The 72,089-nt window shown below is 46.7% G+C and overlaps 2 protein-coding genes and 2 pseudogenes across 6 annotated transcripts; 1 reads left to right on the top strand and 3 right to left on the bottom strand.

Moving 5' to 3' along the window:
• Positions 1–35,624: 35,624 nt before the first annotated feature.
• LOC125550407 (uncharacterized) lies at positions 35,625–49,578 on the top strand. Of its 5 annotated transcripts, none has more exons than XM_087517628.1 (5): positions 36,092–36,292; positions 37,627–37,691; positions 38,057–38,115; positions 47,823–47,935; positions 48,074–49,087. In XM_087517628.1, the coding sequence occupies exons 1-4, from the start codon at positions 36,268–36,270 to the stop codon at positions 47,908–47,910; spliced, it is 237 nt and encodes a 78-aa protein (XP_087373754.1). In that variant the 5' UTR covers positions 36,092–36,267; the 3' UTR covers positions 47,911–47,935; positions 48,074–49,087. The 5 variants fall into 5 exon arrangements, 4 of the variants coding, with proteins under 4 accessions (XP_087373752.1, XP_087373754.1, XP_087373753.1 ...); XM_087517629.1 differs by lacking the exon at positions 36,092–36,292 and adding exons at positions 36,414–36,494; positions 36,923–37,031 and having other exon boundaries at positions 47,823–49,578; XM_087517626.1 differs by lacking the exons at positions 38,057–38,115; positions 47,823–47,935; positions 48,074–49,087 and adding exons at positions 36,414–36,494; positions 37,943–37,973 and having other exon boundaries at positions 35,625–36,292.
• On the bottom strand, positions 38,631–39,372 carry LOC125550406 (uncharacterized; annotated as a pseudogene).
• LOC147974617 (uncharacterized) lies at positions 43,799–45,281 on the bottom strand (annotated as a pseudogene).
• LOC125550405 (uncharacterized) lies at positions 49,123–60,729 on the bottom strand. The gene is made up of 11 exons (XM_048713398.2): positions 53,756–60,729; positions 53,524–53,595; positions 53,145–53,279; positions 52,678–52,785; positions 51,754–51,893; positions 51,538–51,666; positions 51,264–51,389; positions 50,835–50,987; positions 49,897–49,971; positions 49,620–49,740; positions 49,123–49,247 (listed from the first exon to the last, which is right to left on the bottom strand). The coding sequence occupies exons 1-11, from the start codon at positions 53,781–53,783 to the stop codon at positions 49,123–49,125; spliced, it is 1,212 nt and encodes a 403-aa protein (XP_048569355.2). The 5' UTR covers positions 53,784–60,729.
• Positions 60,730–72,089: the final 11,360 nt, after the last annotated feature.

Raw genomic sequence — 72,089 nt, 5'->3', positions numbered from 1 at the left:
CAAGGGACACCCCCGCCATGGTCATTCGCTGGCCAATTCCCAGGGCAATTCCCACAGCAGCCATGGGGGGCATGCAGTAGCAGTGGTATGGCCCCCCGCAGTAGTTGCAAGGGCAAACTGGAGGCCAGTCAACGGATTCAGGAGACAGCCAAGGAGGGAGTTCGCAGCAGGGCAAGATCCAAGGGGAAAATCAGCAGAAAAAGAAGCAAGAGATGGTTCGGAAACAGCAGACAAATCCAGGTTTGATGTCCTATGCCAATGTTACTTGCTTTAATTGTGGAGACCCAGGACACCACAAGGACAAATGCACCAAACCAAACTGTTGCTTCATATGTAAGATGGTTAGTCACAAGGTAGAAGATTGCCCTACCAGGAGGAAACCCCATTCATCTACAAAGTATGTGGGAGGGGCAGCACAAGGGCTGGGCTTCTATCACCTTGATATGCCAGATGTGAATGCTCAGCACCTGGGCTGGCTCAAGAATGTGGGCATAGTCTTTGTGGAATCAGGGGAAGTCACAAAAAAGGAGCTATCCAAGGAATTTGCAAGCATCTACAAAAACCAACTGGCCATGGCCTATCAACAAACTAGATGAATGGACTTTCTTGGTCAAGTTCCCCCTAGAAATTGATGTGGAGCAAGTGGCTGGTTATCCATGTTTTGGACTAACCAAAGAGAATACAATAGTGAAAGTAGAGGTATGGCTCGGGGATGTCACTGTAGAAGATGAGAACTCCAAGAGGTTTGGCTGAAGCTCAGGAAACTCAACCCAAAGTGGTGTGAATGGACAGTCTTGGACCAGATCACATCAACTTTTGGAGTGCTGCTTGATGTTGACTGGCAACACAACTTCCAGAGCTTCTATGAAACAATCAGAGTCAAGATCTCTTGTAAAGACCACAGAAGAATACCACAAGGGAGAGTGTTTGGGATCCAGGGGAAGCTGCATAGGATCGACATGGAAGTGGAACCACCCCAGGTAGTTGATGAAGTGGTTGTGCAAAAACCCCCAAAAGCCAATACCCCAATCTCCATGGAAACAGATAAGTGGAGTAATGTAACAACAAGTAATGCAGGTCCCCATAAAAGTACCAAAACTGGTTTTGACAGTGGTTCCAATACTGGGACTAGAGGAGGAAATCCCAGAACCTCTAATCTCAACTTGATAACAGTAGCCCCAGAACCACCAACCCCTACCTCTCTCCTGAAATCATAGGCCCCAGAAATCCTGCAGCAGGTCAGGCCAAATGCTCTAGATTTCTTTCTGATCAAGGACAATGACTCTGTGGATGGCTTTGGGTTACTAAGAGAAATGGAGGGATGAAATGAAGGTGACATTGACACTAAAGATGAATGGGATGGTCTACAAGAGGAGCTGCAAGTCAAGGAGCCTAAAAATCAGAATGGAACTGCACAGAACCAATAGTATGAAGTAGATTATCCCCCTCTCCAGACAAAAGAGCATGGGAAAAAAGAGAAGTGGGGCCCCACTCAAGCACATAGGGTCAGTGTCAGAAATTCTGGAGACACTAGGACCATCCTGCAAAAAGCTCAACAGCTCAAAGAAGCTCAGGATGCAGCAGCTAAAAAGAGCATGGTATGAACCCCACTCCTTTCTGCCTTTTCAATAATCCTTCCTTTCTTACAGTAGCTTCGAAGATAGGGATTGATGTTGATTCTGATGGAATAGATAAGGATAGTATATCTGCTTTTAATTCTTTGATTTCTGATAGGACTGTTGGTCCTGCTTCAGACTTCACCACCCCTGTTAGATGTAGTAGTGAAGGAGGGGTGGATCATAACAGTAGCCTAGACTCTGAAAATTTATGTAACATGGTATGCAAAAATAAACAGGGCAAGCACCCTAGGACTAAGCTGTTATCATGAATGCTATCTTTTGGAATGTTAGGGGTATTGCTGCCCAAGGAAGGAAAAGTCTCATTGTAGATGCTATTAAGAAGAGATAGGCCTCTATCCTGGGGTTCCAGGAAACCAAGAAAGAGGACTTCTTTGATTCATACCTAAAATCTTTAGTTGGTGGTAGGAATTTCTCTTGGCACCACCTCCCATCAAAAGGCTCTGCTGGTGGCATCCTGATGGGGGTGGATGCAGACATCCTTGAGGTCAATTCTTGGTCTCATCTTGATTTTTCTGTCAGTTGTGTCCTCAAACTAAAAGGTGGGGATACCACCTTTAGGGTAATTACTGTGTATGGGTCTCCTTATGAAGAAGGAAAAGAGGCTTTCATTTTAGAGCTTCACTCTCTGTTCATGGAAAACACTTTCCCCACTCTGATAGGAGGAGACTTTAACCTAGTCAGATATGCTAGAGAGAAGAGTAATGGAGTTGTCAATCACAGATGGTGTGATAACTTCAATGCCTGGATAGAAATTTGGAGTCTGCTAGAAATTAAGCTTTCTAGAAGGAAGTACACTTGGGCCAACAACCAAGTGGACCTGATAATGTCCACAATAGATAGACTTTTTTGTAATACTGAGCTTGATAAGCTCTTACCTTTAGCTTCCTGCAATGCCATGCCTAGGTGTGGTAGTGACCATGCCCCCATTATTTGGGATTCTGGGCTTGGGCACACACCAAAGAGTAGTAGTTACAAGATGGAGAAGTGGTGGTTATTAAGGGAGGACTTCTCCAAATTAGTTACTAAAATTTGGAATGAGCCCACTTCAGGAACCACCCCTATGGACAATTGGCAATATAAAATTAGGAAACTTAGGATGATTAACAAAGGCTGGAGCTCCAATGAGGAAGCCCAACTTAGAAGATATAAGAAAATCCTTCTAGAGGAATATGATAGGCTAGATATTAAATATGAAACTATGGTCCTCTCTGATGCTGAATTCTCTAGGCCCAAATTTAATCTTGATGAGCTCCACCAAATTTGGCTGCAGGAAGAGATTAAAGCAAAATAGAGGGCTAGAGATAGGGATATTAAAGAAGGAGATAGGAATACAAAATACTTCCATGCAGTGGCCAATCAGAGGAGGAGGAAGACTGTTATCCACTCCTTAGATGGCCCACAAGGGTCAGTCACTGATACAAAAGGAATGCTTGACACTGCCAGTAGTTTCTGTAAGGACCTGTTCAAATTAGAAGATAGAGGGGGGTTTCATCTAAACCCCTCATTCTTCTCTGATGAGGAAAAAGTTAATACCCTAGAGAATGTCTTTCTAAAGTGGAAATCAAAAGAGTCGTCTTTGAATCATACTCTGATGGGGCCCCCGGCCCTGATGGTATTCCTTTTTTCTTTTACCAGCATTTCTGGGAACTAGTTAAGAAAGATCTATTGGCCATGTTTGAAGACTTCCAAAAAGGAGAGCTTACTATACATAGGCTTAACTTTGCCATGTTGACCCTCATCCCAAAATAAGTTGATGCTTCTTGCATGAGGAAATTTAGGCCCATCAGCCTGCTGAACTGTAGTTTTAAGATTTTTACCAAAGTCCTTACTAATAGACTATCTATGATTCTCCAAAGACTCATAGCAAGCAACCAATCTGCCTTTTGAAAAGGCGATGCATTTTGGAAAGTGTGGTCACGGCTCATGAGGTGCTGCACTCCATCCACTCTAACAAAAGACAAGTGTTAGTTCTTAAATTAGATTATGAAAAAGATTTTGATAAGGTGAATTTGGATTTCCTTGAAGATTTATTTAAGAGAAGAGGCTTTGGAGATAAATGGGTCCACTGGATCCTGCAAATTACTAGGGGGGGTTCAGTCGGGGTCAAACTGAACAACACTGAAAGTGATTTTTTACTACTTGCAAAGGCCTGAGGCAAGGGGACCCTATCTCCCCTCTGCTCTTCAACCTAGTGGTTGATGCACTTACTAGGATGCTAATCAAAGCAGCAGACCAAAAACTGATTGAGGGGTTGTGCCCTGAGGTCTGCCCTTGGGGGATTATCTGTCTGCAATATGTTGATGACACTATCTTGTTCTTGGATAAGAATTTGGAACATACCGGGAATCTTAAGATGATTCTCTCTTGCTTTGAGTAGATCTCTAGCATGAGAATTAACTATAGTAAAAGTGAGCTTATTCCCATCAACATAGAAGAGGATGATTTTGGGAGTTTCTTAGAAATTTTAGAGTGCACTAGGGGCTCTTTCCCCACTAAGTATCTTGGGATCCCTCTACATTATGATAAGCTTAGGAGAGAGGATATCCAACCACTTATTGATAAGATTATTGATGTCTACTATGCAGCCTTCTTCTTGTAGACGTTGTTGGGCCTCCAAGTGCAGAGGTTTGTAGGACAGTAGCAAATTTCCCTCAAGTGGATGACCTAAGGTTTATCAATCCGTGGGAGGCGTAGGATGAAGATGGTCTCTCTTAAACAACCCTGCAACCAAATAACAAAGCTCTCTTGCGTCCCCAACACACCCAATACAATGGTAAATTGTATAGGTGCACTAGTTCGGCGAAGAGATGGTGATACAAGTGCAATATGGATGGTAGATATAGGTATTTGTAATCTGAAAATAAAAAACAGCAAGGTAGCAAGCGATAAAAGTGAGCGTAAACGGTATTGCAATGCTAGGAAGGAAGGCCTAGGGTTCATACTTTAACTAGTGCAAGTTCTCTCAACAATAATAACATAATTGGATCATATAATTATCCCTCAACATGCAACAAAGAATCACTCCAAAGTCACTAATAGCAGAGAACAAACAAAGAAATTATTGTAGGGTACGAAACCACCTCAAAGTTATCCTTTCTGATCGATCTATTCAAGAGTCCGTAGTAAAATAACACGAAGCCATTCTTTCCGTTCGATCTATCATAGAGTTCGTACTAGAATAACACCTTAAGACACAAATCAACCAAAACCCTAATGTCACCTAGATACTCCAATGTCACCTCAAGTATCCGTGGGTATGATTATACAATATGCATCACACAATCTCATATTCATCTATTCAACCAACGCATAGGACTTCAAAGAGTGCCCCAAAGTTTCTACCAGAGAGTCAAGACGAAAATGCGTGCCAACCCCTATGCATAAGTTCACAAGGTCACTGAGCCCGCAAGTTGATCACCAAAACATACATCAAGTAGATCACGTGAATATCTCATTGTCACCATAGATAAGCACATGCAAGACATACATCAAGTGTTCTCAGATCCTTAAAGACTCAATCCGATAAGATAACTTCAAAGGGAAAACTCAATCCATTACAAGAGAGTAGAGGGGGGAAACATCATAAGATCCAACTATAATAGCAAAGCTCGCGGTACATCAAGATCGTGCCAAATCAAGAATACGAGAGAGAGAGAGAGATCAAACACATAGCTATTGGTACATACCCTCGGCCTCGAGGGTTAACTACTCCCTCCTCGTCATGGAGAGTGTCGGGATGATGAAGATGGCTACCGGTGAGGGATCCCCCTCTGGCAGGGTGCCGAAACAGGGTCCCGACTGGTTTTTGGTGGCTACAGAGACTTGTGGTGGCGGAACTCCCGATCTAGGTTATTTTATGGAGGCTTCTGTATTTATAGGAATTTTTGGCGTAGGTCTCACGCCACGGGGGTCTCCAAGTCGTCCACAAGATAGGGGGGCATGCCCAGGGGGTAGGGCGTGCTCCCCACCCTCGTGGACGGCCCGAGACTCTTCTGGCCCAACTCTTTTACTCGGGGGCTTCTTTTGGTCCATAAAAAATCATCAAAATTTGGCACATCGATTGGACTCTGTTTGGTATTCCTTTTCTATACAACTCAAAAACAAGGAAAAACATAAACTAGCACTGGGCTCTAGGTTAATAGGTTAGTCCCAAAAATCATATAAAATAGCATATAAATGCATATAAAACATCCTAGATGGATAATATAATAGCATGGAATAATCAAAAATTATAGATACGTTGGAGACGTATCAAGCATCCCCAAGCTTAATTCCTGCTCGTCCTCGAGTAGGTAAATGATAAAAACGGAATTTTTGATGTGGAATGCTACCTAACATAATTTTATATGTAATCTTCTTTATTGTGGCAAGAATATTCAGATCCATAAGATTCAAGACAAAAGTTTAATATTGACATAAAAATAATAATACTTCAAGCATACTAACTATGCAATTATGTCTTCTCAAAATAACATGGCCAAAGAGAGTTCATCCCTACAAAATCATATAGTTTGGTCATGCTCCATTTTCGTCACACAAAATGCTCTCATCATGCACAACCCCGATAACAAGCCAAGCAATTGTTTCATACTTTAGTATTCTCAAACTTTTTCAACTTTCACGCAATACATGAGCATGAGCCATGGACATAGCACTATGGGTGGAATAGAATATGATAATGTGGGTTGTGTGAAGAAGACAAAAAGGAGAAAGTCTCACATTGACGCGGCTAATCAATGGGCTAGGGAGATTCCCATCAATTGATGTCAATGCAATGAGTAGGTATTGCCATGCAACAGATGCACTAAAGCTATAAATGTATGAAAGCTCAACAAAAGAAACTAAGTGGGTGTGCATCCAACTTGCTTGCTCATGAAGAACTAGGGCATTTGAGGAAGCCCATTGTTGAAATATACAAGCCAAGTTCTATAATGAAAAATTCCCACTAGTATATGAAAGTGACAAAATAAGAGACTCTCTATCATAAAGATCATGGTGCTACTTTGAAGCACAAGTGTGCAAAAGGATAGTAACATTGTCCCTTTTTATTTTTATTTTTTTGGGCCTTTCTATTTTTTTGGTCTTTCCCCTTTTTTTATTTGGCCTTTCTTTTTTTCGGGACAATGCTCTAATGATGATGATCATCACACTTCTATTTAATTACAACTCAAAGATTACAACTCGATACTAGAACAAAATATGACTCTACATGGATGCCTCCGACGGTGTACCGGAATAGGCAATGAATCAAGAGTGACATGTATGAAAAATTATGCACGGTGGCCTTGCCACAGATACGATGTCAACTACATGATCATGCAAGGCAATATGACAATGATGAAGCGTGTCATAATAAATGAAACGGTGGAAAGTTGCATGGCAATATATCTTGGAATGGCTATGGAAATGCCATAATAGGTAGGTATGGTGGCTGTTTTGAGGAAGATATAAGGAGTTTTATGTGTGATAGAGCATATCATATCACGGGGTTTGGATGCACCGGCGAAGTTTGCACCAACTCTCAAGGTGAGAAAGGGCAATGCATGGTACCGAAGAGGCTAGCAATGATGGAAAGGTGAGAGTGCGTATAATCCATGGACTCAACATTAGTCATAAAACTCACATACTTATTGCAAAAATCTACAAGTCATCAAAAACCAAGCACTAGCGCATGCTCCTAGGGGGATAGATTGGTAGGAAAAGACCATCGCTCGTCCCTGACCGCCACTCATAAGGAAGACAATCAAAGAAACACCTCATGCTTCAAATTTGTCACACAACTGTTACCATATGTGCATGCTACGGGACTTGCAAACCTCAACACAAGTATTTCTCAATTTCACAATTACTCAACTAGAACGACTCTAATATCACCATCTTCATATCTCAAAACAATTATCAAGTATCAAACTTCTCATAGTATTCAATGCACTCTATATGAAAGTTTTTATTATACCCATCTTGGATGCTCATCATATTAGGACTAATTTTATAACCAAAGCAAATTAACATGATGTTCTAAAAGACTCTCAAAATAATATAAGTGAATCATGAGAGATCAATAATTTCTATAAAATAAAACCACCACCGTGCTCTAAAAAGATATAAGTGAAGAACTAGAGCAAATGACAAACTACTCCAAAAGATATAAGTGAAGATCAATGAGTAGTTATATAATTATGTAACTATGTGAAGACTCTCTAACACTTAAGAATTTCATATCTTGGTATTTTATTCAAACAGCAAGCAAAACAAAAATAAAATGATGCTCCAAGCAAAACACATATCATGTGGTGAATAAAAATATAGCTCCAAGTAAAGTTACCGATAAACGAAGACGAAAGAGGGGATGCCATCCGGGGCATCCCCAAGCTTAAGCTCTTAGTTGTCCTTGAATATTACCTTGGGGTGACTTGGGCATCCCAAAGCTTAGGCTCTTTCCACTCCTTATTCCATAGTCCATTGAATCTTTACGCAAAACTTGAAAACTTCATAACACAAAACTTAACAGAAAACTCGTAAGCTCCGTTAGTATAAGAAAATAAATCACCACTTAGGTACTGTTGTGAACTCATTCTAAATTCATATTGGTGTAATATCTACCGTATTCCAACTTCTCTATGGTTCATACCCTCCGATACTACTCACAGATACATCAAAATAAGCAAACAACACATAGAAAACAGAATCTGTCAAAAACAGAACAGTCTGTAGTAATCAGTATCATTCGAATACTTCTGTAACTCCAACAATTCTGAAATAAATTGGTGGACGTGAGTAATTTGTCTATTAATCTTCTTAAAAAAGTATCAACCTAAAATCACTCTCCAGTAAAACATGGCAACTAATCTCATGAGCGCAAAAGTTTCTGTTTTTTACAGCAAGATCAGAAAGACTTCACCCAAGTCTTACCAAAGGTTCTACTTGGAACAAACACTAATTAAAACATAAAACCACATCTAACCATAGGATAGATAGATTATTTATTACTAAACAGGAGCAAAAGCAAAGAAATAAAATAAAATTGGGTTGCCTCTCAACAAGCGCTAACGTTTAACGCCCCTAGCTAGGCATGATGTTTTCAATGATGCTCACATAAAGAGAGCATCATGAAGAATATGACTAGCACATTTAAGTCTAACCCACTTCCTATGCATAGGGATTTTTTTAACAAACAATTTATGGGAACAATAATCAACTAGCATAGGAAGGCAAAACAAGCATAACTTTAAAAACTTTAAGCACATAGAGAGGAAACTTGATATTATTGCAATTCCTACAAGCATATGTTCCTCCCTCATAATAATTTTCAGTAGCATCATGAATGAATTAAATAATATAACTATCACATAAAGCATTCTTTTCATGATCTACAAGCATAGAAATTTTATTACTCTCCCCATAAGCAAAATTCTTCCCATTCGGAATAGTGGGAGTATCATAAGAGACTCGAATACTATAAATTGTTTCCACATTAAAAGAATAATGTTCAGAAAAATGGTAATAATAATCATGACAAGTTTTATAAATATAATCATAACTACTTTTTATAGCATAAGTGTCATCACAATAATCATCATAAATAGGAGGCATGCTATCATCATAATAAATTTGCTCATCAAAACTTGGGAGGCTAAAAATATCATCTTCATTAAACATAGCATCCCCAAGCTTGGGACAAACATTAATTGCAGCAAATATATTCTCAAACTTGTCATTCTCATCAAACATAGCATCCCCAAGCTTGGGCCTTTTCATATCATAAGCATAATCACTAACATCATTAAAAGTATGGATAGCACCAATAGTATAGCAATTATCATCATCACAATGAGTAATAGGAGAAACATCATTTGGGAGGGATACCTTTTTACCTTTTCTTCGCCGTCTTTTCTTTTTCTTCTTCACATTATGTGTGGGTTTAATCCTCTTTTTGGAGCTCCTTATTAATGAGATTGGTTGAATAGAAGGCTCCTCCTCGTTACCTGATTCATCATAAGAAATAATAGGAGGATATTGGGAAGTCTCTTCCCTTTCATTAGTATTCTCTTCATCTTCTATTTGTTTTCTTGTATTTATGTAATTGGCAATATAAGGATTTTCAATGCAATTCACCGCACAATACATAAAAATTTCTTCTAGATCAAAATCAAGAACTTTATCAAGGAAAAATTCTGGAAGATTCTTAGTTATACGTTTCATTTCTTCATAACCCAAAAGCAAACTAAGTTCATTATGATGTGCAAGGGAAATCAAGTCATCACAATTTTTGGACACGATTCGATCATGAAACAATTTGCATTGGATATTTAAATGACCACGTTCATTGCAAAGTTCACAAGGATGACTAAGAAAATTTAAATTTTCAGCACAAACATCTAGCCTTTCTTGCAACCATATGGTCTCTAAATACTTATGCCTCTTGCAAAATCTATCTTCCCTATTTGGTGTGTACTTGCAAACTCTATGCACTCCACAAAAATTGACATGCTTATAAGAGACATTTTCATCATGACTAGTGCAATCATCATTAGTACTATGGATATTCAAAGAGTTTGTACTAACAACATTGCAATCATGCTCATCATTCAAAGATTTAGTGCCAAACATTTTAATGCGTTATTCTTCTAACATTTTGGCACAATTATCGAAATCCTTGTTTTCATGAAAGATATTAAAAAGATGAAGCATATTGTCAGTGTTCTGGGAACGGGGGCCCCCAGACTTTCCTGCCTGCGGCCTGCGGCATGGCTCAAAAGGGGGCCCAGCACGGCCCATCTTCATCAACACAGACCCAAGACCCTCGCGAGGGGCCAAGCCTCGCGGGGCAGACGACACGGAACTTCCTCAGGCACGGCCTCATCAGGCTGGCTCGCGAGGAGGCGGAGAGATCAAGGTGGGGTACCTCACGAGGTGCCCGTGAGACAAGCCATGACGACCAAGGGCGCCAGGCGGGCGCCAGCCCGCACAGTGTCCTCCTTTCCTCTTTGGTGCAAAGGGAGCAAGCGCAGGCGAGAGCATCAAGCAAAGGCACCCGTTTCGGTGCAACGAGACCAAGACCAGCCCAACGGCAGGGAGGAAGTCATTGTGGAGCCCAAGCCAGCGTCACCACCATAGCCTTTGGCAGGCGAGGACCAACTTTAGTCAGGATAAGTGTACTAGATGTTCCCCTTCAAAATGGCCAATTGTTGGCGCCCTTCCCGCTCAATATTTGGGAAGAGGCCCAGGGCCATTGCCTATAAATAGGACTAGCCACCCCCAGGGTAGAGGGGATCGAGAATCCAGGATAGAGAATCTAGAATCGGCCAACCCAGAAGCAAGCTGGGATCGGATCGAGTAGCAACACACAGAGAGAGAAAGAGAAGGGTGATTGAACTCCTCCTAGCAGTTCATCGCCCCAGCCAAGAACAGACCCTCGCGAGGCTGTTCTTCCTTGTATTGCTCATCATCATTAGCCCAAGAGGCAATCCACCACACCACAAACTAGAGTAGGGTATTACACCACAATGGTGGCCCAAACTAGTATAAACCCTGTGTCTCTTGTGCTGTTCTTTCCATAGCTTAGATCTTAGCGAGGCGGTGGGGTGCAGGTAGGTAGAAGACGAAATCTCCGCGCGCACCCCATTGTTCGAACCTCAAGGGTCTGCCGGAACCTGAAATCCGACATTTGGCGCGCCAGGTAGGGGTGCGCCGGAATTCGTCTTCCACCGCCCCGTTCTCCTCCGACCATCGCGTCCATGTCTGACGCTCGCCGGGCCCGCGCCGAGCGCCGAGCCGCTCTCGCTTCCCGCGTCGCCCAGACGGCTCCTGTCGGCGGGTGTCCTCGCCGTTCCCCGTCACCTGCCGTCAACGCCGCCACCGGCCCGGCGGGAAACAAGCAGCAAGCGTCGTCTTAGCATTCGTCCGTGCGGCGAGACGGCCGCACCGCTACTCCCTCGCTCACCCCACCTGGTTCTTCGTCCCGCGCGCTCCGCGCACCCATGGAGGCTCGAGCTGCACTCATCGCGGCAAACGAGCTCCTGCGCTACCGTCCCGTCGACGACGTCTACGAAGAATGGCTCGACCGCGTCGCCGAGCTTGTCCACGCCACAGGGGGCTCTCCTGCGCCGTCCTTTCCGCTGCACTGCACCCCGCCCTGCGCGGGCGACGAAGCTCCGGGGGCGCCCCAGCCGCCTCCTCCTCAAGAAGGCGCCCTGGCTCCAAGGCGCGTGGCCCCTGGGCGGAACCCGCTCCGTCAGGTGCCAGCGCGGCAAGAGCAGAGCTGCCAAGAAGTCCCTCGCCCGCAAGAAGCTGCCCGGGCGCTCCCTGCTCCAGCACGTCGCAACCATGCTCCTGCTCCCGCACGTCAAGACCCCGCGCTGCTCCCAGCTGCAGCGCATGGGGACCTGCAAGACCAAGATCTCCGTCACCCAAGGCCTCCCGTGGCCACAGCAGGCTGCCGTGCCTTCACCACCGAGCTACGCAGCATCGCGTGGCCCGGCAAGTTCAAGCCAGACCTGCCTCCTCGTTACGACGGCACGGCCGACCCTGTGGAGTTCCTCCAGCTCTATGAGCTAGGCATCGAAGCTGCCAACGGAGACGAGAAGGTCATGACGAACTGGTTTCCCATGGCGCTCAAGGACGGGGCCCGCACCTGGCTCCTGAACCTAGCTCCAGGCACGATCTCCTCCTGGGACGAGATGCGCACCCGCTTCATCGCCAACTTCCAAGGTACTCGCGACCGGCCACCCGCTGTGAGCGACATGCGCCGCATCGAGCAACAACCCGGAGAGACCCTGCAGAAGTACATCCAGCGCTTCAACAACGCACGCCTCAAGATTCCCAAGGTGACCGAGGAGGCCATCATCTCAGCCTTCTCCGACGGCGTGCGCGACATCAAGATGAAGGAGGAGCTGGCGATGCATGAAGACCTGTGCACTTCCTTGGAGCTGTTCAACTTGGCGACCAAGTGCGCCAGGGCTGAGGAAGGGCGTCTCTCCCTCCTCGAGCTGCCTGCCACAGACCCAGAAGAGAAGAAGCCCAAGGCCAAGGACGTGAAGCGCAAGGGGGCTGCTGTGCTCGCGGTAGAACCAGACACCAAGCGGGGCAGAGATCAGCCCGAATCTTCCAAGGGCAGTCGGTACTGTGTGTACCACGACCTCCACACCCACAACACCAACGAATGTCAAGAGCTCCGAGCCATGCGAGAAGGAAGGATCGGCCGTCGTCCCGACCGCGGTGACCGGGGCTACGGTCGAGGAGGAGGAAGGAACGCAGGACGCTGGGAAGACCGCGGCCCGCACCAAGGGTGGCGCGATCGACCTCGCGAGGATCGCTGGCAAGACCCGCCTCGCGAGGGAGACTGGAGGGATCAGCCTCGCGAGGATCGCCCGCAAGGCAACGCAGGCCTCCCTCCGCTGCCACCGCAGCCAAGGAGAAACGAGGAACTCCATCAGGACGAGGGGGCTGGGGGCTTCCAGGAGCCGTGCGCGATCGCCTGCATCCTGGGTGGGGCTCAAGCCCCAGCCTCTCAACGCATCTTCAAGCAGTTCGCTCGTGAAGTGAATGCAGTCCTCCCCAAGCTCGAAGCCACGTGCCCTCTCAGGTGGTCTGCGTGCGCCATCACGTTCAGCTCAGCGGATCAGCTCAAGTGTGCGGCCACAGCCGGAGTCCTCCCGATGCTTTGTTCCCCAATCATTAGCAACGTGCTGGTCACCAGGACCCTCATCGATGGCGGGGCAGGGCTCAACGTCCTGTCCGTGGAAACATTCAACAATCTCCAAGTGCCCTACAACAAGCTTCAGCCAACCAAGCCTTTCTCTGGAGTCACCGACGGCTCCACGGTCCCGATTGGGCAGGTTCGCCTCCCTGTCACCTTCGGGGCACGCGACAACTACCGCACCGAGCTCATCGACTTCGACGTTGCTCAGATTCGCCTGCCGTACAACGCCATCCTTGGGTACCCAGCGCTGGCCAAGTTCATGGCCGTAACTCACCACGGCTACAACGTCCTCAAGATGCCAGGAAGTGGCGGAGTCATCACGGTGCCCTGTGAAGAGAAGGACGCGGTGTGTTCCCTGGAACGAGCCTTTTAGGCCGCATCACTGGAAGACCCGGATCGCGGAAGCAGGAGGCTTCCCGAGACCACCCCCAAGAAGAAGAAGACATCGTCCGGCCCGGCCCCTCAGGAGGCAGACCCCTCAGGGCCCGCGCCTGCCCAGGGGGAACCTCCTTCCATCGCATAGGAAAGCGCGCCCGGCGCCCTCCTCAGGCAAGGCTCGGGGGCTCTCCCCTGGAGGGCCACCGACCTGGCTAAGGTCACGAGGGAGGCACCTGGGCACCACATGGAGGCGTGTTTCGAAGCATGTTTCCCTCAAGAAGGAGTAAGGCAAGGAGGGCCAGACCCTCAGGAGTTCGTCAGCAAGGCCATTCAGGAGTCAAGAGTCATGAGAGGCGGCCGCTGCCTACCAGCTGTGGCTCCCCATCCAGGCGAGGGTGGTGGGCTGCGCGTCTGCATCGACATACCAGGGCTCAATCGAGTCGCCTCTCTGGAGCGCCTCTGGCCCTCGCGAGTGGGGCGCTGCGAAGGTCCACCCCACAGCTACATTCGCATGCCTTACGGCTTGATGAACGCAGCTCCCACATACCAGCGCCTCATGAGGGGCATCATGAAGGCTCAAGAGGCCAGGCGTTCCGCAGCCTTGGCGGAGATGGAGATGGTCCGCGAGGAGCCACCAGCGCCTCCGGAGCCTCCCGAGGCCCCTGGGCCTGGGGGGCTCGTGAGGATCGACTTCTGCAGCCCACCGAATCTGCTACACCAACACTCCTTCGTCCTCAACATCATCAGGTGACATCTTTCAAGTTTCATTTCCAGCTGGGAGCGCCCCCCAGGGCTGCATTATTCCCAGGCCGCGTGGGTCCGTCCCTGCGGCATGTATCCCTTTTATTTCATGTTGTTAGCTTACTTTGTTGGGGGTGCCCCTCGGGCTGCATCATCCCCAAGTCGCTCGGGCCAGACCCAGCGGCATGTATCCCTTTTGCGTTTATTTTCGGCTATGCGTTCACCCCACCATGCTTGATTATTTGATGCCGGTCCACGGCACCTCTTCTTCTCCATGCCGACCACTCGCACGTTAAAGGGGGGGTACCTGAGCATCGCGACTCAGGGCTCTTACTGGCTCTCCAGCCCTCACCCTCTGGCCTTGTCCACGGCATCGCGACCTGGCATACCAGCGACGGCTGAGAGCAGCTCGAGGGCCGGGACCCGAGGACGTAGAGTGCCGGCATCTAACCAAATTTGCAGGAACACATCACAAGATAAGGCCTAGTGCCAGGCGCAACCCGCCTAGAGATAGGGCCCCGTGAGTCCCGCGCTGGCTCACGGGTGCCCAGATACACCTCGCCAGGCCCTACCGTGCCAGCCACTTGTCAAAGCGGGGCTGTACACGCCCCGGGGGCTCCTCCCGGAGGGGAGCCCCCTCCCACGTACCAGTGGAAGCACCATGCTCCGCGCTGGCTGACGACACTGCCGAGGAGCGGCTATGCCCGTACACATACGGAAGCGCTATGCTCCGCGCTGGTGATAAACAACTGAGGATGGCCCCCGGGCCGCATCAACCTCAGGGAGCCCAGAGCTCAATGTCTAGCCTCATCATAACGCCTCCCCTCGGGAGTGCCGCGCGAGGGGGCTGGGCACGGGGGTTGCGCCTGGGTCACGCCCAGACGCACGCCACCCAGCCAGCCCCCCCCCCCCCCGGGCCTGGTTCGTCGCGCGTCTCTCCCCGAGTGGAGCCAAGGTACGAAGGCCGTTTGAGCGTCAAGGGGGACTCCTGAGCATCATGACTCAGGAGCCTAACTGGTCACGTAGCCCCTCACTTCTTAGTTCCGAAAGGCTAACGGCGGTTGAGGTATGCGCGGGGCCGGGCTCTGCAGACGTAGAACGGTAGATCCACCCACATCTCACCTCCATACTTGTTGTTCGTGCGCCAAGGGGGACTCCTGAGCATCGCGACTCAGGAGCCTAACTTGTCATGTAGCCCCTCACTCCTTGGTCCCGTCCTGGTTTCCGGTCGGGGCTAACGGCGGCTGAGGTATGCGCGGGGCCGGGCTCTGCCGGTGTAGAACATAAGCAAGTAGGAAGGAAAAGCATAATTTTTAAGGAATTCAAAAGCAAATATTACAGTCCACACTGTTATCTCAACGCCAAACGCAAGTTTAAATGCATCCCCGAGGCATGATACATGTGCAGGAATTGAAGGCAGGACAGGAGCCACAACGGAGTCACTTGTCGGCGGTGGAGCAGCGCGGAGTGGGTTCGCCTCATGGAGCATCAGGGTCGGCAGCGCCTCGCTTTGGCTTGGTGCTAAAGGCCCGGAACTTCCCCAACAGAGCCTCTGCGTGACCCTTCACGGCCTCGGCAGCGGCAGCGGCACGCTCGCCGCTTGCTGGCTCCAGCAGGCTATCGAGGTCGACGCTGGGATCGTGAAGGTAGATGTGGGTGAGGACCCGCGTCGGTGCTGCAGAAGACAGGACACGTGCCTCGACCTCAGCCGTGGGGCCAAGGCCAAGGGCGACATCTTCAAGAGCGCGAACCAGGAAGGGAAGCAGCTTGGCGGGGCCGTCCTCGGCGCCAGCCAGCGGGCTCTCCAGGCCGCTGTCGAAAAGCATCCTCAGCGAGGAGCGAGCCTTCGCCTCCATCTCCGCGAAGGCCACGCGGTCCTCGGCAAGAACCTGGGCCTTGTCGTCCAGCTCGACCTTCCTCGCCCCCAACTCCTGCTCCAGCGCGCCTAGGCGGTCACGGCGCTTCCTGAGCTTGGCCTCCCGGTCCTTGACAGCCGCCTCGCGAGCCTTCACGCCTTCTTCCTGCTCTTGGTGAAGGCGCGCCTCTTTCGCGAGCTGGTCCCGCAGGCCTTGCAACTCGTCCTCCAGCGCCTTGCAGCGACCATGGACGTCGACCACCTCCCCCAGGGCTGCGTCACGAGCAGCCTTCGCCTCAAGGACGGCATGCCTCTCCTCATCGCAAGCCGTCGAGGCCTGGACCAGCGCCGCCCGAATCGAAGTGTCGGAATGAATCCATCCTGAAGCCAGCTCCAAGCGCCCGGCCACCAAGCGAGGGTCGGCACCAAGGAGATCCTGCCGCAGCCGGTCCAGCTCAGCAGCAGCACGATCCAGAACGGCGGGAGGAGTCGGAGAGATAGCAGTCGATGGAGTAGGAGGAGAAGGCGCCAGCACGACCACAGCATCCTGAGGCGGAGCCCGCTGCGCCCCAACAGCTGTGGTGGCGGCAGCAGGCAAAGGCACCTCGGGAGTCGCTTGGGCCATGGGGGCTGAGCTCGCCCCAGCCGGCTCAGCCAGGCCTCGCGAGGACGACCGGGCAGGAGAGGCCCCTGCGTCGCGGTCACCTTCCTTCGCGGACAGAGGCGCTGCCCCGGATGGAACCTCAGGAGCTCCCTTCGGCTTCTTTGTTGCGGGCGCCAGCCTATCCGAGAGATGCGGACGTCAAGCCTTAGCAGCAGAACAAGAAATAAAGACAAGAATCAAGCGCTTACGGGTCGTCGCCAGTGAGCTCAAGCGGCCTCTGGCCAAATTTGAAGCCTGGAAACCGGCTGGAAGGGTCAACCTCGGGAAGCTCGGGAACGGAAGGCACGTCTGCGGTCCGCCTCGGGGCCGGGGCAGACCCGCGGGAGATCAGTCCGGTCCTGTCCTTCTTCGGGATCGGGGGCAAGCTCCCGCCGCCCTGCTCGTCATCATCCTCGTCGTCATCGCTCGGAGAGAGGTGGAGAGCGCGGGGCCTGCGCCGGGGGAGGGGAGCCCTCGACTCTCCGTCAGTCGCCTCGGAGTCAGCCCCTTTTTCCCGCTCCCCTCCTTCCTCCTCATCGTTGGAGTCGTCGGAGGACACGTCCACCGGTTCCTCGGGAGCTTCCGTGGGCACGGGCCCGTCCCCGTTGAAGACGGGCATGGACTCCACTACCTGCTCCCAGTCGTCGCGGAGGAACAAGGGCATAGGAGCACCCTCCAACCTCGCCACATCACCCCCGACCAGAGATTGGAGGACCGCGGCCAGATCTTCATCGGCCAAGGCCGCGGGGCTCGGATGGGGCCTCCACATCGGAAGCGAGTACTGCCGAAGCGGAGCCAGCTGGTGCTCCAGGAATTCCCTCAGCAGCGACGCGCCGGTCAGCTTCGTCGCCGCCATGTTGGCCGGCCTTAGATCCGCGTCCATCTTCTCCAACACCAGCTTCGCGCGGGGGTCCGCGAGCTCCGCTCGACCCCAATCGCTGGAGCTCCTGGGTTGCTCCGTGGGCAAGATCAGTCGAGGGTGGATGCGCCCAGCATCTCCCAAGACCCACTTGCTCCTGAAGCCCTCAATCCTTTTCCCGGGGTTCGAAATGGCAATGGCGCCACCGTACGCGACGAAGCTCGCGCACGCGGAAGCAGGACCGCGAGAGGTCCGGAGGTAGAAGTAGTGGCACAGCAAGGCCACTGAGGGCTGCACCCCTACATGAGCCTCGCAGTAATAGGCGAAGATTTCCAGGAGAAGGACGGAGTTGGGATGGAGATGCAGAGCCTGTAGCTTATAATGGCGGAGGATAGAGAAGAAGAACTCGGAGAAGGGAGGCACCAGGCCAGCAGCAATGGCGCTTACAAAGAGCGGATAGAAGGTGCTCCCTTGGCCCTCAGGGGTGGCGGAGCCGGCCTTGAACACCTTCGCCCCGTCGATGCCCTGCGCCGCCGCCATCCGGCGCAACCGGGCGAGGCTCTCCTCCGACACGTTCGGCGAATCCAGGGCAGACGAGTACCAAGCTCCGGCCGGGGACTAACGAGGCGCCATGGCTTCCTAGGTCAAGCGGTCGAAGTAGATCTGGAAATTTTGGAGGAAGGAAGGAGAGGCGCAAGAAAGGGGATCTGAGCAGCAACCGGAGAAAGCAAAAAAAAGGAAAGCCTAGGCAGATGCTGCTCCTTTATCAACACGCGCGGTTGCTGAGGTGCTCACGTCCAATCAACCGCCACACGGCGCCCAAGGCCGCAGGCTGTTAGGGCCCGCGGTGCTTCGCCCTTGCCCTTTCGCCTCCCTGCACGGCCAAGTCCGGGCGCGCCTTGGGCCCGGGGGCTACTGTCGGCGTTCTGGGAACGGGGGTCCCCAGACTTGCCTGCCTGCGGCCTGCGGCGTGGCTCAAAAGGGGGCCCAGCACGGCCCATTTTCATCAACACAGACCCAAGACCCTCGCGAGGGGCCAAGCCTCGCGGGGCAGACGACATGGAGCTTCCTCAGGCACGGCCTCATCAGGCTGGCTCGCCAGGAGGTGGAGAGATCAAGGCGGGGTACCTCACGAGGTGCCCGTGATGCAAGCCATGACGACCAAGGGTGCCAGGCGGGCGCCAGCCCGCGCAGTGTCCTCCTTTCCTCTTTGGTGCAAAGGGAGCAAGCGCAGGCGAGAGCATCAAGCAAAGGCACCCGTTTCGGTGCAACGAGACCAAGACCAGCCCAACGGCAGGGAGGAAGTCATTGTGGAGCCCAAGCCAGTGTCACCACCAGAGCCTTTGGCAGGCGAGGACCAACTTTAGTCAGGATAAGTGTACCAGATGTTCCCCTTCAAAATGGCCAATTGTTGGCGCCCTTCCCGCTCAATATTTGGGAAGAGGCCCAGGGCCTTTGCCTATAAATAGGACTAGCCACCCCCAGGGTAGAGGGATCGAGAATCCAGGATAGAGAATCTAGAATCGGCCAACCCAGAAGCAAGCTGGGATTGGATCGAGTAGCATCACACAGAGAGAGAAAGAGAAGGGTGACTGAACTCCTCCTAGCAGTTCATTGCCCCAGCCAAGAAAAGACCCTCGCGAGGCTTTTCTTCCTTGTATTGATCATCATCATCAGCCCAAGAGGCAATCCACCACACCACAAACTAGAGTAGGGTATTACACCACAATGGTGGCCCGAACTAGTATAAACCCTGTGTCTCTTGTGCTGTTCTTTCCATAGCTTAGATCTTAGCGAGGCGGTGGGGTGCAGGTAGGTAGAAGGCGAAATCTCCGCGCGCACCCCAGTGTTCGAACCTCAAGGGTCTGCCGGAACCCGAAATCCGACACATATGAGGCACCCTCAATTCCATTTTTTGTAGTTTTCTTATATAAACTAAACTAGTGATAAAACAAGAAACTAAAAGATTCGATTGCAAGATCTAAAGATATACCTTCATGCACTCACCTCCCCGGCAACGGCGCTAGAAATTGCTTGATGTCTACTACACAGCCTTCTTCTTGTAGATGTTGTTGGGCCTCCAAGTGCAGAGGTTTGTAGGACAGTAGAAAATTTCCCTCAAGTCGATGACCTAAGGTTTACCAATCCGTGGGAGGCGTAGGATGAAGATGGTCTCTCTCAAACAACCCTGCAACCAAATAACAAAGAGTCTCTTGTGTCCCCAACACACCCAATACAATGGTAAATTGTATAGGTGCACTAGTTCGGCGAAGAGATGGTGATACAAGTGCAATATGGATGGTAGATATAGGTATTTGTAATCTGAAAATATAAAAAAAAGCAATGTAACAACTGATAAAAGTGAGCGTAAACGGTATTGCAATGCTAGCAAACAAGGCCTAGGGTTCATACTTTCACTAGTGCAAGTTCTCTCAAAAATAATAAGATAATTGGATCATATAATTATCCCTCAACATGCAACAAAGAATCAGTCCAAAGTCACTAATAACAGAGAACAAACGAAGAGATTATTGTAGGGTACGAAACCACCTCAAAGTTATCCTTTCTGATCGATCTATTCAAGAGTCCGTAGTAAAATAACACAAAGCTATTCTTTCCGTTCGATCTATCATAGAGTTCGTACTAGAATAACACCTTAATACAAAATTCAACCAAAACCCTAATGTCACCTCAAGTATCCGTGGGTATGGTTATACGATATGCATCACACAATCTCACATTCATCTATTCAACCAACACATAGAACTTCAAAGAGTGCCCCAAAGTTTCTACCAAAGAGTCAAGACAAAAATGTGTGCCAACCCCTATGCATAATTTCACAAGGTCACTGAACCCGCAAGTTGATCACCAAAACATACATCAAGTAGACCACGTGAATATCCCATTGTCACCACAGATAAGCACATGCAAGACATACATCAAGTGTTCTCAAATCCTTAAAGACTCAATCCGATAAGATAACTTCAAAGGGAAAACTCAATCCATTACAAGAGAGTAGAGGGGGAGAAACATCATAAGATCCAACTATAATAGCAAAGCTCACGGTACATCAAGATCGTGCCAAATCAAGAACACGAGAGAGAGAGAGATCAAACACATAGCTACTGGTACATACCTTCAGCCCCGAGGGTGAACTACCCCCTCCTTGTCATGGAGAGCGCCAGGATGATGAAGATGGCCACCGGTGAGGGACCCCCCTCCGGCAGGGTGCCGGAACAGGGTCCCAATTGGTTTTTGGTGGCTACAGAGGCTTGCGGCGGTGGAACTCCCGATCTAGGTTATTTTCTGGAGGTTTCTGTATTTACAAGAATTTTTGGCGTAGGTATCACGTTAGGGGGGTCTCCGAGTCGTCCACGAGATAGGGGGTGTGCCCAGGGGGTAGGGCGCGCCCCCCACCCTCGTGGATGGCCCGGGACTCTTCTGACCCAACTCTTTTACTCCGGGGGCTTCTTTTGGTCCATAAAAAATCATCAAAATTTGGCACATCAATTGGACTCCGTTTGGTATTCCTTTTCTTAAAACTAAAAAATAAGGAAAAAACAGAAACTGGCACTGGGCTCTAGGTTAATAGGTTAGTCCCAAAAATCATATAAAGAGCATATAAATGCATATAAAACATCCTAGATAATTAATATAATAGCATGGAACAATCAAAAATTATAGATACATTGGAGACGTATCAATTATGAAACAAATTGTTGGGTGGAGAGCGAAGCTACTCTCCTACAAGGGCTGGGTAATCCTCATTCAGGCATGTCTGGCTAGCATCCCTATATACCTGCTATCTTTATTTAAATTTCAGAAATGGGACTGATAACCCACAAGTATAGGGGATCGCAGCAGCTTTCGAGGGTAGAGTATTCAACCCAACTTTATTGATTCGACACAAGGGCAGCCAAAGAATATTCTCAAGTATTAGCAGTTGAGTTGTCAATTCAACCACACCTGGAACCTTAGTATCTGCAGCAAGGTGTTTAGTAGCACAGTAATATGATAGCGGTGGTAACGGCAGCAAAAGTAAAGACAGCAAAAGTAATGTTTTTGGTATTTTGTAGTGATTGTAACAGTAGCAGCGGGAAAGTAAATAAGCGAGAACCAGTATATGGAAAGCTCGTAGTCACCGGATCAGTGATGGATAATTATGCCGGATGCGGTTCATCATGTAACAGTCATAACATAGGGTGACACAGAACTAGCTCCAATTCATCAATGTAATGTAGGCATGTATTCCGTAAATAGTCATACGTGATTATGGAAAAGAACTTGCATGACATCTTTTGTCCTACCCTCCCTTGGCAGCGGGGTCCTATTGGAAACTAAGGGATATTAAGGCCTCCTTTTAATAGAGAACCGGAACAAAGCATTAGCACATAGTGAATACATGAACTCCTCAAACTATGGTCATCACCGGGAATGGTCCCGATTATTGTCACTTCAGGGTTGCCGGATCATAACACATAGTAGGTGACTATAGACTTGCAAGATAGGATCAAGAACTCACATATATTCATGAAAACATAATAGGTTCAGATCTGAAATCATGGCACTCGGGCCCTAGTGACAAGCATTAAGCATAGCAAAGTCATAGCAACATCAATCTCAGAACATAGTGGATACTAGGGATCAAACCCTAACAAAACTAACTCTATTACATGATAAATCTCATCCAACCCATCAACGTCCAGCAATCCTACGATAGAATTACTCACGCACGGTGGTGAGCATCATGAAATTGGTGATGGAGGATGGTTGATGATGACGACAGCGAGGAATCCCCCTCTCCGGAGCCCCGAACGGACTCCAGATCAGCCCTCCCGAGAGATTTTAGGGCTTGGCGGCGGCTCCGTATCGTAAAACGCGATGATTTCTTCTCTCTTATTTTTTCTCTCCGAAAGCAGATGTATAGAGTTGGAATTGGCATCGGAGGGTTTCCAGGGGACCCACGAGGTAGGGGCGCGCCCCCACCCTCGTGGCCAGGGTGTGGGCCCCCTCGTCTTCATCTTTGGCGAGGATTTTTTTATTGTTTTTTCTAAGATGTTCCGTGGAGTTTCAAGTCATTTCGAGAATATTTGTTTTCTGCACATAAAACAACATCATGGCAATTCTGCTGAAAACAGTGTTAGTCCAGGTTAGTTCCAATCAAATCATACAAGTTAGAGTCCAAAACAAGGCAAAAGTGTTTGGAAAAGTAGATACGACGGAGACGTATCAAGGACATTGATCTTATAAACTCTCAAATGGCCAACTGTGTGTGGAACGACTTTGAGGGTCACAGAAAGCTTCATTTGGCCAACTGTGGGAGGGACATTTTCTCGTGAGTGAGGAGCGGAGTCCACTCCTCTTGAGAATAACCCGCCTAACACGGAAGATAAGGACAGCCTTGGTTGATACATGAGCTGTTCGAGCATACAAAATAGAATGATTTTTTTGAAAGTTTAGAGTTTGGCACATACAAATTTACTTGGAACGGCAGGTAGATACCGCATATAGGAAGGTATAGTGGACTCATCTGGAATAACTTTGGGGTTTAAGGGATTGGATGCACCAGCAGTATTCCCGCTTAGTACAGGTGAAGGCTAGCAAAAGACTGGGAAGCGACCAACTAGAGAGCGACAACAGCCATGTACATGCATTAAAATTAATAAACATTGGATGCAACCATGAGTAGGATTTAATCCACCATGAACATAAATATCGTGAAGGCTATGTTGATTTGTTTCAACTACATGCGTGAACATGTGCCAAGTCAAGTCACTTAAATCATTCAAAGGAGGATACCACCCCATCATACCACATCATAATCATCTCAATAGCATGTTGGCACACAAGGTAAACCATTATAACTCATAGCTAATCAAGCATGGCACAAGCAACTATGATCTCTAATTGTCATTGCAAACATGTTTATTCATAATAAGCTGAATCAAGAACGATGGACTCATCATATTTACAAAAACAAAAGAGGTAGAGTTCATACCAGCTTTTCTCATCTCACTCAGCCCATCATATATCATCATAATTGCCCTTCACTTGCACGACCGAAAGGAGTGAATAATAATAATAGTGCACGTGCATCGGACTAAGCTGGAATCTGTGAGCATTCAATAAACAGGAGAAGACAAGGCAATATGGGCTCTGGGTTAATTCAACAATAATGCATACAAGAGCCACTTCAACAATTTAATCATGGTCTTCTCCTACTGACCCCCAAAGAAAAGAAAAGAAAAGAAATAAAAACTATTTACACGGGAAAGCTCCCAACAAGCAAAAGAAGAACGAGAAATATTTTTGGATTTTCTTTTTAATTACTACTACTACTAATTTTTTTTGGTTTTTCTTAAGGTTTAACAAACACACAAGAAGAAAGCAGGAAAAAGAAAATAAACTAGCATTGATATTACAGTGAAAGAGTATGAGCACTGACATCTAGCAATGAGTGTGTGTGAACATAAATGTAATGTCGGTGAGAAATATGTACTCCCCCAAGCTTAGGTTTTTGGCCTAAGTTGGTCTATTGCTAGGGACAGCCTGGCGGATAACCGTAGGTGTAGCTGGGGTCATACTGCGATGAGGAATAGTTGGGATCATACTAATGTGCAGCGGTTATCGCCTGCTGAGCTGTAGCGTGGAGTCGGGCTGCCTCCACTCTCCTCTCGTACTCATCTTCCTCCTCTCTGGTGAAAGTGTATCTTCGTTTTGCCTGAGCATCAAAGAAGGCAGGAGCAGGGAGAGTAATACGGACAACGTGCCATTTGTTAAAAATTAAATGATATAAGAGAGGTGATTCAGGCCTCTCGACAAACTGGTGTGAAGCCATAGAGTTATAATCTAAAAAGGCAGGAGGCAACTCTGTATCACCCTCACGAATGTCTATCTCAAGAAAATTAGCTAAGCGGGTTGCCTAAATTCCTCCAAAAAAATCTCCATTATGTCTATTATGATGCAACCTACGAGCTACAATGGCTCCCATATGATAAGATTGGTCTCCTAACACAGCACTCCTGAGAATGCTAAGGTCAGGGACACACATGTGACAAGCTTCATCCTTAGCATTTATGCATCTGCCGATGAAGAGAGCAAAATAATGTATAGAAAGAAAGTGAATGCTCCCTATGGTAGCTTGCTTTATATCTCTAGATTCCCCTACAGTTATGCTAGCAAGAAAGTTTCTAAATTCAGATTTAGGGGGATCCCTAATACTACCCCAAGATGGAAGTTTGCAAGCAAGAGTGAAATCCTCTAAGCCCATTCTATAAGATTTGTCATAAAGATCAAATATGACTGAAGGAGAATTACGCGAAGATGAATACTCAAACCTCCTCACAAATGAACTTGTGAGATCATGATATTGGGGGCATTTGTCAGCTTCAAAATCCTCAAGACCGGCATTGCGCAAATATGCTTTGAATTCTTCTTTAATTCCCGCACGGTCCATAAAATTTTTCGACGGCCATTCGCAAGGCCGTACTGGAGCGTCTCTTGGTGGATCCTCATCAGCATCGCGCATAGCAATCCTGGGTCCTTGCTTCTTAGAGGAACCACCTTGGAACATCTTCCTAAGCATATTGTTTTTCTTTGAAAAATTCTGAAATTTATAGTAACTTCAAACAAAAGTGAACCAACTTCAATAAAACTGATAGCAACTACTCCTACAAGTGCCTAGAGCCTATATCAAGCATTAGAACTACTTGGAACCATATAAATTTGACATGCAAGCTCAGGAACATGGTCACCTATGTCGCACAAATTTGCAAAGAATAGAGCACTAGAACAAAAACTAATTGGACCAATGGAGGAGTCACATACCAAGGAACAATCTCCCCAAGCAGTTTTGTGAGAGGTGCTTTGAGCAAGGAGATCGAAAATCACAGCAAAAGTGGCTGGAACTCGTGCTTGAGTTGGTTTTTCAGGTTTGTGTGACACAGAGGAAGAAGATGGGTGCTGGGATAAGTGGAGAAGGGCCACCGTGGGCCCACGAGGCAGGGGGCGCGCCCACCACCCTCGTGGCCAGGTGGCAGCTCCTCCCACGGTAATTTTTGCACAGTAAATCCTCAAATATTCCTGAAAAAATCATATTAAATTGGCATGTCATTCTGAGGACTTCTATTTTTGGGATATTTTTATATTGCATGGATAAGCCAGGAAACAAACAGAAAAATACTATTTTTACTTTACTTCTACTAATTAATAGAAAATATAGAGAGGGTACAGAAGGTTGTGCTTCTAGTTTCATCCATCTCATGCTCATCAAAAAGAATCCACTAATAAGGTTGATCAAATCTTGTTAACAAACTCATTCCGATAATCATGAAACCAGAGAAATTTCGAATAACACTAGGTTACCTCAACGGGGATATGCACATCCCCAATAATAAGTATATCATATTTCTTTTTGACAGTAGGAAGAGGAAATTCAAAACCTCCAATTATAATCGATGGAATTTTTCCAATGGAGTTGATACTATGAACTTGAGGTTGTTTCCTCAGAAAGTGTACCGTATGCTCATTACCATTAACATGAAAAGTGACATTGCCTTTGTTGCAATCAATAACAGCCCCTTCAGTATTAAGAAAAGGTCTTCCAAAAATAATAGACATACTATCATCCTCGGGAATATCAAGAATAACAAAGTCCGTTAAAATAGTAACGTTTGCAACCATAACAGGCACATCCTCACAAATACCGACAGGTATAGCAGTTGATTTATCAGCCATTTGCAAGGATATTTAAGTAGGTGTCAACTTATTCAAGTCAAGTCTACGATATAAAGAGAGAGGCATAACACTAACACCGGCTCCAAGATCACATAAAGCAGTTTTAATATAATTTCTTTTAATGGAGCAAGGTATAGTAGGTACTCCGGGATCTCCAAGTTTCTTTGGTATTCCACCCTTAAAAGTATAATTAGCTAGCATGGTGGAAATTTCAGCTTTCGGTATCTTTCTTTTATTAGTAATGATATCTTTCATATATTTAGCATAAGGATTTGTCTTGAGCACATCAGTTAATCGCATACGCAAAAAGATAGGTCTAATCATTTCAGCAAAGCGCTCAAAATCCTCATCATACTTTTTCTTGGATGGTTTGGGAGGAAAAGGCATGGGTTTCTGAACCCAAGGTTCTCTTTCTTTACCATGTTTCCTAGCAACAAAGTCTCTTTTATCATAACGTTGATTCTTTGATTGTGGGTTATCAAGATCAACAGCAGGTTCAACTTCTACATCATTGTCATTACTAGGTTGAGCATCATCATGAACATCATCATTAATATTTTCATCAGGTTCGGGTTCATTACCAGATTGTGTTTCAGCATCAGACATAGATATATCATTTGGATTATCAGGTGGTTCAGCAATAGGTTCACTAGAAGTTTGCGCAGTTCTATCATTTTTCTTTTTCTTCCTCTTAGAAGAACTAGGAACATCAATATTATTTCTCTGAGAATCTTGCTCGATTCTCTTAGGGTGGCCTTCAGGATACAAAGGTTCCTGAGTCATTCTACCAGTTCTAGTAGCCACTCTAACAGCATAATCATTTTTTTACTATTTATTTCCTCAAGCACTTCTTTTTGAGCCTTAAGTACTTGTTCTACTTGAGTGGTAACCATAGAAGCATGTTTGCTAACAATTTTAAGTTCACCTCTAATATTAGCCATATAATCACCCAAGTATTTAATCATATCGGAATCAGTTTTCAATTGTCTACCAAAATAAGCATTAAAAGTTTCTTGTTTGACAATAAAATTATCAAACTCATCAAAGCATTGCCTAGCAGACTTATAGTGAGGGATATCACCTTCATCAAATCTATAGAGAGAATTTACCTTTACTACCTGTGTCGGGATATCGGGGTCTGGAGGTTCTTCAGTAAATAAGTGATCAAGATCATATGTTTCTTCAAGAGGTGGTAGATTAAGACCATGTATTTCTTCAATAGGAGGTAAATTCTTAACATCTTCAGCTTTAATACCTTTTTCTTTCATAGATTTCTTTGCCTCTTGCATATCTTCGGGACTTAGGAATAGAACACCTCTCTTTTTCGGAGTTGGTTTAGGAATAGGCTCAGTAGTTGGAGCAGGAGCTGGGTTTAGAGCTGGCTCAGGAGGTGCCCAATTATTTTCATTTGTCAACATATTATTCAATAGAATTTCAGCTTCATCCGGTGTTCTTTCCCTGAAAAGAGAACCAGCACAACTATCCAGGTAATCTCTGGAAGCATCGGTTAGTCCATTATAAAAGATATCAAGTATTTCAGGTTTCTTAAGAGGATGATCAGGCAAAGCATTAAGTAGCTTGAGAAGCCTCCCCCAAGCTTGTGGAGACTCTCTTCTTTAATTTGCACGAAGTTGTATATTTCCCTCAAAGCAGCTTGTTTCTTATGAGCAGGGAAATATTTAGCAGAGAAGTAATAAATCATATCCTGGGGACTACGCACACAACCAGGATCAAGAGAATTAAACCATATCTTAGCATCACCCTTTAACGGGAACGGAAATATTTTGAGTATATAAAAGTAGTGCGATCTCTCATCATTAGTGAACAGGGCAGCTATATCATTTAACTTAGTAAGATGTGCCACAACAGTTTCAGATTCATAGCCATAAAAAGGATCAGATTCAACCAAAGTAATTATATCAGGATCGACAGAGAATTCATAGTCCTTATCAAGAACACAGATAGGTGAAGTAGCAAAAGCAGGGTCAGGTTTCATTTTATCTCTAAGTGATTCTTTGTTCCATTTAGCTAATAACCTCTTGAGCTCATATCTATCTTTGCAAGCTAAAATAGCTAAAGAAGATTCTTTATCAAAAAGATAACCCTCAGGAATAACAGGCACATTTTCATCATCACTTTCATCATCATATTCAGATTCATCAATTTCTTTTTCTCTAGCCCTAGAAATTTGTTCGTCAAGAAATTCACTAAGGGGCACAGTAGTATCGAGCATAGAGGCAGTTTCATCATAAGTATCATGCATAGCAGAAGTGGCATCATCAATAACATGTGACATATCGGAACAAATAGCAGAAGCAGGTTTAGGTGTCGCTAGCTTACTCATAACAGAAGGTGAATCAAGTGCAAGGCTAGATGGCAGTTACTTACCTCCCCTCGTAGTTGAGGGATAAATTGTTGTCTCAGCGTCTTTCAAGTTCTTGATAGTGTCCAGCAGATATAAATCCCAAGTGACTCAAAGAATAGAGCTATGCTCCTAGGCAACGGCGCCAGAAATTAGTCTTGATAACCCACAAGTATAGGGGATCGCAACAGCTTTCGAGGGTAGAGTATTCAACCCAAATTGATTGATTTGACACAAGGCGAGCCAAAGAATATTCTCAAGTATTAGCAGCTGAGTTGTCAATTCAACCACACCTGGAAACTTAGTATCTGCAGCAAGGTGTTTAGTAGCACAGTAATATGATAGTGGTGGTAACTGCAGCAAAAGTAAAGATAGCAAAAGTAATGTTTTTGGTATTTTGTAGTGATTGTAACAGTAGCAGCGGGAAAGTAAATAAGCGAGAACCAGTATATGGAAAGCTCGTAGTCACCGAATCAGTGATGGATAATTATGCCGGATGCGGTTCATCATGTAACAGTCATAACATAGGGTGACACAGAACTAGCTCCAATTCATCAATGTAATGTAGGCATGTATTCCGTAAATAGTCATACGTGCTTATGGAAAAGAACTTGCATGACATCTTTTGTCCTACCCTCCCGTGGCAGAGGGGTCCTATTGGAAACTAAGGGATATTAAGGCCTCCTTTTAATAGAGAACCGGAACAAAGCATTAGCACATAGTGAATACATGAAATCCTCAAACTATGGTCATCACCGGGAGTGGTCCCGATTATTGTCACTTCGGGGTTGCCGGATCATAACACATAGTAGGTGACTATAGACTTGCAAGATAGGATCAAGAACTCACATATATTCATGGAAACATAATAGGTTCAGATCTGAAATCATGGCACTCGGGCCCTAGTGACAAGCATTAAGCATAGCAAAGTCATAGCAACATCAATCTCAAAACATAGTGGATACTAGGGATCAAACCCTAACAAAACTAACTCGATTACATGATAAATCTCATCCAACCCATCACCGTCCAGCAAGCCTACGATGGAATTACTCACGCACGGCGGTGAGCATCATGAAATTGGTGATGGAGGATGGTTGATGATGACGACGGCGACGAATCCCCCTCTCTGGAGCCCCGAACGAACTCCAAATCAGCCCTCCCGAGAGGTTTTAGGGCTTGGCGGAGGCTCCGTATCGTAAAACACGATGATTTCTTCTCTCTTATTTTTTTTCTCTCCGAAAGCAGATATATAGAGTTGGAATTGGCGTCGGAGGGTTTCCAGGGGGCCCACGAGGTAGGGGGGCACGCCCTAGAGGGGGGCGCCCCCCACCCTCATGGCCAGGGTGTGGGCCCCCTGGTCTTCATCTTTGGCGAGGATTTTTTATTGTTTTTTCTAAGATGTTCCGTGGAGTTTCAGGTCATTCCGAGAATATTTGTTTTTTGCACATAAAACAACATCATGGCAATTCTGCTGAAAACAGCGTCAGTCTGGGTTAGTTCCAATCAAATCATACAAGTTAGAGTCCAAAACAAGGGCAAAAGTGTTTGGAAAAGTAGATACGACGGAGACGTATCAGGGACATTGATCTTATAAACTCTCAAATGGCCAACTGTGTGTGGAATGACTTTGAGGGTCACAGAAAGCTTCATTTGGCCAACTAGAAAATGGTATGTATGAAAAAATAATTTGGAGGCCTAGGCATCCCAAACCTCCAAGATGTTAAACTTTGTCTCCTAGGATCTTGGGTTAAGAGATATTATGAGGGGGGCCTTGGAAAATGATGATAGATCAGAAATATATGAGAGGCAAAACCAATGTATTTACCCCCAGTACCAACATAAATGTTTCTAGGTTCTGGAAAGGGGTTAAATCCATCACATAAATTTTGAAATTTGGATACAGATGGAAGGTAGGAGTGGGGGATAAAATCAGGTTTTGGGAAGATACTTGGTTTGGTACTTACCCCCTGGCAGTCCAATTCTGGTCAATATATGTGCTCTGTAATGAGCAGACTAAAAGTATTAGTGAGGTCTGGGTTGGTGAAATCCTTAAACTTACTTTCAGGAGAAACTTTGATGACAAGCTCATGGAGCAATGGTACCAACTTGTTGAAATTTCTGGGGAGATTAATTTCAGCAATGACCCTTGTGCCCTCATCTGGCAACTTGAAAACAAGGGAGTCTAATCTTCTAGCTCTTTGTACCATGTGATCAACTTCAGGGGGGCAACCACTGTTTCTGCCTGCTGTGTGGAAGCTAGAAGTGCCCCCCAAGATTCATGTGTTTCTCTGGTTGTTTTCCCAAAACAAGATAATGACCAGGGATAACCTAAGCAAAAGGCACATAATCAAACCCCTAGATTGTGTGTTATGTGCTGAAAATGAGACAAATCATCATCTATTCTTTGATTGTGTGGTTGCCAGGAATGTATGATCTTTTGTCATCCACCATTTCCAAAAACAGATAGGCACAAATTTTGAGTCTTTAGCGTGTTTTTGGGTTTCTAATAAGAAGAACCTAGCTTTGAATATTGTTAGATCTGTTGTCCTATAGTGTTTGTGGAAATATAGGAACTCTATGATTTTTAACAATACCATCTGGACCTCTGTTACTTAGGTATGGAGTCTGATCCTCAGGATGCTCAAGTTCTAGGTGATTCTGACCCCAGAAGCAAGCAAAAACAAGGTGGGCGTTCTTGAGTGCTCTGACAAACCTTCTCCAACAACCCTTGAGGATCTTGAGTGGCTGAGGATGAAGACCTCAAGATTTGAAGTTGATGCCAGCTGGAGTAATCTCAGGATCTCAGAAGATGGGAGCTGCTTCCACTCTCCTGCCAAGAAGCGAGACACCAATGACAAAGTCGCAGTGACCAGCCTGGTGTCCACCCTTGCGATCTGCTGGTCGCTCTAGGCTGCTCTAGCGCCGCCGCTCAAGTTCAGAAAAGGGGAAGACATGATCGCGATGTGATTTAAAAGCGGGCGCCCGGCACTCTTCTTGTCCCTGTTTTCGCTTTCTCTGGCAGACAAAAAGTTTGGACTGCTGGGAGTTTATCTCAGTCGTCCTTTTGTTTTCTCTTCAATTTCTGCTTTGCATCAGCTTAGCTGTTTGCGTGTGTGTGTGATGTAATAAGAGAACCCTCAGGCATAAGCTGGGATGTATTCGATGGTTTCATTCTAGCTAATGGAACCGAGGAGAGTCCTCCATGTTCATCTAAAAAATCACACTTTTCCCTTTAGCTGATCTTACTCACTTGACAGCGGCCACTTCAGATCACTCTCTGATACTGTTGAAGCTGAATCGCAAACAAAGCACGACCAAACCACCAAGATCGTTCCGCTATGAAGTAATGTGGGAGGGACACAAATCATGGAGAGAGACCATCGGTGAAGCATGGATAAAAGGTGGTGCATGCAGCAGGGCAGAGGAGCTTCGGGCCAAATTGACTGCAATATCGCATGACCTGAGGCGTTGGGATATGGATACTTGTGGAAGCGTACGCAAGGAGATAAAAAATCTGAAGTCTGAGCTTGAGATGCTACTGGCAGATCCGAACCGAATAGCACCAACACATGTTGAGCTCAAGATCAATGAGAGCTGGTGGAGTTATACCACCGTGAGGAGATTATGTGGAGATAACGGTCCCGGATAGAATGGTTAACATCAGGCGACAAAAACTCAAGTTTTTTCATTTGCGAGCAAGCATCAGAAGGAAGAAGAATATGATCAAAGCTTTGCAGAACTCATTAGGTGTTATCTTTGATGATCCGGCAGAGTTGAAAGCATTGGTGCAAGAGTTCTATAAAACCTTGTACACAACAGAAGGGGTGAGTGATATGGGAGCGGTTTTGGATCATGTGCCAACAAAGGTTACAGCCGAGATGAATGGGCTCCTTTGTGCCCCATATTCAAGAGAGGAAGTGAAGGCATCCCTTTTTCAGATGTTCCCAACAAAGTCACCTGGTCCGGATGGGTTTCCGGCTCACTTTTATCAACGTCATTGGGATCTTTGTGGCAATGAGGTAACTGAGGCGGTGTTAAAGATAGTAAGGAGGGAGGACAGCCTGGAGTGCATCAATGATACGGTTCTGGTCCTAATCCCTAAGGTAATCAACCCAACCATGTTAACTCAGTTCAGGCCGATAAGCTTATGTAATGTCTTATATAATATTGCATCCAAGGTTATTGCAAATAGATTGAAACAAATCTTGCCAGAGATCATCTCAGATGAGCAGTTAGCCTTTGTTCCGGGTAGATTAATCACAGACAATATCATAAGTGCATATGAGTGTCTTCATTTCATGAAGCGCAGCAAAGCCAAGGTGAATAGTTTCTGTGCACTGAAACTTGATATGATGAAGGCCTATGACAGACTTGAGTGGGATTACTTACAAGCCATGATGATTAAACTAGGCTTTGCTCGTTCTTGGGTGAATATTGTGATGAATATGGTGAGGTCTTGTTCTCGGTTCTCTTTAATGGTGAAAGACTTGACCAGTTTGTTCCGAGTAGAGGAATTCGGCAGGGAGATCCGATATGCCCATACCTTTTCTTGATTGCAGTAGAGGGCCTTTCGTGCCTCCTGAAATCCAGTTCATCATCTCAGTTGGAAGGAATCAAGGTGGCTCCAATGGCTCCTGTCATAGACCATCTCCTTTTTGCGAATGATAGCCTGCTGTTTTTTAAGTCAAGTCATGATGGGGTTGTTGATGTATCAAACCTACTGGACACGTATTGTATGGCTTCGGGACAACAACCACGACAAGTCATCCATCTTCTTTAGTCGGGGATGCCCACATATGGTAAGAGATAATGTCAAAAATATTTTACATGTCCATAATGAATATCTAAGCGACAGATATCTGGGCATGCCAACCGACGTTGGACACTCAAAGAATGGTACATTCAGATACCTCAGAGATCGAGTGTGGGAGAAGGTGAAAGGCTGGATGGAGAAATTATTATTGTCTGCTGGAAAGGAAGTTCTTATAAAGTGTGTAGCACAGGCCATCCCAGTTTACTCTATGTCTTGCTTCCGATTACCACGCGGTCTTTGCAAGAGTGTCACCTCGATGATCCGACAGTTCTGGTGGGGCGTTAATAGGGGAAACGGAAGCCTTGTTGGGTAGCCTGGGATGTAATGTCGAAACCTAAACACATGGGGGCCTCGGATTCCGGGACCTGGAGTTATTCAACCTTACTTTATTGGCGAGACAGGCTTGGCGCTTGCTAATGAACCCCACATCTTTGAGTGCAAGAATTATAAAAGCAGTTTATTTCCATGAAACAACGCTTCTTGAAGCAACACTTGGATCACATCCATCCCAGGTGTGGAGGGCTATTATGGACAGACGTGACATCATGATGCAAGGCATTATCCGGAGAATCGGCAACGGAGAAGCTACAAATATATGGGACACTAATTGGATCCCCAGGTTGCACATGAAGAGGCCGGTTACATCTCTAATACCCACCCCCCACCCCCCGACCAGAGTTTCAGAACTGATCATATCAGCAACATCTTCTTGGAACGAGCAATTAGTCTGGACTTTCATTCCGCTGGATGCTGAGGCCATACTTAAAATTCCTTTATGTACGAGACAGACTGAAGATTTCTGGGCATGGAGTGAGGAGAGAAAGGGAATTTTTACTGCCAGGTCGGTGTATAGAATGATCCAGCATACAAAGTTCAGTCGAGAAGCTTGGCTGCTCGGCCAGGGGGAATCATCACATGAGGAAGAAGATAGCCAAGGGTGGATAAATCTCTAGGGCATCGACGTTCCTTCTAAACTGAAAAATTTTGTGTGGAGATTAGACCAACACTCGATACCGACGAAGGCCCTCCTTAATCGTCGTAATATGTCCACGACCAGCTCATGATGTCTTTGTGGGGCTAAAGATACCTGGAGACACACGCTTCTGAACTACTCTATGTCTAGGAGTACATGGGGTTTGTCATCTGAGCAAGTTGTACATCAGCTGAGCTTAAATGTCAATGACAATGCAAAGTCATGGCTATTTTCTATGCATAAATCTCTGCCTCAAAAGGAATTCACCAGATTTGTGGTCACTCTATGGGCTCTGTGGGGAGCAAGACGAAAAGCTATTCACGAACAGATTTATCAGAGCCCTTTTGCCATTCATGCTTTTGTTTAGTCCTACTTAGGAGAACTCAAGGCAATCAGACCACATACCGCCCCTTTGGCGAGTTCACCTGTTGTCCGGCCAACGCACTGGATTGCGCCTCCATCAGGTTCAGTAAAGATAAATGGCGATGCTGCGGTTGGGAGAGGAGGAAACTACGGAGCTATGGGAGTTATTTGTCGAGATCAAGCGGGCCTCTGCGGTTGTTTATCTGAGGGTACCTGATCCAGCGACACTTGAATGCATGGCGATCAGAGAGGTATTAGCACTTGCTGATGACCTTTATATGGTGGTGCAGGACATCCAAGACAGAAGTGCAACATGAAATTACTGTCCATAGGTCTACTTTTCAGTCTTGTAATATTAGACATGAGTTTAGGAGCTCGAATGTCGAAGCTCACAAACTCGTGAAGCATGCTTTATCCCTACCAGCTGGTCGACATGTGTGGCTAGGCCAGCCGAATGGACTATCCTTCGTCCGTGTAAACATTGTGACGACTTAATAAAAAGCTTAGGAGTTTGTCTTAAAAAAATCTTTAAAAAATCTATCCGCAGCTCGTTGAGCGAGAGAGTAAGCGGCGCCGCACGTAGTGCGCCACGAGCGAGCATCCGGTCCGGAAGCATCCAGCCCAGCCGAAAGACGGCAGGATATAGGATAGTTGACAGAGCTCGATCAACGCCGACGCCGGCGCGTTCCTTTTTGTTCCGGAATAGATTCGATTCCTGCCCATTCTTGCGGTCGGGGAGTTTCGCCCATTTTTAGCGCGATCCGTCCGAGGCTGAGAGCTTTTGTTGGAGCAAGCCTGCCCGGCGCCAGAGCCCCCGCGGTCCTTGTGCGTCTGCCCGCGCGAACCGAGGAGGAGTGGCGGATTGATGGCCGGGAGCATGCAGGGGGCGGACGCGGCGGGGCGGACCAGCGCGCTGCTATCGCTGCTTGCGCTGCGCCGAATCCTCGCCGTGCTCCAGCCGTTGCTCCTGATCCTGCTCTTCCGCTGGCGGGCGCGCCGTCCGTCACGGCCTCCTCCGGGAAAAGGCCAAGGCAGCGGTCGTGCTGAGGGTGCCCGCGGGCTCGCCCATGGTCTGCTCGCGGAGGCAGGCCCTGGTCCGGCGCGAGGCCGCCATGCGGCGCGCGCGGGAGGCTGGGCGGGACTACGAGCTCATCCCCACCGCCTGCGGCGAGATGCTGTTCACGCAGTCCTGGTGCCCGCATGCCTCCTCATCCATCAAGCCCAGGTAGGACAGGAATCGAACAAATCCACGGAAAATTTATCCTTTCTTTCTTCAGCCCGCCACAAAAATGGGTGTCCTCTGTTGTTACCGTATTGATCATCATGGTCTGTCCTTGGTGATGCAGGGCGCTTGTTGTTGTCATGCACGGGTTGAACGATCACATAACCTTCTTCTCTGTTTTTACTGGCCGGTAGCTGATGATTGGGTACTACTCCCTCCGTCCCATAATATAAGAACGTTTTTAACACTATAGTGCCAAAAACAGGAGGAAAACTTTTGGTCTATGGGACATATGCACCTTATATGGGAAAAAAATTAGTAATTCAACAAAAAGTCAAAAATTCCTGAAAATATTTTTGAAATAAACTTGACCTTCTATTGTACTCGTGAAAAATAAAATCTACAAAAAAAATATCCTTTTGACTTCTTTTCAAAAAAGACAAATTTTCGGTCAAAATAGCATGAATAGTGAATAGCAAATAAATTTTGTCTTTTTCACTGTAAAGTCAACATATTTTTCTTTTTTGTGAAAATTATGTATACTAGTGTGTAAGTAAGTCAACTTTATTCTAAAAGTAGTTTCTTAACTATTTTGAATTTTTGTTTAACTATTAAAAATAAATTTCCATATAGGATACATATGTACCCAGGAACCATTGGGTATTTCCCGCCAAAAACGTTCTTATATCATGGGACAGAGGGAGTACTTTGGATTGATTTGGCAGTGGCATGGACTGGACTAGTGAGTTTCTGCTTCCTTTTACTCTCTTCTCATTTGATTTTGGTTGCATGTTGCTTAGTGTACGTTAGTGCTTAACGTTGCTTGACGGCAACTGTTGAAGGTGATTTATTTTCTGATGAATTGCGTGTAAAAGAGACAAAGGATGTTGAATTCTCTTGTAAAGTTTCCCCTAGACTGAATTAAGGCGATTTACTTATGAATCTGAACACTTACGGTTACGGGATTGGATGAGTAGTCTATACTCTGTTCTGTTGTCCTTCCAAGGATTTCTAGTACGTACTACATACTATTCAAAGCATAATTTCAATAAAAATTGTCGGTTAATTTTTGCGGTCGACAGTGAAGTATAGTTCTTCGTTTTATGTCGGGCAATCAAGCTGACAACTTAAAATTTTAGACTTCATTCTGACACTAACCATACGGATTTTATTTGACTCTGAAGATCGAGTTCTGGTAGTGTGCAACAATACAATAAGGTTCTTTTATATTGACAACAAGCTACATCTTCCATAAGAAATGAACTGCAGGGGTATAATTAAAATTTTGATGATATCAATATATTTTTGTCTAACCTGGCGATTTTTTTGTGATACAGGCCATGGTGGCAGTGATGGTCCACATGGATACGTGCAATCTCTTGATCATGTTGTCCAAGACATGGTATGAGAAGGGAATATACTCCCTCGTTTTTATTTACTCCACATATTAGTTTTGGTCAAAATCAAACTTTGACAAAGTTTATAGACAAAATATTAACATATACAATAACAAATCAATATCATTAGATTCATTGTTGAATATACTTCCACATCTTATAGATTTAGATTTGTTATGGTAAGTATTTATATTCTTTTCTATAAATTTGATCAAACTTTACAAAGTTTGACTTCAGTCAACTCTAATATGTGCAGTAAATAAAAACGGAGGGAGTACTTTTTTTTTAAGGGAGTACTATTTTTTGTGTGGATATCTCCGACCATATGCAGAAATTCTTATTCAAAGGCTATTATTATTATTCAAAGCAGAAAATGTATCTGAAGAAGGTGCCTTGGGCACTCAAACCGGTGGAGGCATCATTCAGAAGGTACCATCACCTCTGACTTGTTCTATATGAATTGTGCCAGTGTGGGTTTTTATTTTGAACGCGGTCATTTAGTACCCGGTTCATTAAAAAAAGGTAAACCGTTACAACACGCCCCCACAAGGCACTATCAACGCATGCCGACCCCGGGGCTGCGTACCAGGCGAGCCACCGGCTCCGTCACCCAAATAACCTGTAGCCGACACCCTACAACCAAAACCGAAGTTGCCGCTTCGGCATCCACACCAACTTCGAGGCCATGCACCAGGCGAGCCGTTTGCTTTGTCGCCTGATCAACCGGAGCCGACACCCTACAACTATCTTCGGAGCCGCTACTCTGATGTACAGACGAAAACCATACACACCGACCCAAGGCTGCGCACCAGGCGGACCACCAGCTTCGTCACCGAGCAACCAGAGCCGACACCCAACAACCATATCCGGAGCCGCCGCTCCAACCTCCACGCCGACTCCGAGGCCGCACACCAGGTTGGCCAACGACACTGCCACCCACGTGATCAATACCGGTATCCCTCCATGACAACGAGATCTGGAGCCGCGGCTCCGACTTCCACACCGGTCATGAGGCCGTGCACCACCCGAGCTGATGGCTCGCCAGACCAAGACCATTCCAGAACGATGTCTCCAAGAAGGAACACGACACCGAAGCGCCGCCATCGTTCGCTCCGGGAACCTAGAACAGGGGTTTCCCTTGGAGTGCGAGAGAATAGGTCGTAGGCCCTCGAAGAACGACACTTCCAAGGTGTGTGGCGCTCACAGGCGTCGCCGTTGTCGGCTCCGACTAATACCTGGGCAAGACTTACTCCCCGAGCAGCCAGCGGAAGCCCTCCACTCGAATCGGCACATGGGAGCCACGGCCCGCCTGAACCACCACCTGCCACCAGAGCCCGGAGCTTCCGATGAGAACAGCCCCGCGGCCGCCACCTGCACCACGCAGAGCCATCGACTAGGCTACCCCATCACCATCGCCGGAGTCATAGCCGGCCACGTCTGGTCAGATCCGGCGCCCCGCGCAATAGCTACAACCAACCCACTGGCCAACACCAAGCATCCTTCGCGCGACCGAGGGTGGACGCACTGCTGCAGAGAACCGACGCCCTCGAGATCCAGCCATGGTGCTGCTGACATAGCCACCACGGCCGTCGATGCTGAAGAAGAGGTCCGGGGCCGCCGCCTCAGCATCCGAGCACCAAACGCCATCAGGCTCTCCAGATCCGCCCCGCTGCAACAACAACACATCCCCACACCACCCCCACACGCCAGTGTAGGTGTGGCATCTACTTCCACACAACACTATTGCGTATGTATGCAACTCTTTTTTTAAAGGAGGATGATCCCCGGCCTCTGCACCTGGGCGATGCATGCAACCATTTTACTAATTATTCACAAAGACCTTACAAAGGAATACATCAGGTAGTCTGAAGCCACCATCTTAGCAACATATGTCGCTACTCCTATCCACTTGATGAAGGGCTGCCGAATGTCCGAGCCGAATACCAAACATACATCACACCAACTAACATCTAAAGCCGGAGGCCCCGACCAAGCCACCTTGCTGGGCTGGGGCACACACCGGTCGGGCACACTCTGAGAGGCCACCGCCACCGTCTTCCAACGATCCATCTTCAGAGCAAGAACTAACGCATCACCTTGCCAGGCCTACTGTCCATGTCACCACGGCGCCAGACGATGCCACCATCCAACACATATCCATCCACACACGCCTGTCGCTGAAACTCCGCAGCGCAATGCCACCGAGATCCTACGTCGGCCTTGCGGTAGATGTAACACCGCTCCTCATCTTGTCCCCTCCGGCCAGCAGTTGCTCCAAAACGATGCCCCGGGGAGGGAGAACGACACCCAGGGCGTCGTCATCGTCTGATCCGATAGACCCAGATCTAGGGTTCCCCCGGAACATCCCGATCGAGACTGTTGCTGAACGCCACCCAACCAAGACGGGCCCACCACCATCCCATGCTCACCGTAGGCGACACCTCCATGAAGATGACGACGCCGCGAGTGTCGCTGCCGCCCAATCCGAAGGGATTTGGGTTTTCACCCCGGTACACGAGCAAAGGAGGGAGGCAGAGGCGGAAGGGAGAACCTTGACGGCGCCTACATGTAGGGGACAACGCCCGCAGGCGTCGCCATCGTCGTGGCCGGTAGATCCGGCCTTGGATTTCTTCAGGCTCAGCACTTTCCCATTCCCTTCCTCAGACGTGGCACCGGCGACCAGATCGTAAGGCATGGAGTAGGACGACATCAGATCCAGGGCGGGTGCCCCCGAGGCCACCACGCCCCACAGGCACCGCCGCCGCCGCCATGTCGCTGGCCGAGAGCACCATCACACCACCTCTTAAGGCCGCCACCTCGACTCCAAAGCCACCTGCGTGTGGCAGGATGGACAGATCCTTGCCGCCACATTCCCCGACGGCCGTGCGGCGATCCGTCGACCCCCTCTGATAGCGGCAAGGGAGAGGAGAGAGGGAGGAGCGGCCGGCTAGGGTTGGCGACGCGGGGGACGCTACAACAACTCGTATATCTTATAGTGCTCTTGTTTTGGCATCATCCTATAACATTGTGCTGATCTTGTGAGGATGATGCCGGCTGTGCTTGATCCAGAGGTATATGTTCTTGTAATCTTGTTAGTGGTAGTGGCATCTGTTAGGAATGAGCAACTACTCTTTACTGAGGGCCAGAGGCCATTACATATACATGTATGACAAAGTGCGAGGAAACCCCTTATACAATGGGGATATACCAAATACAGACTATACACATCTAACACCCCCCCTCAAACTCATGGTGGATCAACAACACTGAGTTTGGAGAGGAAAAAGCCATGCTGCGCTCGAGTCTGTGCCTTCGTGAAGAAGTCAGCCAACTGTAACTCAGAGGGCACATAGTGAAGAGCGAGAGTCTGATCCTGCACAGCAGCACGCACGAAGTGGGCATCCACCCCGATGTGCTTGGTGAGCTCATGCTTCACCGGATCACGCGTAATACTGATAGCACCAGTATAGTCTGACAGTAAGGGAGTCGAGGTAGTGGCAGACACACCCAAATCCTCAAGTAACCATCGTAACCAGATCACCTCGGCCGTCAACATAGCCATGGCACGCAACTCAGCCTCTATACTCGAGCGAGAAACCGCAGTCTGTTTCTTGGTCTTCCAGGCAATGAGAGAGCCACCAAGAAAGACACAATAGGCAGACAGCGAGCGGCGATCAGAGGGATCACTAGCCCAGGTAGCATCAGAGTAGGCCTGGAGCTGAAGAGAGCTGGAGTGAGGAAAGAAAAGGCGCTGAGAGATCGTGCCACGAAGATATCGTAGAACACGGAGGAGGTGACTATAGTGGACAGAGGTGGGAGCTGAGACAAACTGACTCGGGATGTGGACAGGATAGGAGATGTCAGGACGCGTAACAACAAGATAGACAAGGCTGCCAACGAGGTGACGATAGCGAGTGGGATTAGGAAGAGGATCACCATCAGAGGCACGAAGCTGAACGTTGAGCTCCATAGGAGTCACAACAGTACGCTCATCACCGAGAGCAGCGCGAGCAAGAAGATCTTGAATATATTTTTCTTGGGAGATGTAGAAGCCATCAGAGGTCGAGGAGATCTCAATCCCAAGAAAATAGCGAAGTGGACCAAGATCAGTCATGAGGAACTGGTCGCGAAGGCGAGCCTTAACAAAGGCAATGTAGTCAGTGTCGTCATCGGTGATGATCATGCCATCCACATAGAGAAGGAGAAGAGTCCGGCCACGAGGAGACGTGTGAACAAACAGCGCGGGATCATGATCACTGGGCAAGAAACCAGCGGCAGTCACCACAGAGGCGAAGCGCTCAAACCAGGCACGAGGGGCCTGTTTAAGACCATATAGGGAGCGGCGGAGCCTATAGACCATACCATCAGGAGCATAGTACCCCGGTGGTGGCTGCATATAAACCTCCTCACGCAACTCACCATTGAGAAAAGCGTTTTGGACATCAAGTTGAGAGATAGACCAATGACGAACAGAAGTCACAGCAAGGAGGGTGCGGACAGTGGTCATGTGGGCCACAGGAGCGAATGTCTCATCATAATCGCGGCCCTGCTCCTGCTGAAAACCACGGGCCACAAGACGAGCTTTGTAACGCTCAAGAGAACCATCGGAGCGAGTCTTAATCTTGTAGACCCACTTGCAAGTGATGGGACGAACACCGGAAGGGAGGGAAACCAGATCCCATGTGCCAGAGCGCTCAAGGGCCGCAAGCTCTTCGGCCATCGCAAGCTGCCATTCAAGTTGAGTCATGGCAGTCCCGTAGGAAGTGGGCTCAGCAATAACAGAAAGACCATACCAATCAGGAGAATAGCGATCAGGCGGGAGACGAGGCCGAGCACGAAGGTTATGAACCGGGGAAGGCGTGAGCAGAGGTGCACCAGAGGTGGAAGGCGCATCAGGCGAGTCAGGAGAAGCATCCTCAGGACGAGGGCGGCGAGTATAGTGGAGGGGAAATGGTGAGAGAGGGCGACGGACTGGAGATGATGGTGGAGAAGTGGAGGAGGAGGATGGGGAAGATGGTGTCGGTGGTGAATGAGTGTGAAGGAGAGGTGCAGGAGAAGGAGGTGAAACACAAGGCACATAGCAGGGCGTATCTGGAAGAAGAAAAGAAATATCGTCCACAGAGAAGCTCGAGGAATAGGGACGTGGGTAGTAAGAATGAGATTCGTCAAAAGTCACATCACACGAGATGCGCAAGCGACGACCAACAGGATCCCAACAATGATAGCCCTTGTGCTCATCACTGTAGCCAAGAAAAACACACTCAACCGACAGGGCAGTCAGTTTGGTGCGCTCTCGTGGGGCAAGAAGGACATAGCACACACAGCCAAACATACGAAGAGCTGAGTAGTCAAGAGAGCGACCAGTGAGACACTCCATAGGAATACCACCCTGCAAAGCAGTCGATGGCTGAATGTTGATAAGATAGGTGGATGCAGACACAGCCTCAGCCCAAAAGTGGGGTGGAAGGGAGGCGGCAATCATAAGGGCACGAGCCGTCTCAAGTAGATGACGATGCTTACGTTCTGCAATGCCATTTTGAGCATGAGCACCAGGACAGGAGAACTAGGCAAGGGTTCCCTGTTCTGCGAGGAAACCCCGCAACAGCTGGGAGATATACTCGCCTGCGGAATCAACACGAAAAGTACGAATAGGCGTGAAAAACTGGGTGTGAACCATGGCAGCAAATCATTTGTATATAGAGAGAATCTCGCTACGAGATTTCATGAAATAGAGCCAAGTGTAGCGAGAGAAATCATCAATAAAAAAACATAGTAGCAATGATCACCTTTTGAATCAAAGGGAGCAGGACCCCAGACATCAGAATGAACTAAGTCAAAAGGACGCTGAGATACCGACTGACTGGTAGGATAAGGTAACTGAGTCTGTTTGCCAAGTCTACAACCATTACAATGTAAGAAGACATCTCCAGATACAGACCCTAAGAGGCCCCGACGCACTAAAGAATACAAGCGAGAGCCACAGATGTGACCAAGGCGATGATGCCATTGCTGGAAGGACGCAGACGAAGAAGCAGCAAGAGCATGAGAGCTGATTGAAGTGGTGGCAGCGGAAGGAACACAAAGCCAGTCAACCTCCCAAAGGCCCTCGGACTCACGGCGTCGGGGGCCAGCACCAACCAAAACCTTGGTGCGACGATCCTGAATGGAACAAGAGTCGGTATCAAGAATGACTCGACAACCAGAATTAGTAAGTTGGGCAGAGGAAAAAAGATTCATGGTGAGGCGAGGAACATGTGAAACACTAGGAACAGAAAAGGATGGAGTGGAGAGAATACCATAACTAGCAACAGGAAGAGATGTGCCATCGGCAGTAAGAACATTAATAGGAGAATCAAGAGGGCGAAGGGAAGACAATGTTGAAGAATCAGATGACATATGAAAAGAAGCTCCAGAGTCCAGTACCCACGAAGATGTACCTGACGGTGTAGATGTCGGCGGTGATGAAGTGGTGAAAGCAGTCACAGCAGCAGCAGAACCCGTCGATGAAGAACGAGAGGAAGCCAGGAGGCGCTTGAGCCGCACAATGTCCTGGTCAGTGAGTGATGGAGTCGAAGACGACACAGGAGTTGCATTGGAAGAGGAGCGCCTCTGGTTTCGCTGCTTCTGACGACAATCAGACTCTGGGGGACCTGGCCTGGAGCAGTAGTCACAGAGGGTGTCACGGCGCGACCGGCCCCTCTCAACATAAGGAGGGCGGACCACCCCCCTGAAGGTGTGGGCAGGAGCGGTGGAGTTGGACGAGCAGACGACACAGGAGCTCGGGCAGCCAACACAGAAGGAACCGCAAGTAACCCAGCAGAGCGAAGGCGGGCCTCCTCAGCACGAAATTCAGCAAGTACCTCCGAGATAGGAACACGACCACGAGCAAGCAAGTGAGCACGTCGGGGCTCAAACTCAGAGCGGAGACGAGATAAGAACTCATGGACCCGCTGAAACTCCAAATCATATCGCGTAGTCTGACAGCAGCGACAAGCTCCACAAACAACTGTCCGAAGAGAGTCTAGCTGGCGCCAGATGGCAGAGCAGTGGGAATAGAAATCATCCACAGAAGAATCACCCTGCTGAAGTGCGTGCTCCTGACGCACCACAGATAGGTAGAGAGCATCACCAGAGGGCTGATAGCGCTGACAAAGATAAGACCACATTGCTGCAACTATGCCGAGACCCATGAACTCCGAAGCAAACTGAGGGAGGACACTCGCAGTGAGAACAGCAGCAGCACGGGCATCATCATTGCACCACTAAGTGTAAGCAGACAGATCATCCCAGTAGACAGAAAGAGCATCAGAATAGGCGGATACCTGCTGATCATAGGCATCAACCGCAGCATCATCGAGCGCCTTGGCTGCATCTCGATCAGCCTGAGAAGCATCAGCAGCCAGCACCGGCAGCACCGACGGAGTGGGAGCCACAGGAGCAACAGGGCATGGCGGACAGGGGACCTCGCCAGAGAGAACGCCCCACAGAAGAAGTCCGCGCATATGAATACGCATGAACCCCGCAAACTCTGCATAGTTGGTGCCGTCGAAGATCACCGAGCATCGAGGAACGGCAACATAGCCCGAGGAGGACATGAGAAAGCGTCACTGCTGTTTCTGCCTTTTTTTGGAGTCAACGGGAACAGGAAGGCTCGATCTGGATCGAACGGAATCAGGGGATCGAGCACCCGCCCGCAGGATCGAGCGCCCGCTCGCTGGAGGCCCCCGCGCGCACGCCCGTGCGCCCGCTCGCTCGGCTCGGCGAGCAGAGGCCAGGGGCCTGCGGCAGCAGCGGGAAACAGACCAGCTGGAAGCGAGGACCGACCTGGCCGGTAGCAGCAGACAGCCCGACGCGAGAGGAGGATCAAGCGGGGGAAGGAGCCGGCGCGAGAGGAGGCTCGAGCGGGGAAGGAGCCGCACGGCCTGGAAACTGGCCGAGCCGAGGGCGAAGGGGGCAGCTGCGGGCGGCGGCTCTTGAGCAGAGTAGCAGGCGGCGGCGGCTTGAGACAAGTTGGGGCAGGCAGAAATCGAGTCAGGGCGGCCGGAATCGAGCAGAAACGACCGGAGACGAGGCAGGCTAGGGAAGGGGAGCACGGAGTTGCGAGCGTGCGGGAGCGGGAGAGAACCTAAGCATCTGATACTATATTAGGAATGAGCAACTACTCTTTATTGAGGGCCAGAGGTCATTACATATACATGTGTGACAAAGTGCGAAAAAACCCCTTATACAATGAGATATACCAAATACAGACTATACACATCTAGCAGCATCATCGTCACATTGTGATCTTGTGAGGATGATGCCGGCATCCAATCATTGCGGTATGATGTGCAGAACAACATCTTCATAAACAAATTGTGTTTGTGCAGACTGTATGTAGTATGCCTGAAACAATGACTGATTGCGTTTGCCTATTATAGGCGCTTGCCCTGTTATCGAGGTCGAGCAAGATCGGGCCGGTGGTGTCGCGCGGCCCGGACGCGCTGAGGGTCAAGTACTCGGTTCACCAGTGAGGACCGGGTACGGGTACAGTACAGGTACGAGATCCTCCGGCTGACTCGTACCTGCAGCAGCACCTGCACGTGATCACAGTGCCGACGACATGGTGACCGACCCATAGCGGAGGCGGCAGCGGTAGGTCTCCAACCCAGACGGCCATCAGCCTCTAGGACTACGAGCTGCTGCACGGCCTAATCTTCGAGCCCGAGGAGTTCATGGGCGTCATCGTCGACTGGCTCCGAGGTATGGCGCCTTATGTTCGTGGGAAGCAACGGTGAGGTTGCGTTCTTCATCATCTGAGCTAGGGCAGTCCTCTCGTCTCCTCAGCCTCCGGTGGGAATACAAGCGTGGTGCACAAGGTGATGAACTGATGACGGAGTTGGCTGGATTTTATTTGCCTCCCGAGACATGGTTTTGACCTATATTTTGAACGCCTTTTGTTCTTTAGTGTAGACGCCCATAAATAGGATTAATAGGACTTTTCTGCGTCACGATAAATCAAAATCCGCAGCACAAAGTGTCTACATCCTCAAATTGTTTGCTTCGTGTCTACATCCTCCAGTCATGCATAGAATGGATAGGGACTAAAAAGTGTTTGTTAAAAATGCATTACAGATCAAAACGTGCCCCAAATGAGCACCGGGATTGATAGCATTACAGATCATTCGCCATTGACTGAAGGCTTAACTGTACTGTCGGTGGACTAGAACTAAGTTAATGGTTTTAAAGTCGTGGCAAACTCTGCCCAGTTGACACTCTCCCTAGTCTCTACATATTTCAGACATCAAAATCACTTTACATACGACGCATTCCCAGCCAACGCGCGAACAACCAAGCAATCCACCATGCACCAGCATTTATCAATGGCGCGTACACACTGTCGTGCAAAAATGACGCGTACAGACTGTCGTGTAGCAATGCTCTTCAGACATTCTGTTCCAGACCTCCGCCTGAGACGCCTGAGAGAGAAAACTGGGTGAGTTTTCCATTCACCAAAACTGAGATCACATGAACTTATAGAAAACTAGCTCTTCATCAATCAACAAACATACAAAAGGAAAACTGGGTGAGTTAAGTTGTCCATTCATCAAAACTGCAATCACATATGAACATATAAAAAGCCAACAGTACATCTCAACAAGTTTACTACAACTAAAATGTACAGTACCAATGAACCAGTTACTCACCCTGACAATCACTGCATATACAATACTTCCTTCATCTTTGTTCGGTTGTCTTCCAGACCCTCAGGCAGGGCTGGGTCGGTGTAGTCGCACAGCAAAGTTTTGGTGCATTTAGACAGAAGCTCCTTATGTAGGAAGCTGAATATAACCTCTGCTTCCTTGGTGGTTAGCTTTAAAGATAAAAAGCATTAGGCAGGTGTTTTTATCAATTAATTTTGGTTAATATCAATACATGGAGTTTTTAATAGTGTATACCCCAGCGTGAGAGTGTGTTACCCAGTTCCTTCCATACTTCCATTCATGTCGAGTACGACGAGGATGGAAGGCGAAGATAACATAGTTCTGCAATGGTGGAGGAAAGATTGCATAAGTTATCAGTTCTCAGGCAAAATTCGTATATTCCTATTGTGCTTGTGCCTTAACCAGTTGCATACCTGCTTTGCAATGTCCCAGATCTTATGAGTTAGGACTTTCTTCATTGGTGGGATTTTCTGCACACTGGCCGTCCAATCATGCTGTAGGACTTCAAAGCAATTATTGAACGGACCTTTGTTGTTGTTACTCAGGTAATCATAGTGCAAATCGACTGCCGTTATCAAACAATATCTTGCAGCAGAGCTCTTGCCTGCTGGATCTACAAGAAATCGTCTCCTCCACTGCTCTGTTACTCCAGCGTCACCCTCCTTATTTATGGTGCTTTGCAGTTCATTAGTTGCAACCTCAAGCAGATGCGGGAGTTCGCTGATAGTTGGATTGAGTTCATGAAAACCAGCTACCCTTTTTGGAGACAACTTTGATGGATTATAACGTAACATATTCACCAGAATAGTTCTAACATCCCTAAGATTCTGGAAATACAATTCTCTAGTTGACTGATGATGAGCAACATTGAGAAATTCTAAACACTTGAACCGGGGTAGATACAGAATATCATGAACTGTAAATGCTTCAAGGCAGCGGTTCATGCTGTGGTAGTGCTCAAGCAATTCAAACAGCATCCTGTAAATCCTCCGGCCAAATTCACTCAGCAATACACAGTACTCTGCATTAAGCCAAATTGGCCAATTACCTCTGAATTTAACAACCTCAAATAAATTGTCACCAGTTGATATTATAAGTTTATAGAGTGGCCTATTCTCTACTGATAGATTCCTAAAGCTGCAACAAAAAATGCATGCACTCATATTAAATTGGCTGGAAACATTCATAATAATGATTAAAGTCAGTTATGTTGATAACTTGGAACATTACTGCAATACACACCAGATTATAAAGCAGCACATATCGTAAAGGCATATGATTCCAAATGGGCAAAAAACATCTTTGAGGAACGTGCAAAAAATTATATGGCAGGTACCAGAAATAACTCTTGTATTAAGCAACAAATTAGAAAACAGATATGTAAACCATATCACAAGTATTTACCTTATGTCACTTGGAGCACCACCCCTTAACCTTGGAAGGATGGTATAAGTAGAATCAGTAACACTTAAGATAAGCGTGCTTTCTGGGCTGATCATCCGCCCATCACATTTCACATAGAGATCAGAAAGACAAATCTGACGCTTCGCCAGTTCAATGTAAACCATTTCTCGAATTGAGGTATTACACTCCATTTGAACTGATACTGATGGATAATCCAGAACTTTGATAAAGATCTGCAAAACGCAAAACAGAACTGAAAACAGCTCTCAACGAAAATGAACAAAACATACAGTGGTTACCTGAACAATTTGGTTCACTAATTGTTGGGCTACAATAGCCTGCTCACTGCAACCAAGGGTGAACCACTGTCAATTTTTTCATCAGAAATCCGACAGCCGCTCACAGACTCTTGGCCTGCAGCTTGTGAATTGCTCGGATTGATCGATTGATCATCTATTCAGCCATAATACGGAAAAGCTAATCAGCAACACTTCTTGATAACAATAAAGCACTCTGTAACTATTAACCTCAGAAAAAACCTTGCATATAAGAAAATAAAGAACCCAAAGGCAGTAAAACTAACATAGAAGCATCAGTATGGTATGCTGACAATTTTTTGTACAATTAAGATTATATTAATCAAATGTAATAGCCTACATTACATTACAAACCCACGAATTATTGAAAATATTCAACCTACCACTTTATATAGGCGTTTCATATGATGTATTATCATGCATCACAAACTAGTAAATGTGCAGTATAAAACTATAAATACAAACTAGGGGCATAAGTTGAACAGAAAAGTTTGAGCACAGTAGTTACCATTTCGCCAATTAGGTCGCAGCCTTACACAATCAGTAGAAACCTGTGCTTCACTACTCATTACAGTGCGAAGGCTCCTTTGTGAATACATCATTGCATCTGCAGGATCCAGTGTGATTTCCTGCATCAAACCAAATGTAAGCAGAATCTGTCATCCCAGAATTAGAGTGCTAAATCTGAAAGTATAGATCGTGCCAAATAGGAAATTGTGTGCCACAAATATGGAACAAACAGAGCTCTAGGTTGGAAGGTATGACGGTAGATGTGCAAGATATACCTTGAAACGGGACTTTTTTAATGCGCCAGCACCCTCTTTCCCCTTAACCTTGCTATCTTTATCAATTTGCTTACGCTGAATCATGATGATTAAAGCATGTTAATACATACGAAACATGTAAAGTAAAGAAACATGGAGAAGCTTGATTTAAAACTTAAAAGGCATCTACAATGCGTGCATGTGGAGGTGATTATAAAATAAACAAAGTTTTCCATAAACGAAATGCTTATTTTCCATCGCAGAGGTACTAAATAAGGACCTGTGCTCTACAAATAACAATACTTAAGCCCTCTCTTCAGAGGAACAATTTTACCACTTCAACTCATGGGCATGTGTGGTTACAAACAAGTGGAATGCCCTAATTACGGTACTCCCATCTCGAGCAACAATTTTGGAAAATCACCTAAAAACTTATCCAAAATTGAAGTGAATACGCGCAGTGAAAACATACTTGACTGACATGCAGTGAGTAATATCATAATGTTATCTCCATGGAGCAACCTATTTATGGTCTGCTCCATGCGACCCGTTAGTGAGACTGGGTTTATATTTTGTATTACCTCCGCCCCAAAATTCTTGTCTTAGATTTGTCTAGATACGGATGTATCTAACACTAAAATGTGACTAGATACATCCGTATCTAGACAAATCTAAGACAAGAATTTTAGCACGGAGGAGTATTTGGTTCCCTATTGACCATTTGACCACAGTTTCACAATAATGTGTTTAGGACCTCCTGATTTTATTTGCCATAATAAAACCACACTTCTATTTTTGCATATTTAATATTTAGCTCCAAGGCGGATTTTGTGAAAAAAGAACATCACCCTGACAAATGAATGGCATGCATCTTATTTCACATATCTCAGAAATAGGATAAACACAGGGCTCTACAAACTGAAACATCAAAACAAATGATCTTCAAATTGGAATTGTACCTTCCCCTTCAAGTGTCTTAATTGTGCGTTTATAATGATTCCATCAACGCTCCAGTTTGACACAGACGGAATAGGTGAAGTGTATGGAAATAGAATCTCCATCAGATCTCTTCTTCCAGAATCTGCAGTTATCTCTATCGGTGTCATAATTCCCTGTTATGTACAAAAAGATAGAAGACAGTTAGATATCACAAGATGTGTCAACAGAAGAAGTATGATACATTAAAGCATCATCAATAATTAAATAATTAATGCGCATGCTCCAACAGTACAGAAGTGTCATAGATAATACTCCCTCCGTCCCAAAATAAGTGACTCAACTTTGTACTAATTTTGTACTAAAGCTAGTACAAAGTTGAGTCACTTATTTTGGGACAGAGGGAGTATGAATCAAGTAAGAAAAGCAAGTAGCAAATTTCAAGAGCTTACAATGTTTATTGAAATATTGGCATCTGCACCGACCTCCAACAAGTACTTGACGCATTTAGACAAGCCTTTGCTGGCTGCTATAACTAATGGAGTATCAGGAGTTGAAAAGTTGAGATCAGCACCAGCCTGTAGGGGCAACCAATGTAGTAAATGGATGAGTGTGGATATTTATAATTTAGTATTTTAAACTTACAACTCAGGAATCTAGTAAAACTAAATCCAAACTGCATTTATGCAGCAGTCAAGGTACAAAAAAGGATGATGGTTACCAGACCTTGAAAAGTAACTTCATGCACTCTAAAGCAACGGACTCAGAAATTTTTCCAGGAGCTGCACATTTACTGTCAGCAAAGAGAGCCGCAGCAGTCATCGGTGTTCCTAAATCTGAACAAACCCTGTTCGGCTACAGGTATTTTGCAAACAAAGTTACTTCACGTGAAAAAACAAAGTAATTCTACAAACATCAAAACATAAAAAACAAATTTCTTACATCAGCATTGTGCTGCAATAAAGTCTTAAGAATGTCCAGATTCCCAAGGGACACAGCCATGTGTAGTGGCGTCCCTTCACGAGAAGATATATCAGCACTAGCTCCTTTGGATAGTAACAATCGCACCAATCCATCATTCTCTAGGGAAAATGGAAAGTATGAAGTGGCATTAAATTACAGTGAATAGTAGTTGTTTTAGACATTCTTATTTGAGGAAAAAATTAACCAAAAACTATACTGTGAAATTAAATGAAGTAATGTATTATAGTTCAGCTTCGAGCACAAACAAGCAAAATGCACAGCTGCATTACATGTCATATTAGAAAGTATAAAACACACAGATTCCAAGAGGGACACTGCAAGTGTCAGCACTCAGGTGTAACGTACTATCATGTAAAGTTAAAAAAAATGCTAGAATTTCAACTGAGTGGCCTTTGAGAATGTAAAACTTTATGTATGCTTTAGGTCTTGTAATAATGCAGCGCTTAGCTGCACATGGAGCTAGCTTACGAAATGACAGTTATAAAATCTGGTTAGACCAGTTTCCTGAAGTTGTAATGAACTATGTAGCTAGTGATTTAACCAACAGGTCTATGTAATGGAACAACAATTGTCATTTCAAAAAAAAATGCTAGGCGTCAATTGTGCGCTTTGCCACCACTTTGTGCTTCTCTGACCAAAGCACACGCGTAAGCGCAATTATGTGCGATTAAGTGCTAGGCGTATGGCTATGACCTAAAGCTTAAGGCGCGACTTTTTTAACTATGCTATTATGCTTCGAGTACAAAGCAAACGGATAAAACTATGCTATTAGTAACCAAGTCAAGCACGATCTCAACAGAATAAAATGGGTAATAACTGGCAAAAACATTTCTGCCGAAACAAAGTAGGCGATATACAAATGTGAATGGGTGCTGAAAATACCTTCCTTCACAGCATAATGGATAGGAGTAAAACCAAGATTGTCTTGATTATTCGGATTGGTGCCTTTGTTAAGCAAATAATTCACAGCCACTGTTAAAGGTGACATGCCTGTTTGAAACAAGCAAATAACTCAGCATACAATGAGGGAGAAAGCAGTTATTATAGCATACAATGAGCCCACACAATATCCTTCTTTTTTTAATCAAAGAGAGAAAGAACACAAACAAAAAGGGAGAAGGCAACACACAGATAACGTTTCACAGCTCTCCACTGCAGCCCAAGTAACTGAAACATAATTATTACAGCTGCATCGCAGCAACAAAGTATTTAAAGTCTCGCACACGGCCTAAATAAAGGAACACGAACACACAGGAATGTAACCTATCTAAAGCCCAGGCGAAGAACTCTGCCAAGCAATCCTCACACAATATACATTCAATCCATGACTTGAGTAACAATGCACATACCAGACATGATCTGCTCCATGAAGCAATTTGATATATCTGACTTCTCCCTGACTGCTGCCTCTAGAAATGGTCCAAAGCCATCCATCTTCACAGAGCCCATTGAATCGCTATACTCCGTTAAGCCATCCATTATCTCTTCAAAACGGAATTGCAAATGGAGTCAAGACACAAGAAAAGTACTTGGATTTTTTCACAATTTCGCATGATCATGAGCAGTGATTTAACATTAAAACACTAAAGAATCAGGGAAGCTTGAGGCCTTTCAAAATCACAATATGAACTAACGATTGGACGGGAAGAATCCTAACAAAAACTAAACTATAGCACATAACAGAGGGCATTTCGTGAGGATTCCGAAACAAGGTCAATGAGTTCTCACGTATGGGCCGGTTGGTGTCCATGAAGGTGGATAACTCCATTGACCGCTTCAGTGCTTCCGTCTTCCCCACACCTGGATGAAAAAGGGAACCAACAACCCGCCATTAGAGAGTCTACTCAACGAATCGGAGCACGAAATACAAAAGGGAAACGGAACATCAACAGATCGGGGCACGAAATGTAGAAGGGGAACGGAACGTTCAACAGATCGGGCCTATAAAATCCGCACGTACTCATACGGGACATCCCAAGCTGCTCCATGCTTCGCGGAACTAGCCCGTCCGTACGGTGACGGCCGCCGCCCCCGCCAACTAGGACAATGCGGCGGCGCAACCTCGCCCTGAGTAAACCCTCGTAAACCCTAGAAGCGATTCACTAGTTGATTTGGTGCTAGGCGTGGAAGCTTCCAGGGCAAGACTCTTCGCAGCTTTGGCTTTATGGAATGGGATGGGACGGAGCGGGAAGTGGAGAGAGAGATAGACTCATTAGCGGGGCGTGCGGGAGATCGGTCGGCACGTGTTGACACTTAGCGGTCCAGATCTATAGCGGGGAAGAATTGAGGAGGGGGGTATAGGCTATGCGGCACCCGGGCCGGTGCCACGAATTGGGCCTAATGCTGCGGTGGCGTGTCCCTGGTTTCTTTGGTCCATTATATTTGTCACACGTAGCTCTAAAAAAAATGTCACACGTCAAGCTATCACAGCACCCGAGAAATGACTCGAAAACCACTTATAATAAATTAAGTAAGTTTATCACATGCATATGCAAATATACCATTTATACTACACACAACAAGTCTACAATGCACAACGACAACGAGAATACATTATAAATACTAAAGTTTTTCTCACACAACACGTACAAGAAATGAAAACGAACTTCACGCCAACCAATCCTCGGTGTTAGAAACGCTTGCTTTGAACCAGAAGCGAGCCTCTGCGCAGGGCCAGCTATTGTCAATCTTGAGACCAACGCAAGACTCACCATCCAGGATGAAGCAGCCTATAGCAGGAACATCCCAAGCAATGTCGGTGGTATAGGTAGAGTTGCTTCTCATAAATGGCAAGGTTGTGCCAATAGCAGCTAGATCGTCTTTCACCATCATTGTATAGTTTAGTCCAAGGAAAAGCGAGTATTCTCCAAGACTATCAATATTGAACCAGGAAGAAGGATGTGGCGCTAGCACAATAGTATCCATACTGAATAGCCTACAACGGATGTTGGCATAGGTCCGAAGAGTAGGACCATGCGAGACAATACTACTTGCTTCCTCTATAACATTAGTAGTGCCCTGTATACAGACAAGAAGAGGTGATCCATCGATATAAGTAGCTAGCCACCATTGAGTTTATAGGTGCCATCGATTGAACGTAAGTCCTGGGCAGCCCGAAATGAAGATTGGGTTCTTTATATTGAGTACAAACCACTCCTGAACCCTTGGGCTTGTTTGTAATGATATAAGTGCGAGCGGAGTCATAGTGGAGAAGATAAGGGAGATCAAACCACTCCTGAACCCTTGGGCTTGTTTGTAATGATCTTATTTGTTGAGTCAAGAATGGTCTTGAACGAACCTGCCATGCTAGCCGCGGTGATGACGTCACACCGATGAATGACGTCCTCCACCACATCATCTTTCAGACTGGGGCAAGAATAACTGGGTCGGGACCTGTGTCTTCCCTCCATCGAGAAGACGAGCAATGGTAGAAGGAAGAGTCAAGGAAAATGGAAGAAGGAAGAGCGTGCGACAGCAGTTTTCAAATCGAGAGGGAAAGGCAAAGAGGTAATTGAACTCTACAAGGATTAAATCTTGTATAGGTAGATAGGTAAATTGCAAAACAAAAGAAAAGTAAATAAATTGCAGCAAAGGATTTTTAGGTTCCTTTTTATATTTAAAGTAGACCCAGGGGCCACAGTTTTCACTATATGTTTCTCTCTCAAACACATAGCATACGATGGGTAAACAAATTATTGTTGGGCAATTGATAGAATACCGCATAGTCATGATGTATTCACGGCAATGATCATGTATTATAGGGATCACGTCCGAGACAAGTAGGCTGACTCCTACCTGCATCTACTACTATTGCTCCACCAGTCGACCGCTATCCAGCATGCATCTATGGTATTAAGTTCATGACAAACAGAGTAACGCTTTAAGCAAGATGACATGATGTAGACAAAGTAAACTCAATCAATATGAATAAACCCCGTTGTTTTATCCTTAATGTCAACAATACAAATACGTGTCTTATCCCCTACTATGTCACTGGGATATAGAGCACTGCAAGATTGAACCCATTACAAAGCACCTCTGCCACTTAAGATAAAATCAATCTAGTTAGGAAAACCAAACAGATAGATCGAAGAGAAATACAAATCTATAAAAATCATGCATAATAAAGTTTAGAAAAGACTCAGTTACTTTCAATGAATAATCCGATCATAAACTCATAATTCATCGGATCCCAACAAACACACCGCAAAAGAAGTTTACATCGGATAGAACTCCAAGAAGATTGAGGAAAACATGGTACTGAAGATCAAAGAGAGAGAAGGAGCCATCTAGTTACTAGCTATGGACCCGTAGGTCTGTGGTGAACTACTCACACATCATCGGTAGGACAACAAGGTAGATGTAGAAGCCCTCCGTGATTGATTCCCCCTTCGACAGAGTACTAGAAAAGGCCTCCAAATGGGATCGCGGAAGGACAGAAGCTTGCGGCGACGGAAAACTTGTCAGGACCAGATTTTCGGGATATTAATTTCCCAAAAGCGGCCCTTGTGCTCACCAGCCCCAGGATTACTGTTAGCTGATGAGACACCAACTTGTTACAGAAACTCCAAGCAAAATACAAAATATGTGGTACAAGACCATTCTGGCCTATAAGTACAACAAATGGTCTGCTAGTGGCTGAAGGCGGAAGCGGTTTGCGGATCACCAGCGTCTATGGGACTCCATTTCCCACAGGAACAGCTGACCAGTGTAACTCCTATCTTCGCGAAGCTGCTATCACCATTGCGTAGGTTCCGGGGCTGTCATCGCAAAGCTCCTTTCCACGCAAGAAATCTGGCCAAGACAATAGGCAGGGACGAGCCAGTGAGTACTTTGAATGTACTCGCAAACATTAAGAACACAGGTATAATATAGCCACTGATAATCATGCTTTTAAAAATATTCTATGATCACTTCGTCAGTTATGGAATAGGGTTCTTGATGCGTGCAAGCAGATCATTCCTGTAAAACATGAGTAAACAATCCGGGTGTAGAAATGAAAAGCACCGATCGGGTGTCTGACGCCTCGAAAGGATAAAGATACGAAGCATGCCTCAGTCGGGCGTCTGAGCGACACCACAGAAGGGGCTTATATATAAAAGGAATAACAAGCATGCCACAGTCGGGCGTCTGTGCGACACCACATAAAGGGCTTATAAGTAGATGAAATAACAAGCATGCCACGGTCGGGCGTCTGTGCGACACCACATAAAGGGCTTATAAGTAGATGAAATAACAAGCATGCCACAGTCGGGCGTCTGTGCGACACCACATAAAGGGCTTATAAGTAAATGAAATGACAAGCATGCCACAGTCGGGCGTCTGAGCGACACCACATAAAGGGCTTATATAAAAATAATCACAGTGAGTATCCAGGAGGTAGAACCGTCCCAGGGATACTCAATAATTCAAATAACATAAATGGTTAGTCCATCCTGATAATAATCATAATCATCATACGTCACAAGTCATGATCCGAGTTCTGGTTTAGTAATTTTTTCCTCCGAAGACCGACACTAAGACCGACACTTGACCCATCCCAGACTGTAGTCCTTAACCATGGACACGGCTATTTGAATAGGTATAATATCTCTGCAGAGAGTGTACTCTTTACCCACGAGTAACGGATTTCTTTAGTCCATCGGAACTAATTCCGTCCACGGTCTTTTAGTCGAAAACACGCCTAACTTGCACACACCAACTTAACTTTACTCGTGTCTGGAATCACCCACGACACCTGTTAAGCAAAACTCTAAATGGGGAGGCTACAACCTCGTGTAGCATGGGATCAAATTTCTATCGCGCGCTCTAAGGGGTGGCCTCCCCTCTCGGTCCCAACCGGAAACACCCATGCCCCCGGACCAGGTGGCATGCCTACCGGATGCAGCCGGTATCTTCCACCATGGCCTCTTTGTACGGTGTGTGCTAGGACAGGGGTTGACAACTTACTGAACCGTACCCTACCTACGGCAGGGACAAGTGGCAGCACGAAACAAGTATGGGGGTTGCTGGAACAAGACTCGATCTACGGCCGACTCAGGAGGCTTAAGTATTCCCTACATGATTAGCATAAGAATTATATTTCACATCCATCAGACACAACCACCACTCATCATACCTCCCCCTACCCTACCGGTCATAACCGTCTCGACGAGGGACAAGCTCGTGTCTACCCAAGACAGAGACTTTCCCGGATCCTTCCCGGTAGGCATGAGAGGCATATGAGGGTGATTGCTATCACAAGTATATCCATTTCCAACAGCAAGAATTTCCATTATGCAATCAAAGCGTATGATCATATCGTCACATAAAAATAACTAATGCTTCATGTCGAGGTGGGGTTATAACCGTATCAACAACCCACAAAATATTATGCCAGGGTTCAGAATGCTTGCCTTCAAGGTGTGGAGAGGCAGGGTGCATTCCAAAACTTTTGAAAGTTTTCTCCTTCTTCAAATTCCTATTTTTGAAAATATTCAAATAATACATACTTAAAAAAGTACAAAAAAGTTGTTTGGAAAATTTTGAAATAAATATGAAAATAAACTAGACAATATTTGGGAAACAACAGAAAAAGAATCAAGTCATTTGGATTTATATTTAAAAAGTTATAGCCAGTCAAAGTTTTGGTCAAAATCTATTTTTAAAAATAAAACAGAAAAGAAAACGTTTCAGAAGGGAATACGCTTTCGAAGCCGGGGAGACGTACTGGGGGGGTTTGCGCTTCCACTTAAAACACGTGGAGGCGGGGCTGGGTCACTGACAGAGGGTCCAGGGGGCCCACTGGTCAGGTTTGACCAGTCGCCTCTCCCTCCTCTCCCTCTGCCCGAGCGGAGGCGGGACTCCGGCGATGCTCGCCGGCGAACGGCGGCACCGTTCGAGAAACCAAGGCCATCCGCGGGCTCAGGGGGTTGAGGCGGTCCTTTCGGTGGTCGCCAAGGTCTCTGGGGTGGCCGGAGTCATCGGCGGCGAGCTCCGCAGCGGACGGTGGCCGTCGAGCAGAGTGGGTTTTTGTCTCTGGTGGCTCCCGATCAAAATCGAGCAGGGGGATGGGTTCACGGGAGGAAGAGAGGGCTTCTGGTGAAGAGAGTGGAGAGGGGGAGGCTCTGGTGGCGCCGGAATGGTCAGGACAGTGGCGGCGGCTGGGGTTGCCGGAGATGAGGAAGACGACCTCTCTGGCCTTTCTACTACTACGGGAGGATCAGTGAGGGAGTGAGAGAGGTTGCTTGAGGCCTGGACGAGCTCGGGGGTCCTTAAATAGGCGATCATGGTCGATCCCGACGGTGGCCGTGGATAAGATCGCCGGCGACCGCCTTTCTGTAGTAGCAGAGGGACGTGGTGGCGACGAGCGCTAGCAGACGGCTTGCGGATGAGGTCGAGCTGCTCCAGGGGCAGCTGGTGAGTCGGGGTGGCTTGGGCGGCGCCGTCCGGGGCAGAGGCGCATTGTGGCCGGCCGCTAGCCGCCGTGGCCGACCTGACGGCGGCGCTGTAGGGCGCCAGGGGGAGCTTGGATGGTTCTTGCGAGCGGATGAGGTCGGGCGCGGCTCTGCGGGCGAGCAAGGGCCAAGGGCGCGACGTGGCGGCTCGGGCGCACGCGCGTGCAAAACGCACGCTCTGGGCGCGTCCAGTGCACGCTCGCTATGTGTTTGCTGAAATTCCAGCGTGTGCTAGAGGGCATAGGAGAGGCTGGGGGTTAGCAGGCCTGGGTTAGGGTTAGCTAGGAGCTTAGTAGACATGCTAGTTTTCCCATAGGTGCAAGGTCACAGTGCAATGACAAATATCATGTCAAAGTTGTCCATGCACTCAAGGTGTTTGCCAGAATGCCAATGGCATCTAGGCAACTCTTGGGGTGGCCCAAATCTCCGGATCAAAGTCTCTTTAGATGATACAGAGGGTGGTGAGGATAGTTTGCCAAAAGCTCAAACTTGTTAGTGTAAGTTTTGCCAAACTTCAGTTCTGGGCAAAAGGAAAAAGGCATTGTTTCATGAACCAAAAATGCTCCAATGAGTCCAACCTCCTGGACTTAAGGGTTTGGTATGGAGTACTACAACCAGGAGGAAGCTCATGGTCACTAGGGCAAAATTAATTAGGGATGCAGTAGAAAACACCCAACTAGGCCAGAATGAGAAAGAGGTTGTTTTACTCAAATTTTTCAAAGAACCCCACTGGGTTTTTGCAAAAGGGTGAATAATATACTCCTATGAACATCCCATAATTTTGGTGGAGGTATAAAAGAAATATTTAAAGGGGTTGCAGTGCAAAATTGCCCACTGGACCAGAATTGAAAACTTGGTGTAGAGCTCAAAATATTAAATGAATTAAATATAATTTTCCATAAAAGTGATTTAAAAACATCACATGACACCTCCAAATTTTGGTGAAAATTTTAAAAAAATTTATCAAATGGTTGTAGTTCAAAAAGAGCTCCAAAACCAATGGAAAAATCATTTTAAGGAATAAAGCTCAGAGAAAAATAATTATGCAAATAAATTCCACTGATAATAGAAATGTTTTTCTTGAAAGGGCAGACCAGTCCAATAATATATTTGGAAAGTTTTTTCACTTGAGGTAAAAACTCCATAATAATAAGGAAAAGAATGGCTCTGAAATCAAAAGAAAATCCAGAGAATAAAGGTTTAAATTTCTTGGCAAAATTTTAGTTAATAAAACAAGGTTAAAATTTTTGGGGTGTCACAAAACTTATCTGGGGCTACTCTCTGTTGGTCTACGAATATATGGGAATTTATAGGCTTGGTATTAGGTCAAACAGAGCTGCGGGGGGCCCACAAGCTCAAGGGGCGCACCCCTCGAGCTTGTGGCTCTCTCGTATCTCGTCTGGTCTCCTCCTGAAGCTTCTAAGGTCCCTTCTAGTCCAGAAAAAATTAATCCAAAGATTTTTTTTCGTTTGGACTTCATTTGATATTGATTTTCTGAAAAGCCAAAAACAAGCAAACAACAGGAACTAGCACTGGGCACTGAGTTAATAGGTTAGTCCCTAAAATAACATATTATTGCATATGAAGCATCCAAGATTGATAATATAATAGCATAAAACAATCAAAAATTATAGATACATTGGAGGCGTATCAGCATCCCCAAGCTTAATTCCTTCTCGTCCTCGAGTAGGTAAATGATAAAAACAGAATTTTGATGTTGAATACTACCTAACATGTTTATCATGTAATCCATTTTACGGTATGAATATTAAGATACAAGTGATTCAAGGCAATAGTCTATTATTTGACATAAAAATATCAATACTCACGCATACCAACAAACAATCATGCCCTTCAAAATAAAGAATGCTAAAGAACACTATCCCTACAAAATCATATAGCCCATCATGCTTAGTCTTCCTAGAATCAAGATATTAATCATGAACCAACCCGATGACAATCCAAGCAATTGGATCATACTTTTTAACGCGCTTCAGCATTTTCAACTTCACACAATACATGAGTGTGAGCCATGGATATAACACTGTAGGTGGAATAGAATGTGGTGGAAGAGATCAATAAGGGAAGTCAAAAATGAAGAAAGTCTCGCATCAACTCGACGGATCAACGGACTATGGAGATGTCCATCAATCGATATCAATGTGAGGAGTAGGGATTGACATGCAACAGATGCACTCAACGCTATAAGTGTATGAAAGCTCAATCGAAACTAAGTGGGTGTGCATCCAACTTGCTTGCTCATGAAGACCTTGGGCATTTGAGGAAGCCCGTCATCGAAATATACAAGCCAAGTTCTATAGCGAAATTCCCCACTGGCATATGAAAGTGACAACATAGGAGACTCTCTCACTAGTACAACGAGCTGCTATACAAATGGTTTTTAACCCCTTTCCGCGACTGAGTTTTAAACCGTTGGCTTGCATGTGTGTGCGATAGCAGGAGTCTTCCCACATGACCCAGAAACCGTCGGTGATAGGTGTGACGCCCCCGATTCAATCGTGCACTAATCATACACGCAAATGCGCACGATCAAGCCCAGGGACTCATGAGAAGATATCACAACACAACCCTAGACACAAAATAAAGTAATACAAGCTTTATATTACAAGCAAGGGCCTCGAGGGCTCGAATACATAAGCTCGGGTACAAGCGTTAGCGGAAGCAACATCATTTGAGTACAGACATAAGGAATAAACAAGTTTGCCTTAAGAAGGCTAAGCAAAACAATGCCACTAGATCGAAAAGAAATAGGCCTCCTACATGGGAGCCTCTGAAACTACTCCTGGTCATCAGTCTCCACGTAGTATTAAGCTCCGACGGGGTAGTAGTAGTCGTCGATGGGGTCAGCTAGCTCCGGGGCGCTGTCATCTGATCGCAGTAGTCATGTATGGGGAAAAGGTAGCAAAGCAACCGTGAGTACTCATCCAAGGTACTGACAAGACTTACATCAGATCTATGCTAAGTATGCATCGGTACCAAAGGAAGGGGCTATATCTGTGGGCTATACATCAGAAATGCCAGGATAGAGAGGAAGGTCTAGCCTATCGAAGACTAGCATTTTGCAGCATTAGAAGAGTGTAGATTAGCATGTAAAGTAATAGAAACAAGTATAATAGTAGCCATGCCCAGAGATCCTTCCTCGACCCCCCGCGAGAAAGCGATCCTGGAGCTATCAATTTATTATGTAACACAAGTATCCAGTTCTAGTTGTAGTAGATCGGGATCCTCTTCGAGCATCTCGTTACTCTGGACACGACTATTCGAATAGATATACTTCCCTGCAGGGGTGCACCAACTTACCCAACACGCTCGATTAACTCCGGTCGGACACACATTTTTGGGTTATGCCCGGGCTCGACTGATCGACATGTCGTAGTCCTACCTAGACTCAGTAGAGAGGTCAGCACGCCAGTCTACATCCTAAGCGCTCAGGGGTCTTGGGCCCATCGCCCTTTGCACTCCTGCGCATTGCGAGGACGGCCGGGAGCAGACCTAGCCCCCTGTATACACAAGTGGGCGTACCTAGTCCAACCCGATGCGTGCCGCTCAACGGTTGACGTCTGAGAGCTTTAGGAAGAATCGTATGCCGCTGAGTGCCCATACTTATTCCTGCATGGTGGTCAGTGCGAAAAGGCCAGAGGCCTACTCAGATCACATATCCTAACCAATTAGTTTGTTGGGAGTGCGCAGTGACGATCAGTGCTCCTGTCGCTATTAGAGTAAATCTGAGGACACTGTCGATCATCTGAGGACTAAGCAATCACACGAGCACGACACCGAGATTTGTTAACGAGGTTCACCGATATGGCTACATCCCCTGGTGTCGGGGATATACCCCGCAGTGTAAACCGCCAGATGTATGACCCACCCGGAGCTTGGCGATTCACAGGTACCCGCCCGATCTTGGCGGCTCATAGTAACTCGGCGGGCGGGTCAGATGGATGACAAGGCCCAAGGCCCAGAAGGCCGGCTCATGTTAATGGTGGGCCGGTTTATGAGGAAAGCACAAGGAATATTCTCCTACAAAGGAAGCAAGACTAAGACTTCACTTATAATAGAGTAATCCTAATCCTAATAGGACTCTACATGTAACCCGCCCCTTCAACATATATAAGGAGGGGCAGGGCTCTCCAAAGAAGGACAAGCAACAAGAAACAATATCTAGGGCTAGACACAAAGGGGGAGCCGGCTTATGCGGTGACTCCCTCATGAGCATAATGAGACCTAGCCACAAACAACATGTAGGGCTATTCCGGATGATGTTTCCCGGGGCCCGAAGCTGTCTAAATCCTCGTCTTGTGTGATGATCCGCCTTACGTCTCTCGTCCCGATCAACCCCTCTCAAGCTACCACATAAATGCGTTGGCCTCACGACTAAGTCCTCACACTAAGGACATCTGTCGTGACAATTCCATAACAGTTGGCGCCCACCGTGGAGCGAGCGCACGATGGTGTTGAGTTCTTGGAGGGCTCTCCCCAGAGATCGAGGAGTTTGCAATTTTCCCGATGAGGATTTTTACAACCAGTGAGATTAATGTCAGAGAAGAATTAGGGTTTTGCGGTCAGTCTACCGTGCCCGTCTTTAGCGATCCGTCAAAACCAACGGAAGATTAGCTTTTTGCTTTTTGCATCGCCACAAGTCGCCGAGTCCGACAGGAGTTCAGAGGATTTCCTTTGTTTGGGCGGTGTGCTGTACGCCACGGAATCGGTCCAAACGCAAGTTTCCCCGAGAAACAGATCTCTGCTGCGGTTGACGTGGGGATCGAGAAAACTGCTACTATCAATACATCAAGTCATGAGACAATTCTGCTGCATACTTACGCATCAGAGTCAAACTCCACGTAAAAACCCAAGCACCAGTGCACCACTAGTATTTGCACAAAGACCGATGTCTAATTGATCTGGAGGTCAACTAGCACTACCACGTACATGCACGTGAAGCCAGCAAATCAGCCAGTAGGGGGCCACGACCTGGAGGACACGGACTTGGATTCATCAAACCAACAACGACCCGGAGGGGATCTGGGCGCGGACTCAGGCCTTGCTGGAATCGCCGTACCTCTGCGCCATGGGGCTCGCCTCGCGCCGTTTCGAGCGACGAATGCTTGGCCTCGCTCTGAGCTGCCCTCACGGCCCACACGGCCTCCCCTGTGCCGCCGCGCCTCAAGACGGCCAACGTCCCTACTTCCGCCTCATCCACGGCTATGAGACACGCCATGGGTTAGCCGACCCCCGAGTCGCCAGTCTTTTGCCGGCCTGGCCTTCGTTTTTGAGCCGCCAAGAGCGCCCCCGAGCCGCCGTTGCCGTACCCTTGAGCCACTACTCCAACAAGTTGTTGCCACATCAAGTGGCCGGCGTAACCCTTGCCATGGGCTGACTATACCTCTGCGCTAAACCGCCACACCCTTGCATCGCTGCCGTGGCCTCGTCTCCGCGTTGAATCGCCTCCGACGGCCGGCCACCTCGGAGTAGCCCCTCCGTCGATGAACTTCCGCGTTCCGCAGCCCCGAGCCGGCCGGACCGTGAGCCGCCGCTGTGCCGTTCTGCTGCAGCCCGCCCTCGCCGGTCGTCTTCACTCCGAGTCGCCCCAAGCCTCTGTTGCAAGCCGGCCGCGGCCTCCGCCGACGAAGCCTCGTTTTCTGGAGTTGTTGCCGCCGCGCGCCGCGCTATGCCTTGAGCCGCCACCACCTCACGCGATGATGGGAGCCGCTGCGGGCCGCCTTTGATATATACCGCCTCCAAGCTGCTGCTTTGAGCCGCCACTACTTCTGTCATGAGCCGCCGGTGCGTCCGCACCTCATCGCTTCGTCGCCAAGCCACGACTGCCTTTACTGCAGTCTCCGCGAGGTGCCGCACCTCCACTCCGCGGCCTTGGCAACACGCCGCGGCGGTTCACTTTTGCTGCCTTTGAGCGGCTATCGTTCACATCCAAACTCTGAAATTGAACTGGTTGGACCCTTCTCGCATATATACTGGAGTCAGGGAGACAAGGTTGGGAGATAAGGAGCAGCGGTGGTGTAGTCTAGTGGCTATTACCTGGCTACTGTTGCCGGCGCCCTGCACCCGGTCGTCATGGTTGATCCCTGGCCCTGGGCAGGAGTCACAGTGGGCAAGTGCTACTATTAAAATTGCAGCAGGTCAATGGCAGTCAAAGTCAGTCAAAGCAAGAAGCAAAGTATTACTGGATCAATCACGTTAAAGCTGGTTTGATTAATTATTGGTGGACTACTACCCAAATGTGGAGACTTGGTACAGTACTACAAGTACTATGACATTTGCGGAGTGGTATTTCATCAATCTTTTTGTTATCAGCGTCTGTGCTCATCCAACAAATTACCAGGTGCTATCCCTTCTATATATTTTATCAGCATATATTACATTGTTTGAAAAACAGTTACTTTGGTCTGTGATATTTTTTCGCAGGACCATTATTCATTGCAAGGGTGTTGTGAAGGGGCATGCACCAGCATTGTTTTTGCACTAGCGCTCATCCTGCGCAAGATGTCACCCCCGCTACATCAACACCGCGGCCGACCCTCTCGTACGCACTGGCTTACAACGCCGCAGCCGATTCTCTCGTCCGCACCGGCTTACCACGCCAAGGCCGACTCACCCGTCTGCACCGGCTTACAACGCCGTGGCCGACTCATTTATCTATATCGCCTCTGATGTTGCGGTCGTCTTTGCTATCCGTCTCTCGCGGCCTGGTCTACATCAACACACCGGGCCGCACATGTCTGCATGAGCTGTTTATTGAGTATGAGCAAGTCACTGCTTGGGAAGCCCGGTTTTCTTCCAACAAATTGGAGGCAAATTATCATGTATTATCAGCCGCAGTCTGCACTGGATGGCTCAATGGGCAGGTGCACAAGTCGCCGCTACTACAATTTGGTTAAACTTCAAACAGCCAGTTGGAAGGAACCATTGGCCGAGTTGTTGACACGGCTCATACGGGATCATTTATAAACCCGCCGCAGTCACCTCAACCTTCTGTGGGTTCACATCGCGCTATCAACGCCAATGATATACACCTTCTGCTATGGTCAAATATGGAGAATCTCAAACCAACACCTCGAGTCGTCTTGAGACTTAGGGGCTACAATGGTATGACTTGGCAGAATTGGCCGGTTTAAATGCATTCAAAAAATCCGGGTCATTGGAGGGAAAAATAACCCGGTCCCGGAGATTATTGCTCTATCGATGAAAATTTAAAGACCGTCCGGCTTAAAAAGAAGAATTCCGGATTAAAATCCGGTTCAAGTTAAAATTTTCTCTTACAAAGCTTTGAAACTCTCAATATCCGGTTTAAGAATTTCCGGTTCAAAAATTTATCTCTCGCAAAATTCGAGTTCTCAGATAAAATTAAAGGGACCAAAGAGAGTCTGTTGCACAACTCAAACGCAAGTACCCTGCTTCTATGGTCATTTGGGGGCTTCCTGTTCAAACATAGGTCGTATTCGAACCAAAGAGAACATAGCTATCGATACCCTTTTGATTGGCAAACTGCTGAACCTACTTGGGGGCTTCTTGATTGTATCCGAATCATAGCTCAACCCCTTTGGGAATCGACGTGGATCGTATTCGAATCAGCGTCGCTAAACAACTCTTAAGGTCATTTGGGGGCTTCCTGTTCAAATATAGGTCGTATTCGAACCAAAGAGAACATAGCTGTCGATACCCACTTTGATCGGCAACGCCAACGCCACTGGGGCTATATGATCGTATTTGAATCTTAGCTTAAACCCCTTGGAACGGTTTACTGATCGTATTCGAATCAGAAGCCTCAAAAGTTTTATCTATTTCTTATACAGTTTTTTGTAATCACAAGTATTTGAGTTGTCACAAATATCATATGTGCCGGCTTTTACAGAATTGGGTTCTCACCCTCACCGTCCGGGTCACATAAACCGGCGGTATCATTCAAAGGATCATAGGGATCTTGTGATCTACTTGTGTGCAGGATAAGACTACATTTGGGTGCTTACCCGCCCTGGCTTTTGACGTTAAGTCGCCAGGGCATATGTTGTTTAAACTCTGTGCAGGATTTACCAAGGTTGGAAAAAGCGGTAGGCGTAAGCGAGGCGGTTGGCCATCGCCTAGTGCCTAGGCGGTGCTTAAGCGCACTAGGCGCGGCCTAGGCGGTAATATAGTTTTACTATCAGGATGTATTTGCGAGTATTATATGTGTGTAGATATTAATTTAGGGCAAATAAATAAGTTAATTTCCAGCCACTCCCATTGGAATATGGTTTGTTCGGTATACTAGTGCAATATGGCATGATTCTTCACTTGGGTAGACAATTCCTTGCTTGCTCTGCCTAGACTTCCATTTATGCCCTAGGCGAGGCGTTTGCCCATCGCCTAGCGCCTAGGCGTGCCTAAGCGCCTCCTAGGCACTGCCTTTTCCAACAGAGGGATTTACAGAGCTATGACTTACATAAATGATTAAGTTCAAGCCCATCATCAAAGATTGAAATTGGTGTCTCAAAAGGGTTATCAATTCTTGATTTTCTCAAAGGCTATAAGCCACCGGGTTATAAAAATTCCGGCTTACAATGGAGGCGTATTAAATCGCCATCGGCCAAGAGCCGCCGGATATTTAAACTCCGGATTTACTTATCAACAAATGAGGTATTCAAAGTCGCTTTGGTGCAATGGCTATATTTTATCAATAGATATGATTTATTCTACAATGGAAGGAATAGTCCCGAGTCGCTGCAGGCTTACGACCTGGCACTTGGGGGCTACATTATTCAAATTGAGATTACATCAAATATGCAAGTCCCATGTCACTGCCAGCATGCACCATGGCACTTGGGGGCTAATGCAAAGTCATTTTTTGCTCATCTTATTGAAGACCCGACTCATCACATTGTAATGAGCCGGCCCTTGGGGGCTACCAATTGCTCCTGTCAAAAGTTCAAGGTACACAAGTTTTATTCCATTATATTGAAAGATCCACTACTCAGTTGGTAGAGTACAAAGCTCTTAACCTTGTGGACGTGGATTCAAGCCCCATGGTGGATATTACATCATATGATGTTATTATCAATGAATCATATACAAAGTCCCAGCTCAGTATTATCTTACTAAGCCGGCCCTTGGGGCCTACACGTTGTTGTTCAAGTTTACATGGTTATATCTACAAAGTCCTTGCTCATTATTGCGTAAAGACCCGGCCCTTGGGGGCTACACTGGTTGAAGTTTTCATGAGTATAAGGCAATTACAAGTCCCAGGTTGCTGCAAGCATGACAACCCGGCACTTGGGGGCTACAGGTGATATGCATATAAGGGGGGAAAATCTTCAAATTCTTAGTTTTGAGCAGGTCAGATTGACCCGGTGTTTGCAACAATCATGATCCAGTGTCACCAATAATTATGACCCGGCGTCGGCAACAGTTATGACCCGGTACTATCAATATTTACAATCCGGCAATTTTGACAGTTATAACTAGCTAGCCTCTACATCTTTAAACCGGCGGATCACCAGATGAATCTTGAGTCCAATACGTTTATTAAGCCGGAGCTTTGGAAACCAACTCAAATGGATTATTTCTTATAATATTTCTCAACAAGAGACCAATGTCAGCAAATTGACTCTGAAGCTGGCCTGTTGACCCGGATTTCTCAAAGGAAGTATCTGGATTTTTTGCATTGGTAAAATTGGGACATATCTGCTAAGGAGATTTGCTATGAGATCATGGATACATATCCAGGAGGAAATGTCAAGGACTTAAGGATGATCAGGTGCCGGCTTACAAGAATATTTAACCCGGAGTACAACCTATTAAATTTGCTCTTGTGTTTATGTTGCAGATCAGTTTAACATGGATAAAAATCCAAATTAAACCGGGGGCTAATGTCGGGGATTTACCCCGCAGTGTAAACCGCCAGATGTATGACCCGCCCGGAGCTTGGTGATTCACAGGTAACCCGCCCGATCTTGGCGGCTCATAGTAACCCGGCGGGCGGGTCAGATGGATGACAAGGCCCAAGGCCCAGAAGGCCGGCTCATGTTAATGGTGGGCCGATTTATGAGGAAAGCACAAGGAATATTCTCCTACAAAGGAAGCAAGACTAGAACTCCACTTGTAATAGAGTAATCCTAATCCTAATAGGACTCCACATGTAACCCGCCCCTTCAACATATATAAGGAGGGGCAGGGCTCCCCAAAGAGGGACAAGCAACAAGAAACAGTATCTAGGGCTAGACACAAAGGGGGAGCCGGCTTATGCGGTGACTCCCTCATGAGCATAATGAGACCTAGCCATAAACAGCATGTAGGGCTATTCCGAATGATGTTTCCCGGGGCCCGAAGCTGTCCAAATCCTCATCTTGTGTGATGATCCGCCTCGCGTCTCTCGTCCCGATCAACCCCTCTCAAGCTACCACATAGATGCATTGGCCTCGCGACTAAGTCCTCACACTAAGGACATCTGCCGTGACAATTCCACGACACCGGGGCTTGACTATGGGCGCTCCTCCCCATGACACCGCTACAATACCGCACTCGGTCGCCCTAGATGCCGATACATCTCCATCATATCTACTTTTTCTAACGCATTTGCTCTTGTTTTGGACTCTAATTTGCATGATTTGAATGAAACTAACCCGGACTGACGTTGTTTTCAGCAGAACTACCATGGCGTTGTTTTTTGTGCAGAAATAGAAGTTCTCAAAATTTGACGAAACTTTTTGGAGAATTGTTTCAGAATATATAATAAATTATGGAGCCAAGACCCACTGGAGGGGGGCAGGTGGACACAAGACACCAGGGCGCGCCCACCCCCTCTGGCGCCCTGGTGGGTTGTGGGGCCCTCGGGGCTCCGGTGACCCAAACTCCGACACTATAAAATCCTATTCTTAGAGAAAAAATAGGAGAGAAAGCTTCATCACGTTTCACGATACGGAGCCGCCGCCACCTCCTATTCTTCATCGGGAGGCCAGATCTGGAGCCCGTTCGGGGCTCCGGAGAGGGGGATCTTCGATCTTCATCATCACCAACCACTCTCCATCACCAATTCCATGATGCTCCCCACCGGGAGTGAGTAATTCCTTCGTAGGCTTGCTGGTCGGTGAGGAGTTGGATGAGATTCATCATGTAATCGAGTTAGTTTTGTTAGGGCTTGATCCCTAGTATCCACTATGTTTTGAGATTGATGTTGCTATGACTTTGCTATGCTTAATGCTTGTCACTAGGTCCCGGGTGCCATGATTTTAGATCTGAACTGTTTATGTTTTCACCATTATATCTATGTTCTAGATCCGATCGTGCAAGTTATTTGCACCTATTACGTGTTATGATCCGTAAACCCCAGTGTGACAATAATTGGGATACTTTCCGGTGATGACCGTAGTTTGAGGAGTTCATGTATTCACTATGTGTTAATGCTTTGTTCCAGTTCTCTATTAAAAGGAGGCCTTAATATCCCTTAGTTTCATTATGGACCCCGCTGCCACAGGAGGGTAGGACAAAAGATGTCATGCAAGTTCTTTTCCATAAGCACGTATGACTATTTACGGAATGCATGCCTACATTATATTTATGAACTGGAGCTAGTTCTGTGACGCCCTAGGTTATGACTGTTATATGATGAATATCATCCAAAGAATGCACTGATCCAATGCCTGCGAGTTTTCCACATACTGCTCTTGCTAAGTTACTATTGCTATTGCTACTACTACAACTGCTACAAAACCATTACTACTGTTACCGTTACCACCGTTACTGTTACCGCTGCTATCAAACTATCATACTACTGTGCTACTGATCACCTTGTTGCAGATATTTAATTTCCAGGTGTGGTTAAATTGACAACTCAACGGCTAATACTTACAAATATTCTTTGGCTCCCCTTGTGTTGAATCTATAAAGTTGGGTTGAATAATCCCCCCTCGAAAACTGTTGCGACCTCCTATACTTGTGCGTTATCAAGACCTTTTTTGGCGCTGTTGCCGGGAGCATAGCTATATTTGTTGAGTCACTTGGGATTATTATCACTATGAAGAATCTGAAAGATACAAGAACCAAGATTTTCCCCTCTAAGACGAGGAGAGGTAAGGAACTGCCATCTAGCTCTGTACTTGATTCGCCTTTTGTTATGAGTAAACTTGCAACACCACCACATGCTATTAATCCTGATATGTCACAAGTTATTGATGATGCTACTTCTGCTATGAATGATGTTGGTACCTTGCTTGATCATAATGTGCCACTAGGTGAATTTCTTGATGAACAACTTGTTAGAGCTAAAGATATTGAGAATGCTGAAAATGATGAAATTACTGTAACCGATGAAGTTCTTGAAACTAAAAATCTTGAAACCCTGTTAGACCTAGCTCTCCTAGATTTAAAATGCCTAAGATACCCGAGGGTTATGTTATGGATGAGGAGATAGCTAGAGACTTTCTTGCTTGCAATGATAGAGATGATCTTAAGAAATTATTATGCAAACTGGAAGAAAAATCTTTGAATGCTAGAATGAAATGTGATCCTAAGTTTGCTACTTCACCTATCTTTGTTACCGATAAGGATTAAGAATTCTCTGTCGACCCAGAGTTAATTGCTTTGGTTGAATCTGATCCTTTCCATGGCTATGAAACTGAAACTGTTGTGGCACATCTTACTAAATTGAATGATATAGCCACCCTTTTTGCTCATGATGAGAAAATTTGCTATTACTATATCCTCAAGTTATTTCCATTCTCATAAAAGGGTGATGCTAAGATATGGTACAATACTCTTGATCCTGGTTGTGTGCGTAGTTCCCATGATATGATATATTACTTCTCTAAAAAATATTTTCCTGCTCATAAGAAACAAGCTGCCTTACAG

This window comes from Triticum urartu, chromosome 4A (assembly GCF_056163025.1).
Source record: "Triticum urartu cultivar PI428250 chromosome 4A, HENAU_Tu73, whole genome shotgun sequence".
Lineage (NCBI taxonomy): Eukaryota > Viridiplantae > Streptophyta > Magnoliopsida > Poales > Poaceae > Triticum > Triticum urartu.
The sequence above is the reverse complement of the archived record's forward strand: the minus strand, read 5'-3'. Positions and strand labels throughout refer to the sequence as shown.

Excerpts from the sequence above, each read along its gene's own strand:
- LOC125550407 (XM_087517626.1), top strand. The coding sequence starts at position 35,933 with ATGGCCGGGAGCATGCAGGGGGCGGACGCGGCGGGGCGGACCAGCGCG. Across the intron at positions 36,293-36,413 it reads TCCTCATCCATCAAGCCCAG|GGCGCTTGTTGTTGTCATGC; the intron begins GTAGGACAGGAA and ends TTGGTGATGCAG. Across the intron at positions 36,495-37,626 it reads GGCCGGTAGCTGATGATTGG|GCCATGGTGGCAGTGATGGT; the intron begins GTACTACTCCCT and ends TTTGTGATACAG.
- LOC125550405 (XM_048713398.2), bottom strand. The coding sequence starts at position 53,783 with ATGGAGCAGCTTGGGATGTCCCGTATGA. Across the intron at positions 49,741-49,896 it reads TAAAAAAGTCCCGTTTCAAG|GAAATCACACTGGATCCTGC; the intron begins GTATATCTTGCA and ends GGTTTGATGCAG. Across the intron at positions 49,248-49,619 it reads GCGACCTAATTGGCGAAATG|ATGATCAATCGATCAATCCG; the intron begins GTAACTACTGTG and ends ATGGCTGAATAG.